This window comes from Hemicordylus capensis, chromosome 2 (assembly GCF_027244095.1).
Source record: "Hemicordylus capensis ecotype Gifberg chromosome 2, rHemCap1.1.pri, whole genome shotgun sequence".
NCBI lineage: Eukaryota > Metazoa > Chordata > Lepidosauria > Squamata > Cordylidae > Hemicordylus > Hemicordylus capensis.
Window position 1 is genome coordinate 201,355,201 of NC_069658.1, and position 72,089 is coordinate 201,427,289.

The 72,089-nt window shown below is 47.8% G+C and overlaps 2 long non-coding RNA genes across 3 annotated transcripts; one reads left to right on the forward strand and one right to left on the reverse strand.

The window, feature by feature from the left end:
* The first annotated feature begins 27,737 nt into the window (after positions 1-27,737).
* On the forward strand, positions 27,738-32,623 carry LOC128346194 (uncharacterized). Its single transcript, XR_008316836.1, has 3 exons — positions 27,738-28,128; positions 30,559-30,630; positions 32,491-32,623. It is a non-coding gene; the product is annotated as an uncharacterized LOC128346194 (long non-coding RNA).
* Positions 32,624-38,910: 6,287 nt separating this feature from the next.
* LOC128346195 (uncharacterized) lies at positions 38,911-48,764 on the reverse strand. 2 transcript variants are annotated; one of them, XR_008316837.1, is made up of 3 exons: positions 48,591-48,764; positions 44,065-44,162; positions 38,911-39,374 (listed from the first exon to the last, which is right to left on the reverse strand). It is a non-coding gene; the product is annotated as an uncharacterized LOC128346195 (long non-coding RNA). The 2 variants fall into 2 exon arrangements; XR_008316838.1 differs by lacking the exon at positions 38,911-39,374 and adding an exon at positions 42,916-43,233.
* Positions 48,765-72,089: the final 23,325 nt, after the last annotated feature.

Sequence of the window (72,089 nt, forward strand, 5' to 3'; positions counted from 1 at the left end):
AGAGGGGGAATTAGGGACCATCGAAGTTCATTTCAAGACCGAAAGGAGGGAGGTTTACTGCTTGGCATGTCCAGTCTTTTAGCCTAGGAGCTCCTAATGGTGAATGTAGCAGGGCTAGTTGTCTGTATTTAGTCGTGAGGTAAAGATATGCTGGTGACACTCTTTGTTTCACATCTTGCAGAGTCCTGAGAACTGTCAGTTTCATTTGTTTGTTTTCCTCTGGGTTTGCCAAAATGTCAACACCTGCTTTCGATCTGTGTTCTCCCTGCAGATTCAAAGCCAACCTTTTCCGTGAAACCTTGTGGCTATCCTTCTAACCCCATCTTCAACAACGCTTAAATGTGCTCTTATTTATTTCTTCATATTATTCCCATTTCCTCGACTCTCCTCCTGTCTACCCTCCACCCAGGCCCAATTTAGACTGTAAACTCCTTGAGGCAGGGGCCTGGATTTAACTTAAGTTACGCTGTAAAACACTGAGCTCACATGCAGCCTCACCCGGGCTAGGGACGCCCACCAGCCCGGGTTAGACTGTGTGTGAGAACTGCCAGGATCAGGCCCGGTCCCAGTGGGGCAGTTCCACCTAGCCCTGCTATTTATCCCGGCTGGTAGCTGCGGTTAAGGGGGCGAGTGCTCCCTTCTCCCCGGTTACTTGTCCATGTGTGAACACGGGCTGCTTCCAGTCTGGCTGCACAGAGACAGGCGTCTAGAGTGCCCAAATCCTGAGGGAGACCCCCCAGTGCAGCACACGGGTGGCGCGCTGCATTGTGGGCTTTACGGAGGCTGGGACAATGAGTCCCGGCCTCAGATCAACCCACGCTGCACAGAGCAGGGCTGATAGTGTGGGAGTGCAGAGCGCACTCCCACAAACAAAATAACAATAGTCGGGGGGGGGAGACAAAGTTTGGGGAGCCTTCCCCCCACCTACTGGTTGTGTGAACGGCCCGACTATGTACATTGATAGTGCTATCTCAATAATAAAGACAATCTTTTTTAGAATGTGAGCCCTTTGGGGACAGGGAGCCATTTTATTTATTTTATTTCTCTTTGTAAACCGCCCTGAGCCATTTTTGGAAGGGCGGTATAGATATCGAATTAATAATAACATTAATCATCATCATCATCATCTGGTTATCTTAAAAAAAAAAACAACCCACACAACTATTTGCTTTGCATGCAGCATGTTGGCCTAACTTCATTCTACTCCGTCCTCCACACCCATAGATACTAGGCTTGTTCACATGACCATTTGGGCATGGGTAGGAGTCCAGGGTAGCTCCTACCCTGTCAGTAGCACATGACCAGCACCTCCATTTGGGTCTGCAAACCCAGCAAACAAATAACCACAGTAGACATTGGGTGCATTGTTGCACGCAGCAGGTGCAAGCCCCTCCCATCTCCAGAAAGTCCTCTAAGGGCACATATGCCTTCCCAGCATGCTTTGCACTGCCAGCCGTCTGGAAAAGCTTCATGATGTCAATGGTTGCCCTCCTATTGGCCATGAAGGAACAGGAGGCGGATGCAGCCCTGCCAAAGCTACTCCAGCCTCAGGATCATATCGTCTGCTTTGCAGAGTAGTGTGTCCATTGAAGGCAGCCATTGCATGCACAGCACTTTGATGGTTTCCCCACGGGGGAGGGTGTGCTGAGTGCTGATATCTGGGTCGAAGAGACATGAGGGTTCAAACAACCACAGAATCAATGTAGAAGGACTCTTCTCACCTCCACCCTCAGTTAAAAGCTGGGTGCAAAGGCTGAGTAGGCCTGCCAGGAGCAACCTGGGCGGAAGGAAAATGTGTGAGGTTCTGATGACCATGCACATGTGGGGAACCCACCCCCTACCCTGATTTTAATGGTCATGTGAACCAACCTAGTAGCTCTTTCCTGGGTTCACCAAGTTGGACATGTTACAGTGAATGAGTGGACATATTTCTTGCGACGAATGGGCGGGATTCTGTTGTCTCCCATCCTTAGGCAGACCACAAACCAGTTGTGATTTAGCAATAATTGCATTAATGCATAATACAAGAACAGCAGAATTGTGCAACAAGCCAGCAGCTGCACAGGGAGAGAGACTCCGACCATGAATTGTTCTGCCCATCTGTGATGGTGAAGTCGGTTGTTTCCGTTCACAGCACTACTGTCTGCATACCTTTTGTCTGCTAAGACAAAGTACAAGGAACCATCAGATGTCTCCTCCTTAAAGTTAAGAAACATGCAGGAGGCTCTTACTTTAAAAAAAAAATCAAGCCTCTTCACACAAGCAGATAAACCTGGGTTATCTGCCTCTAACCCAGCATTGCATGTGTGAAGCAGGGTAAATCCCCCATGTCCTGGTAATCTGAATTTGGCTAACCCTACTTCTAACCCTTGCTCGTAACCCAGGTTAATGGAGGAGCAGGGGCCCTGGTACCTAGGCTTGTTGATCATGTGTCCACTTTTCCTGGTGTTTTCAGGTCCTGGCAGCCAGCCGCCATATTTGTGTTCTGAGGCCCGAGAGGCTGCTAACTGTGAAGGTGCCTCTCCGCACAGCATACTCTATGGCCCCATGCTAGAAATGGCTTGAATAGGGCTGGGCCCGCCTAATGCCCCCTCATGGCCAGAGCACAGCTGCTGACATCATGGGGTTTCCCGCCTCCTGGCCATGCGATGCATTGTGGGAAGGTTCCCCCAGCTCTGGGGGGGACGACTTCCCTGATCCAAGCTCACTCATCTGGGTGCTGCGATTGCAGAGCTCAATGGAAGCTCTGCTCATCTGTCCATTGTGGGGTAAGGACTCTTCCAAGCCCCAAACCAGCCCCATCTCATCATGTGCAAGAACCCATTATCTATATATATAATTCACTTACGGACGACCGAGTTGAGGACTACATCCGGAGGCGTCCGGAGCCGTGCGGATGCCTGAAGCCATGATTGCCTAATGCCTTGGGAAGGGAGGGGCAGCGAGCTAGGGATGGCAGGCGGAATCTGCAGACTCAGGAGACAGAAGAAGAAAGGAGGAAAGGCAGAGGGGAAAGGAGGAATCATTGCCTGGGGAGGGACTGGGAGCAGCAGCGAGGGAGGTGGGAATCGGCAGACTCGGGAACAGAAAAGGGAAGGGAAGGCGGAGAAAAACAACCACAGAGAGGGGGTGGCTGACCACAGAGAGAGGCATGGGGGGAGGAGACAGAGAGAGCGAGAGAGGTGTGGGGGGAGAGAGAGAGAGGGACGCGGGGGAGCAAGAAAGGCGTGGGGGAGAGAAAGAGAGAGAGAGCGAGGTGCAGGGGAGACAGAGAGAGCGGGGGAGGCACGGGGAGAGAGGCAGAGCGAGCGAGAGAGGCGTGGGGAGAGAGGCAGAGCGAGCGAGAGAGGCATGGGGGAGAGACAGAGAGAGCGAGAGGGATGCGGGGGAGCGAGAGAGGCGTGGGGGAGAGAAAGAGCAAGAGAGGTGCGGGGGAGACAGAGAAAGCGGGAGAGGTCCGGGGAGAGAGGCAGAGCGAGCGAGAGAGGCGCGGGGGAGAGACAGAGTGGGGAGAGACAGAGAGAGTGAGAGGGGTGGGGGAGAGACAGAGAGAGCGAGAGAGGCGCAGGGGTGAGACAGAGAAAGCGAGAGAGGTGCGGGAGGGAGAGACAGAGAGAGCGAGAGAGGGGCGGGGGGACACAGAGAGAGCGAGAGAGGGGCGGGGGGTAGGGAGAGACAGCGCAAGCCAGAGAGCTGTAGGAGGACCAGCCAAACGAATTCTCCCAACTAAACCCAAAAAGGAAGTAAACTGCCACACAGATGCTCTGTGTGGATTCAGCTAGTTCATATTAAACTACAAAAGGAAACTCCAGCCCAGGAGAAGGGGAGCATAATGATGCCTGCACTGTGACCTGAAACTCCTCCAGATGAGAGGAACAGATAATTGAGGCTCTAGCCTGCCTGAATATACTCAAGGCACACTCAAATATGAAGGTGGGGAGAAAGAACAAAGGATCCAGCTTTGAGAGCTATCTATAAAAGAGAGAAAACGGGAGAAGCAGAGGAGGAAGGACTTCTGGAGCATTTCTTGAAGACCGAGCCAATTCCCTTTCCTCCTGGGCAACTAGCTGGGAAGAAAATCTTAAGGGTTCCACCAGAGGCTGCACAGACATCACTCCCCACCCTGCATGCACATGCTGCTTGCAGTCTAACTGGTGGCTCTCTCTTTGGGTGACCCTATCTCTGTCTTGGCATTTCTGACTTGTCTGAACTAAGTTTCAGCTTATTAGACCACATCTGGCCCATCCCTACCTCCAGCCATGGGAACCACTGCTTCCTGAGATCAGATTACAAGGAGAGGTAGAGCCAGATGTGACACTGCACTCCAAATTTCCAAATGTCCTCCCCAAGTGGTTTCATGTAGATCAGGGCTGCGCAACAGTGACCCTCCTATAGATGTTGGACTACAATTCCCATAATCCACTGTAGCTGGGGATGATGGGAGCTGTAGTCCAAAAACAGCTGGAGGCCATAGCTCTGAAGCCCTGATGTAGATGTTGCACAGCATGCACTCCCCACAATGGTGGTAGTTTCCATCACAAAATCCAAGATAGTTTCCATCATGAATGTAGGCCGGAAGCCAGACTGAAATGGGCCTAGAGAATCACTGCCTTCTCCAGAACACATCTAACCTATTTTTCAGAGCAACTGTGTCATATATCTGTGATTGTCATAGCATCCTCTCAACCTGCTTTGCATGCAGACAGTTGTAGGTCAACCCCTGGCATTTCCAGGGAGGGAGGGGAAAGATTCATTTGAATCTCTGAAGAGCCAGGCAGTTTGGGGCGGGGAGATGTACGTCTCAATGAACCAATGATCCTGACCTCAGCGGATCAATGATGTGACTCAGGATAAGGCAGCAGTTTCATATGCTGAAAAGGAATGGTGAGGGCATTCGTGGCAGAGCACCTGCTTTGCCTGCAGAAGGTCCCAGGTTCAATCACTGACATCTCCAGGTAGGGCTGGGAAAGATCTCTGTCTGAAATCCCAAAAAGCCACTGCCAGTCAGTGTAGACAATACTGAGTTAGATGGACCAATGGTCTGACTCAGGATAAGGCAGGTTCCTATGCTCATAATATGGTTCCCCTATAAGAACTACACGACCGTCCCCGAGAAAGTCTCTCAGTCCTCCAAGTAGCAGCATTAGGAGCAGTCAGGTAAAGTTGCAAGAGATACCTGTGGAACATAGGAAGCTGCCATATACTGAGTCAGACCATTGGTCTATCTAGCTCAGTCTTGTCTTCACAGACTGGCAGAGGCTTCTCCAAGGTTGCAGGCAGGAATCTCTCTCACTCCTATCTTGGAGAAGCCAGGGAGGGAACTTGGAACCTTCTGCTCTTCCCAGAGCGGCTCCATCCCCTGAAGGAATATTTATTCATTTATTCATTCATTCATAGGAACATAGGAAAATGCCATATACTGAGTCAGACCATTGGTCTATCTAGCTCAGTATTGTCTTCACAGACTGGCAGCGGCTTCTCCAAGGTTGCAGGCAGGAATCTCTCTCAGCCCTATCTTGGAGAAGCCAGGGAAGGGACTTAGAACCTTCTGTTCTTCCCAGAGCGGCTTCATCCCCTGAGGGGAATATCTTACAGTGCTCACACATCAAGTCTCCCATTCATGTGCAACCAGGGCAGACCCTGTTTAGCTAAGGAGACGAGTCATGCTTGCTACCACAAGACCAGCTCTCCTCTCCTGTGCCCTTACCTTCACATCTCCGTCCCCATCATTATCTCTCCACAATGTCTTTGGCTGCAGGCATGCGTTGTGCCCACTCACACAAACAAAAGCACGGCGATTACCACACATGCATACTCGTATATCAGCATTCACATACAGGCTCACATGTTCCAGCAAAGGCTCTGAGGGCGGCTTTGATAGAACATCTCGTAAAGCATCATAAAAGAGCAATAAACCACCAGGATAAAGACGACTTTTAAAATGCAGAGTTAATGAAACAAACAGAGGAGCCACGGTGGTTTGGCTACAGGGCATAAACATGGCAAGAGGGAGGGAACACTGCTGCTGAGCAAAAGAGGCTGAGGACCGCGTGTTGGTGTGTGTGTGTGTGTGTGTTTGGGGTGGGGGGGCGATGGAGTCCCTTCATCCTATTTAACGCTAGCTTCACAGTGGTGCAATTGTCTGTTTTGCCAGTCTCCCAGCTTGCTGTTCAGCATGCAGTGTGTACATGTGTTTTCTTTTTCATTCCCCTCATCATGAACCACACAGCTAGTGAGGTCACCCATGAAAGCATTAGACGGCTGCCTTGCCACTCAGCCGCGATCAGGATTGATTTGACACACACATTGGCACATGAGAGAAGCGGTATCAATGAGTCTTCTGGCCTTGGTGGCGAAGAAGCTCAGGTCTTGTGCTTGAAACTTGGGATTCAGCACTATGTCACATGAACCTGAAAGGTGTGCCCAAACTCCTAATTTCTTATTGAAGCTTTAAGCTTTCAGGTGCAATCTTATTTGACTTCTGTTTGCATGACTAACACTGCAAACCAGTACACACTTTAGACTGAGTTCACACTATTATTATTATTATTATTATTATTATTATTATTATTATTATTACATGTATATCCCGCTCTTCCTCCAAGGAGCCCAGAGTGATGTACTACATACTTGAGTTTCTCTTTCACAACAACCCTGTGAAGTAGGCTAGGCTGAGAGAGAAGTGACTGGCCCAGAGTCACCCAGAAAGTATCCTGGCTGAATGGGGATTTGAACTCGGGTCTCCCCGATCCTTGTCCAGCACTCTAACCACTACACCATGCTGCGGTGCTCGTGAAAATGCTGGTGTGCATGTGTGAAAGACAGAAATGCTGTTTTTAAATATGTGTGCCCTTTTTATAATGCACTTGTATCAGGCAGGCGAATTTACAACCATATTCAGCCCCCCTGTATTTTCTGTGGTACTCGTGAGCGAAGGTCTGCCTGGATGTCTTTTCAGGTTTCTACACACTATTTTTCCCATCTACATATTTGGGCATGGATTCACACACACACACACACACACACACTTTAATCTCTCCTTGCTATACAGCGGTGACTCTTTGGTCACTTTTAAGAGACATGACCTGGTTCCCTTTCCTGATTCTTTCTCCTTTTCCATGACTTTGCAGTATGACCATTTTCCCTTACTGAATCCTGCCTCTCTGGTGGAATTGATAACATGTGGGACAAGCCATATCAATTTCAACCAGTTGCTTCCCCCCACCCCCTGAGAAAGGCATGTATGGTCACTGGTGCTAGTGCACAAAGTAATACTACGGTGATGAAGTAGCACTGGTGGTAAGGCTTTCTGTCAGACTTGTTAGTTTTCCCACAATGGCCAACAAGGTGCCCTTGGGAAGCAGGACACGATGCCCCTGGAAAGCAGGTGCCCCTCGGAAGCAGGACAGTAACCAACCAGTGCCCCTTGGAAACAGCCCTCTTCAAGTCTCCAGCAACTGGTATTCAGTGGCATCTGCTTCTAAACTTGGAGGTGGCATATAGCCATCAAGACTAGTAGCCACCACTAGTCTTCTTGTCCATGAATTTGTCAAATCCCCTTTTGAAGCCATCTAAGCTAGTGGCCACCACTAAATTCGAAGGCAGCAGAATTCCACAAGTTACACTGCCAGGTTACCACCAACCACATCATGTTGGCTTTGCAGCTGTGACTGCAGGGCACGAGGGGTCAGTGTCCAAGGGAGGCAAGTGAGGGAGCCTCTTTTCCTGCACAAGGTGGAGGGGATATGGTGGTGACCCTTGAAAGAGGAAAAGTCCTACTGGTGGCAGTGTGCATTCACTGAAGGAGACGATTCCTGAGTGATCATTAAAATGCTTGAAAATGTATGTACTGCTTTCAGCTTTACTTCAGGGTAAGCCTCCTCAAACACTATAAGACTTCCTTCTGAGCAGACATGCATAGGACCAGGCTGCAGATATGTGCCAGGAATCTCATTTTTCTGCATTATCCTTAAATAGAACACCTGGGTGCATGTGTTTCTAAATGTCTGTATGTGGGAGGAGGTGCAACTTTAGGCCTCTGCTTCATGTTCCCACACCACCTGCATTGGAGTGAGAGGCGGAGGTCACGTAAAGGCTCAGCCCTGTGGCTGCTCTCACCAGCTGTCTTTGGAAATCCTGGGAACTAAATCCTGTATAGCTTCAGCTGTTGGGCTATGATATGGACTCTAATCCTGACCTGTGGAATGTAGTACTGGGGCTGAGGGAAGAGGGGGGAAGAGGTGACTGGAAAAGGTATGGGGAAATTATAGATCATACCCAGAATAGGTGTCCATCTGAAGGCCACTAGGGTCTATTCCAAAATAATGGCCTAGTTCACATAGTCATTTGAATCTAGGTTTAATCACAGCATTCGTGTGATTGTGTGAACCTACACCAAGTGGTTTAAGGCCCGAGATGAATCTGAGATTCCCACCTTGGCATGGGTTCACACAATTACATTCATGTCATTAACCTACATTAAACCGACATTCAAACAATGGTGTGAACCAGGCCAATTTTTGATGCCCATGGGAGAATTTTTAAAATCATTTAAAAAATATATTCTTTTATCCAACCATGCACAAAAAATGTTATATTAGAATGGAAATACTTTTGCTTTGGAGGCTAGGCTAACAACCAAAAGGAGCAGGTCCTTTTCCATGATGGCTTTCCTTTGAAGTCTTTTTCCAAGAGGAGCCCACAAGGTTAGCGCTGAAGAGGTTTTTAGAAGGTTTGTTGAGCCTTTGAAAGTTGAAGTGGTAATTTCATTTTGGATACCTGCTTCTGACTGTATTTTGATTGGACATATGCTACCAACTAGGCTTGTTCATATGACCATATGGGGGCGGGCTAGAGGGCATGAAAGCTCCTATCTTATCTCCTCCAGATGACTGGGACCTCCAGTTGGGTTTGCAAACTAACAAAAGACATTATCAAGGCAGCCGTGGTCTCTGGGGGTGTGCACGGAACTGATTCCAGTGGTTCAAATTCAAACTAGACTGTTGGTCCACAAGCCGGTTCAGAAGTGTTTCAATTCGATTTGAGGGGTGTGCTTGTAAAGGGGAATCCGGTGAGGATCCACCTTTACAAGCAAAGGGGAACCCTGCTTTTAAGATACTTCTAATGGTGGCCAAGGGGGGACGGTGAGAGGGCCACCACCACCGGTGCCGGTGGCGGCTCCACTAAACTCCAGACCAACCCCAGCTATTCCCCTTTGCTGGAATTCCCTCTCACTGGATTCCCCTTTACAAGCATACCCCTTGAAACACCAAATCAATTGCATTCAAACCGGTGTCAGTTTGGTTCAAACTCGGACCAGCACCCCTTTTGGGGGGGGGGGCAGTCCGGTTCAAGGTCAAACTGGCCAGTTTCAAATTGAACCGGGTTTTATTTGAACCAGTTCTGCACATCCCTAGTGGCGTCCATTACTCAGATTGGGAGTTTTACATCTCACCGTGCCATGGAGGATCCTCCAATGGTCCCTCTGCTTTCCTAGCATGCATTGGTGTAAACAGAAGGGGAGAGCCTCATTAGAGCAGCAGCTGCCCTCTGATTGGCTACAGAGGGGCAGGAGGTGGATCCAGACCTGCTGAATCTACCACAGAGTGGATCATAGAATGTGCTTTGCAGGGCAGCACTTCTGTAGCTGGAGCCTCTGGAGCCACAGCTTTCTATTGTTGACATTGCTGCTATGCCCAGATAGCTGGGTACAAAAGGTGAGTGAGTTCACATGACCTGAAAAGGAAGGTAGGAGGACTCTCTCTTTGTCCTACCTTGGTTAAGAGTAGGGGAGAGAATCTCAGTTACCTTGGTTTGAGAAACCTGAGTTGGAGGGTTTTTGTGAGTTTTCACAAGCATTGTGAACTCACAAAATGTGAGTAGCCCCGCTTTTAATCTGCTTTTGATGACTGTGTGAATCAGGTCCCTGTGTTTTTATTGCTTTTGGAGCATGTTTGGAGCTTTATTGGGGTTGTTCACATGACTGGTTGGGGCAGAAGGCTGCTTAAACTCACCTCCACCACACCCCACACAACTGTTGCCATGTTGCTGGGATTGCAGACCGCACTCCCAGACAAGCAGTGCTGCATAGTGCAATGTGCAATTCTGGAGGCTGGGACAATGCGTCCCAGCCCCTGGAGATCCCACAATACACCACATGACATGTGCACTGCATTGGGGGATTCTCCAAGGAGACAGGTGCTCCAGGCGCTCATCTCTGAGCACGGCCAGGCTGGAAGTAGCCTGAGCTCGCACATGGGCAGGTAGCCCGGGTTAAGGGAGCACTCACTCCCTTAACCTCGGCTAACAGCTGGGTTTAAAAACTGGGCCAGGTGGGGCTGCCCCACTGGGATTGGGCCTAATCCCAGTGGTGCTCACACACACCTTAACCCAGGCTGGGCTTCCCTTGCCTGGGTTAGGCTGTGCATGAAAACAGCCTCATTGTCTTTTATGATACTGTTTTAATGGTTTTATGTTGCAACCTTCCTTGAATGAAAGGGCACTACAAATATAATGTAATAATAATAAGCCAACCCATGTGCACCAGCTGGCCTTGAATAACACGACTCAGGAAGATTCACAACTGCACTTTCTACAGGACTCTTCATTGGAAAAGAGTTGTCTGCAGTTACTTCACTATGGGGATTGGTAGGGCTGCTTCTTTCTCTCCAAAAGCAAAAAAGCAAATGTTCATCAAGAAGGGAAGCAGTAAGATTCGGTCTGTTTCAGGTGGACTCCGATGTCCATCATACCCATTTGATCAGGCACCATGTTCTGCGTCTCATCTGGTTCCACCTGCACTGATGAGGTTTGAGCATTGGTGTAGTGCATGTGGTCTGTGTGGTTGCTGGAGAAAGGTTTGACGCACTGCCAGTGTGGCTGACTCACTCCATACAAGGGCACACAGCTTCAGTGCCCATAGTCTACAGCTGTAGCGTGACTGTGCTATGCACTATATATCTGTTTAAAACTGTCCCCTTGCAAACTCACTATATGGCCTTGAGTGAGCACAGTCTCCACGGGGTTTCCGTTTGTTCATCAATGCAGTGGGAACATCAGAGAGACTCAGCTGTGCCACTGATGCATACTAGAGGGCCATCTTGGATTCAGTCCTGATTCTTTTGTTAGAAGAGCAGCGTGGTTGCCACTCCCCCATGGCTGATGGCTCCATTAACATAAGACTGTAGAAACCATGTGGGAAGAAACGTACTGGTGTCACAGGATAGATCAGAAGGCAGCATGGGCGTGGTTCTTTCCACAAGTCCCCCACCCACACCAACACCACGATGCTTTCAATGCTATTCCTGAAGAGTCCGTGGCAGTCCAGAACAGCTGGCAACCCTCTTGTATGTGCAGACACATGGTGTACAATCTTGCATCCTAACAACACGCACAGCTCCTCAGAATACACTGCAGCGCATCTTTCTTTTTTATAACATGAACTTTATTAAACACATTTTTCCCCAAGGCAAGATAAAACAGAACAGTTAAACAGAAAATATGCAATAAAATATATACATACAATCAAACACAGGAACGTTAATTAACACATACAAAAATAATGACTGCATAATGAGGGGAAAGCGTTTTTGGATGAAAATAATATCAGACAAAGAATGACCTAAAATTTGAGAAATAAAGAGAAAGGTAAAAGCATAACAATAACTGTAGCAAATTAGAAAGATACACATTTGTACCTAGGAGGGACATACTAACTTGCAGTTCTTTCTTGCACACATACACACAATTCCACCCCACCATAAAGATATGTCCCAAGTTTCCCTTAATTCTTAAGCATAAATAAAATAAATATATTCATCAAACATTATCACTGAGCTCCTGCTCCTTTCCGTCTGCATAACGCCCCCCGCCTTCACACACACACACCCTGCTCTATATAGAGCCTCTTGTGTCTGGCTAGAGTTCCACCAGCAGAGCCCGCCTGAGGCAGATGATAATCCCCCACACCAGGAATTAATTTACACCCTTGCCATGGCTGGTCTGGTGAGACCACCCAACATCTGAAGGAGCCCATTGCTTCTTTACAGCTCAACTCACCCAAGCAGCTTCCTTTCTCAGCAAAGTTGCACAGGTGTCAGCCAATCTTTCAGGGATTTTTGGGGGAAATGAAAGGAGGGTTGTACAGGCTAGGCCTCCAACAAGCTTTCAGAATTTCTTCCAGCCTTCTGTCTCCATGTTATACATTTCTACCCACCCCCAAATCTCCAACACTGGCTCACAGATTGCTGTCTGGAAAACAGAGGGACCCCTCAACATAGAAAAGCCAGCCACTCCTGCTCTACAATGATGGCCCACTTATTCTCCCACTCCCTGCAGTGCCAACCTGATCAATGTTACCTAGGTCCTAAACACATCACCAAACAGTTTCAGGCCTGAACACAAATAATGCCCCATCTCTTCTCAGCTTTGCTCTCCCATGAGCTGGAGCACATCCTGGATAACAGATCTAAAACATTCTCTAGCCCTGTTCAGACACATTATAAGAAAGAGGCTGTACACAAGTCCAAGCCTCCCCAAAGCACACTGGAAGTCCTGCCCTGGCATGATATCGCTCATTCACTCACCTCCCCTGCAGTGCCTCACTCATAACTGCAGCATTCATCTGAAGAGATGAACACTCTAAAGGTGGTAGTAGTGCTTCCGTGGTCAGCAGGCTCAGGAGCCTGGCACCTGTGTCAGAGGGATGAGATAGCAGCTACATGGGAGGTGGAAGGACTTAAGGTGGGGTGTCTCATCGATCCTCTTCCCTCTCTATCCCCCTCCCAACAGCATAATTCATCGCTCCAGAGCTGGAAATGGGAAAGGGAGGTCTTTGTTTTAGCAAGAGAAGCCATCTCAAGGCCTCTTCCTACCCTCAAGCTTGAAACCCAGCTTATACACTTATGGAAAAGGTTAGACAAATGTATAGAGCTAGTTAGCCATAACTGGTAAATGCAGGCTCCATATTCAGAGGCAAGCCTACCTGATTACCAGACACTAGTAGGGGCAAGCATAGAGAGATAGCTGTCTCCATCTTGCTCTGCTTAGGAATTTTTCAGGGGTGTCTAGTTGTCTGCTCCTGAAGATGGAGTGCTGGATTAGGAAGACCTTTGATTTTATCCTTCATGGACCATTCTTATGTTCTTAAGCTACCAGAGCACTCCCAAGAGCTGCTCTGAAATCATTCCATCAGCCTGCTTAATGTGCATGACCAGCTCTCAGTCAGACACACGTGCTGCAGAACTGCATCCAGCACCTGACAGAGCAGACTCTCACAGGACTGGGCTGAATCACGCTTTGTACAGCAGGTATGCCTCCTGTGAGCACACCAAGGTTTGCTGCTTTGAAGTGTGTCAAGGTGGGGCCATGGGCAGCCACCACAGGAGAGAGTCCAGGTTCCAAAATTAAGACCACAGGCCAAGCTAGGAACCACGATCAAGGAGTTTTGTAACTGCATCCCTCACACACAGAAGGAAATCACACAAAGTTACGTAAATAGAACTTTGAGACGCAAATTTTGGGTGGTATAAAAATATGATAAATAAATGAACTAAAGATGTATTCAGCAACAACTCCATTTTCACCTTTCCCTTCCCTTTCCTTTCTGACTCCTCCCCCACACTTTCTATAGGATCCCCAGTGGGACAAATGTCCAAACAACTAAATACAAAAGATTACTGGATAGAATAAAACAAGGAGTAAAGCCAAGAATCAGAATCAGGAGGCAAGTCACGAGTCAGAGCTGAGCAGTCAAATCAGGGTCAGGAATCAGGATCAGGAGGCAAGCCATACGAAAGCCAGGAGTCAAAACCAAGATGTCAAGTCAAGAAATGCAGACACAACACAGCAGAACTGAGGAGACCTTGTCAAAATCAAAGACTTCATAGTATTTTCATCCACTTGGCTGGGTGAAGCCATTCCAGAGCCAAAAAGTCCTTTACTCTGGGCAAAGCTATTGCAGTACAGCAGCCTGCCATATGGGGCAGTGGAGAGTGCCTGGTTCTCAGCTTCAGCCCAGGCAATTCCTGACAGTAAGGAGACACTTAGGGACCCATAGCAGATACCCACTGGGAGCTATGATTATCCACAGTTCTGTGGCACATATCAAATGCATGATGACAAATTTGTCATCTACTTCCTAGCATTCTGACAACACACAGGGAGAGATAGCATGTCATGTCAGAGAAAAACAGCCACAGGGTTAGGGTCAGGGGCTTAACTATCATAGGCTCTGGTTGTGTGTGGGAAGGCAGGTAGGCTCCTGCCTTCTCCCCCAGCCCACCTTCTTGTAGTTGTGTGAACTATCTGAATGTCTTGTTCACACAATGCCATTGGCCCAGAATGCTAAGCAAACATTTAAATGAAGATGAAGACGACAAATATTTATATACTGCTTTTCAACAAAGGTTCCCAAAGCAGTTTACATAGATATAAATAAATAAAGATGGCTCCCTGTCCCCAAAGGGCTCACATCTAAAAAGGAAACTTAAGACAGACACCAGCAACAGCCACTAGAGGGATGCTGTGCCGGGGATGGATAGGGCCAGTTGCTCTCCCCCTGCTATATAAAGAGAATCACCACTTTTAAAAGGTGCCTCTTTGCTCAGTTAGCAGGGGACAACTGGCTTGCTTTAAAAAAATAGAGTGAGAAGAGGGAGTGTGACATACTATATGCAGTGAGAGTGCCACATTCATTTCTTTTTTGTATACCTTAAAATGGGAGAGAAGATGCTAGCTCATTTTGGGTAAATAACTGTAATTCTTGCAAATTCCTTTGAGGTTTGAAAGCAGAATTGAGGGGTACCCTTCACACAATGCAAACACAAAAGAAGGAGAGCTCAAAAAGTGCACCCTTAAATTCCAGTGAAATAATTGCTCGCTGGATAATTTAGTACATCACTGTAACTTCACTTAACACCCCAGCAGGCAAGTCTTAACTCAGTGAAGACACATTCCCTACCCAAGGTCTCCATTCCTGAGAATATGGGCTGCAGATGTTATAATGAACATTTCAGAAATGGAGAAATCTTTCCAGCTGGTCTCTGCCCAGTAGGGGCCTGGTCCATTGATTGTTCTTACGTTCTCTGGTTACTTTTCACCTCCTGTTGCTTAAGATTTCTCAATGCTGGGCTTTGCCCAGTTATGGGGCATCTGAGCAGTCCCCAGCTGGTGTACTGAACTTCATGTGCCTTTAAGTTACAAGCTCCTCAAGGGTCCTACATCAGAGCTCCAAGAATACATCACCGGCAGGGAAAGAACTTAATCCACATCTGCAGACTTTGGTTCCCAGAGTCAGCAATGAGAGAGCAGGGACTTCAGATGATGGTGGGGGTGGGGGAGTACCTAGCAAGTGTGTGTTATGGGGATGAAAGAACACAACACAAGCTCAAAACTGGCATGAATTGCTCAGGTTTATAGTGACTATTCAAGGATGAGTATGCTAAGAGTATCTGTGCCAAGAGAGGATGGAGTAAAGGCAGGCAGAAGAGCAATGGGACCAGAATAATGCCACCACTGTCCTTAAAGTTCAGTGCAAATGTACCTTTGTCCAGATTTCAACCCTTCCAGGGTTGAAATCTGGGAGGAAAAAGTTCTGCATGTTTGTGAGAGGCAGTGGGGGGGGGTCCAGCTACGGACTGTGCCAATTGGCTAGTGCCCGTGCTGTCACCAAAATGTCACCAAAAATGCCAATTGGCTAGTGCCCGTGCTGTCACCAAAATGTCACCTCAATCTTCAGAACAGTTTTGCAACTATTTTTACATGCTTTCTAAAAAATGGGCAAAGGATCAATGTATAACTGAATGAATGCATGTGTTCACTTTTTAAAAATTGCTCCGAAGCATGAGGAGAGGGGGAAGACGGATGGCTGATCCAGATCTTGAGCTGACAAAATATACAAATTGTGAAGCTGGGAGGAAGCTGGGCTCACACTGCTGATGAAAACCCCCTTTGCAGCTTCTCTTGAGATATTATCTCTGTCTTAATCCAGGGCTAATGGGAAGTGAAGAGGGACCCTCTAACAGGGGGCATCATTTTCTCTTTTTGCCACTGGCATCCTTACAATGCCTCACATTTTCTGCAGCTCAAGATTGCCCTGGGCAGGTGGCAGCTGGGCAAGGAATGGCACTCCACACTCTCTTCTCCATTTCTAGGGCTAAATGCTAGTATAGTAATTCACATTTAAAACAAAAACAAAAACCTGTGAGCCTGGATTCATGAACATGTTATGAGTGAGACCTGGAGTGGGCTTTGCAAATCAAGATATTATCCACCACCCTCTGCCCCACAGAGTGAGACAGCCCCATGCAGCCCTGAATTCTCCTTTGCCAATACATGAGCAGTGACACCATCCCAAGGAAGGAAGGACGTGCAGCCCCCGCTACATCCAGGGGCGCAGAGGGGGCCTGTGTTCACCCTCTCCCCGATGGCCCCTCGGAGTGAGGGAGATAATGAAGGAAATAGGGAGGGGTGGAGCTGGGGGCCCCTCAGGAGCTGGGGGCCTGCGTTCTTTGAACCCATTCGCTCAATTATACGGTAGCTACACCCCTGGCTCTGATGGTCACAGTTCCATCCACAAAGCATCATCATTGCCCAGAAGGCACAGAACCATCCCTGAACCCTGATTGACCTAGGATGCCAGGAGGCAATTGGGTGGGATTCCAGGAGGCAATTATTACCCAGGCTAGCCTGTCTCCGAAACTGCAAGCAGGATGGCTACCCAAGGTCCAGAAGCCGATCTGAGATGTATATATGTATTTTGCTGCATATAACAATGAAATGTGCTTCCAATTTTAATCTAGGGGAAGAAAACTGTTCCCTAGGCATCAGATAAATACTGGGCTGAACCATCATTCCTGGGCTACATATTTGTTTCACTGCAGGGCCAGTCTAAGGCATTTTGGTACCTGAGAGTGAGAATCCAAACGGCATTCACCCAATACTGGTGGGGCTCAAGCCATTCATTTTCTTGAGCAGATCCTTTTCATCTCAGTGAGGTTTCTGCAAGAAAGCAACATGGTGCATTGTACCCTGTGAGTCAGATCTGTATGCCCGCCATGCTACCACCCTTAATGCAGCCCAGAATCCACTGACACAAGCAGCCACCGAACCAGGCTTCATGATAAGGCAATGCCACAGGGCTTGAGCTGCAAGCTCAGATCAGGCCCTGGTTTCCTGCTCCTTGCACTAAAGGGACTGCTGGTGAGTGGTGTGAACTGCAAGCAGTCCAAGGTGGACTGTCTCACCACAGCTCAGAATCCTCCTGGCTCTGGGAACCAGGTGACACCTGAAAGCCAATCCTGTGCCACTACCTGCTGCAAACCTTCTAGAACTCATGTTCTCCCTTAGTCTGGGCAATGTTGGGGGGGGGCTGGGGGGCAGGCTGATTGGCTGACATGCCTGCCTGCCTGTCTGTCTATCCAAAATATTTGCCAGCCCTTGGACTTGAGCACCTGACAGCCATGGTGTTCTATAGTTCAAGGAACATGCCTGGCCTCTCCCGATAAATTAGCTGGGAAACGTTTATGGAGATGAAATCGCCCCCATTACTTCTGCTCCAACCAATTACCTACCTGGAGAAGTTCACTCCCCTCAAAGCATAAACCCTTGGCAGCCGCATAATTTCTATCCACTTTTTAATGCATATGTACAGTATATGTATATTTACTTAGTTTGAGTTGATGGCCTTTTTTTATTATCAAGGTTGTAAAAATACTAGAGGGTCTTCTAGACTGCTTGTACTGTGCAGCCTGGAAAATCCAGGTCAGAGGGAGCGAGGAACAGAGACAGGAAGATGGAACAAAAGAGGTAACCTCTTGTAACCTGAATCTGCTGACTCCCACCCACCGGTGCCTCCATTTCCCCTGCTACGTTTTGTCAACTGGAAACCAGCTTCTCAAGCCATGTCTTAAACTTGGGTGCAGATAAGCCCCACCAGTTTTAATGGAACTTAAAGACACATAACTATCCACTGGATCACGGCCTGTGTTTATATCTTCATGGGGGAACGAATGGTAATATTTGAGCTGATGTATTGTCATGTTAAAGGGCACGGGTTATGAGCAGGAAAAGGATTTCATTCAAACCTCTGTCCTGTTCACTAAGGGGTCTTCAGCAGACCACTGTCTCTAACAATCACCTCTATGAGCAATCCGTAAAATAGAGATAATAATATTGGCCTACCTAACAAGTTACCTTGCTTAGATAAGACATAAGGAGGCTCTTCTCACGATTAGTGAGAAGAGCCTCTAGGGGATTTGCGGGGAGAGCGGGCTTAGCCCACTCTCCCCGCAGACAAGCAGCAGCCTGCTCTGGGCAGCCGCAGCAGCCCCCCACATGACTGCCAGCTCCGTCATGGAGCCGGCCGGGGAATTCGGGGGCCGTGCAGCCCCTGGAAACTCCAGCATGCCCTGCGCGAGCGCGCAGGGCATGCTGGAGAGACCTCCGAGCCGGGAAGCTGCTTTTGAGCCTCCCAGTCGGGGGTCTACCCGTGAGTTGCCGTGCCGCGGAGCTGCGCCACAGCAACACACGAGTAAAAAAAACCGGGTTTGCGGAGCACTCGCTCCGCAAACCTGGTTTAAGGGCAGGGGTTCTTGGGCAGGTTACTCGCTTAGGAATCACCGGGCTCACAGCCGAGCCCGGTGGTTCACACGATGGGAGCAAATCGGGCTAGCTTCCACTAGCCCAATTTCCTCCCGTCGTGTGAATAGCCTCATACTGTATTAGCCTGGTTCACACAGTCATTCAAATCTAGGTTTAATGTTCGTTACCAACATTAGTGTGATTGTGTGAACCCACGCCAAGGTGGCAATCTCGGATTCATCTCAGGTCATAAACCACCTTGGCACAAGTTCACACAATCACACTAATATTGGTAATTCACATTAAACCTAGACTTGAACAACTGTGTGAACCAGACCATTAAGTGCTTTGAGCATGTAGGGGGAAGTGCTATGTATAAATGCTATATCAAAATGCTGTTATGCTTACAGTTGGTTATGATTTAGATGATTGTAGCAAGGCTTTGGAGAAAGTATGTCCTTTCCCAAAAGACTTACCCACATTTGCTGAAATAAAGTCATGATGCAGACACATAGCAAACTGCCTACGCTCAAGGTAGACCACAACCAGAACATAGGGATCCCTCTGAGCCAAGCAGTCTGTGTCATCTGGGAGACGGGGAGGTCTCCCAACCCAGCAGCTGCAGCCCCAGATAGCCCAGATCCACTACCCAGTCAAAGTGAGGTAGGACGGAAAAGGGGTCTGTCCTACCTCCCTTTTTGGCCGTGTGCAATGCTGGAAAAGTACATTTTCTTCACAAGCAGGAAAATGGGGGGAAGGCCTTTGGCTCAGTGGGAGAGCATTTGCTTTGCATGCAGAAAGTTCAAGTTTCACTCCCTGGCATTCCCATCTAGGGGTGGGAAAGACCCCATCTGAAACTTTGGGGAGCTGCTGCCAGGCATCTGGACAATACTGAGCTAGACGGATCAATGGTGTGATTCGGTACAAGGCAGTTTCCTATTTAACCTATATAGGGGCATTTATGGATACTTAAAAGATCTGGGCCCTGGGCCCTCAGGACCTGGCTCAGACCTACTACCCCCTTCCCCAGCTTGATAATTAAACCTTTCCATGCTCTCTGAAGGAATCCAATGCTGTTTTCCAGCTTTTGAAGCCAACGATTTCCAGAGACAGCAAGCTGGTTACATATACTGCCTGGCATCCAAACTAATGTGGCACAACATTAACAACCAAGTTACACACCCACAAGAAAATCACATAGCGGTGCAAAATCCCAGTGTGGCACTCTTGCACAAACAATCATTCAAATACAAAGATGCTTTCCAGTGGGAGGCACACCACAGCGTGAGACTTGTGTAAATGCAAGGATGTTTGCGCTAATACGGCATAGTTGTGCTAACTAGTGCCAATCCTTGCACTTGTGCAACACATTCCCACAAATGCTTCATTAGTCTGGATGACAGCCATTATCTTTAAAAGCAGCCAGGTCCTCATCCCTTCATCTTCCACAAAGGGTTGTCTTTATTCTTTCTAATCCTCACTCTTGTGCTTGTAAGCAGCTACAGCAAGCTCAGCACACCTTCTCCAGGCCTACACTTGCCTCTTGGTGGTGGAAGGGGATGAAAAGCACAATTACTTCAGCATCACCTAAAGGCATTGCAGGAGCTTCCTGCTTGAGCTGGGAGTGCATGCATTGTACAGGAAGGAGGCTGCTATCTGCTGCAATCATGCTATGGTGTAGGGTGGGATGCCGACAGAAAATGCAGATGCCACAAAGTGCAAAAGATGGGGTGGTGGTGTTAAGAGTACCCCACTGCCAAAGCTGTTAGAGTAACAGCTTGCCCTTGTGGGGCAGTACAGAAGACATCCAGGGCACTAAAGAACTGGTCTGGGGCTCATGCCCAGATGGCCCAGTGCTGTCAGTGCCCCTGTTCACAAGAAAAAGATGTGGTGCATAACACTGCTTCGGGAAACTCCCACCCCTTGGGGAAAGTGGGAAGTGCTGGTTTGCACAACAGATAGGCTGAATGAGTAGGAAAAGGTCTCGTGAGTATTGGAGAAGTTTAGTGATTCCCAACTTGAAGTGCTCCTTGTGTAGTATTTTCTGATACTTCTGAAATGGTTGGTTTTGAGAAGACCCAGTAGTTTATTGATTTTAAAAAAACTTTTTTTAAAAATGCCTTCATAGATGGATGGGTATGTGTCTATATGTATGTGTTGCTAGGGTGTCCGATCTACCCTCTACTCCCCAATCTGTGCAGGTGTCACAACATTTCTGACTCCCGATCACACATCTTGAAGCCCTGTGAAGCCTGGCTGTGGGGTCGTTCCAGTGCTGCCCGTTTTCCACACCAGCAACGATCTAATTACACAGAAATTAGTGGCGAGAAGAATCATTTCGTTTTATAGCACCAGGGACTAAGCTTGCTATAAATCAGAGAGAGAGAGAGAGAGAGAGAGAGAATTGGGGAGCAGGATACTAAAGGTAGGTGGGAACCAGTGCTTACTGTATCCTCCTGGCAGGGGTGCCATTTAGGAAGCATAGGAGCACCCCCTCCCTGCAATATTTCAGACTGAATGTGCTTATTCCTCCAATAATAATGTGACTATTCCTCCACCTGTCTTTCAGCTCACACATTCTACACAGTGAGTGACTGTTATAAATAATTCAGTGGACCAAAGTATTAGGTTTACAAATCAAAGGGACAAATGCTTTTGCATAAAATGGCAAGGGGACTGACTGAACAGTCTTGCTCATCGGGTCAGCCAGACCAGGGTCACTTTTACAAAAGCTTTGCAATCCACTAAAAGCACCTCCTTTTTACAGTTACTCTGATTGGCTATGTAGCATTGCCACAAAGCCTATTTAGAATGAGCCTCGTGCTTCCTGTCTTCACTATGGATTGGCTTTGTGACATCATCCTGCAGCCCCATCTGATCGGCACCCCCACCCCACAGCATGATGGCAGCAGGCTGTGTGGTGGCATCCTACTCAAAATATGCTCTCCAAATGGCTGGGATCAGTGGCTGACATCCAGACTAACATATGACTTATATGACATACATTCATATGACATACAACTCAGGGAGTAGACTAAAGGACTGCTAAATCTTTATAGGATTTCCTCTAATAAATATAATCAGGATGTCAGTCACTGATCCCAGCCACCCAAATGATACTTTTGTTGTTGTTGCTTGTTACCCCGATTGTGCAGACAAAGAGACAAGCAAACAAGTTGCGAAAAGGTAAGCAATGGGGGTTGGCTTGAACATTTTACCCCAAACCCCAAGTCCTTCCTTTCATGGTACAAATATTCTCTTGTGAACATCCAGCACAGCCCTAGATGGTAACATTGTAGTTATTATTATGAGATATGAAAACGCAACCAGACAGGGGCGTAGCAAGGTTGGAGTGGGCCCAGAGACAAGATTATAAAATGGACCCCTGCCTCACTGAAGCTCAGCTCATGAAGTAAAGAAATCTTAAATGAGGCTGAATAGTGGTAACAAAAATCTATCTATCTATCTATCTATCTATCTATCTATCTATCTATCTATCTATCTATCTATATGCCACAACAGGACATCATCCTAAATTATTTGTAAATTTGTGGACGATGCAAGTCATGTAATGGTACTAGAGCAAGACATGCTGTTCTGGTAGCTCCAGGTCTTAACACTCACATCAACTTCGGAGGATGAATACAACTGAAGGAAGCCCGGGCAGGTGTGCAGCTGGGGGAGTCAGTCATATGACTTGCCACTGCCCCCCCACCCAAGGCAGTGGGCCCCCAGACAACTGTCTCCCCTTGCCCTATTATAGTTACATCCCTGCAACCAGAACAAACTCAGAGGCTGATAAGACAAAATTAAAAAGACGGGTTAGGCGTTGCCTAACTTGTGCTTTTTCAATGGGACTATCCTGAGTAATTTTCCTAATCCTATCAGCCAGTGGGTTTTGTGTGTGTGCAATACAGAAATCTTGCTGTTATCCTTTGAAACCTGATAACCATCAAAATCTCCCTCCTCCCTTAAAAAAACAAACCTCCGAAATGGTGTCTCTGCCTCCAGGCTGAATCTTCCATAGATTCTTGCTTCTAGGCTAGCATCTAGGGATTCTAGGCAAGAAGAAACTATGCAGAGTGTCTTAACTGAGTCCCCCTTCACATTTTATCCCTGCCCGTTCTCTCTTAATTATTTGAATATATTATTGTACCTCGAATCCTTAGATTTTAAGTGCACAATGCATCCTTCTGATCTGACTCAAATGGCTAGCTTTGGTTGAAGACAGATATAAAACTTTAAAAGGACAAAGGTTGTTTGATAGCACTGTCACCATCTTGGATTGTACACATGTACACTTTTTCTGTTGGGGGGAAGTCTAACAAAAAATGCTTCCACAGGTTTGGGGCATGGTTCAGACTGGAAAGGGGCAGGGAGGGAGTACTGATTCTGCCTCTGAAAGGGGATTTACTGCTGATTGAAGTGCTTCACACGAGCAGTGTGAAGCGTCATAAGGGGGTTTGTGGGGAGAGCAGGTTTGACCCGCTCTCCCCACACACGAGCAGGCAGCTTGTCCTGGGCAGCCAGATCAGCCACCCAGACGATTACTGGCTCCGATACGGAGCCATTAGGGGTGGTGGGGTTTGGGGGGCCACCTGGCCCCCAGAAGTCCCAGGATGCCCTGCACAAGTGCACGGGGCATTCTGGGAAGCCCCCCCCAATGCCAGGAGGCTTGTTGTAGCCTCCCTGTCGGGGGTCTACTTGTGAGTTGCCGCGGCGCAGAGCCACACTGCAGCCACACACAACCAAAAAAACGGAGTTAGCAGAGCATGCGCTCCGCTAACTTTGTTTAATGCAGGGGGAGGCATTTAAGAGGGCTGGCTGCCAGGTTACCCTAACCCTAAACCGTTGCAGCATGTGAGCAGCAGAAATGGGGCTGGGCTCCCTTAGCTCAGTTTCTGCTGCTCATGAAACTAGCCTCATTGTGTTTCCGTTGTATTGGCTAGTACATGTGATCTCATGAACATACTCTCCTCCTCCTCCTCCTGAATTCGACCAAGAAAACCACATGGCTCTGTGGTCGCCAGGAGTCAACACTGACACAACCTTTCCTTTTATGACAGCAAGACGTACACACCTCAAAACAAGACTCTCCCTCGCTTTCATCATGTTGGTCTGTTTTTGTTTAACCCAGTATCATGGCTGAATCAGGGCTACCAATTTGGGGAAACTGCTCTGACAATGCCTCCCAATGTTACAACTGCCTTTACCACTTCATAACCAAACTGACATACTGAGATGTGAGTTGAGGATGGATTTATTGTGTGATCAGTTTGTGGCTCTCCCCATTCACAACTGCATCTACCTATGCCACAGCAACAAGAACACCCACCAGGAGCTTTGTGGCTATCTGCTGCTCTTGGTAAAATGAATTCACACAACCTAATCAGCACACGGCCATAGTTCTTTCTGACCAAGGAGGGTGCCCTGTCCTTCTCCCTAGAACATTGATCAGCAACTGGAAATCTCAGAGCCATATGGGTCCCCAAAGAGCACCAGATGCCAACGTAGAGACAAGAGTAGTGGCTGTAACAATAAGGTTGTTCACATGATCAGCCCTACAGGGGTAGGACAGGGCTACCCCAGGTAGGACTAGTAGTGTGAAGTGCCAGGATCACTCCCAATCCCGCCTCCCCTAGCTAGCCCTGCTTTTAAAGTGGGGCTTAAAGTGAGGTGGGAGGATGAGCATGCAACTCCTACCTCACTCTCCGAACATATGGATTGTTGAGCTGCCGGCAGTTGCTCCCAGGCTGCCAACAGCCATCTTGGTCAGAGAGTCCAGGGGAAGGAGTGGACCAGTGGACTGGGCATTTCCAATGTACTGTGCCGCTTGCACTGTGCATTGTGGGATACCTGGCAGCCCAGCTTCCTTCCCCCACCTCCTGATTGCCACTTGGCTTGTCACAGGGCTGCTCTTGTGGGCATGTGGGTGGCAGAGCCCTGATCAAGATCATGTCCTGTGGGAGCAGTTTGATATAGGAACCTGCCAAGCAGAGTAAGCTCCTGTCAAATGTCATTAAGCCACCTCCCACGGTGGCTGGGAAGTGGGAGAGAAGACAGTTAACCCTGTTTCCCTATCCATTTGATCCACTTCTGTGGGTCACCACAGTAGAAGTAATCAGGAGCATTTCAAGTGACTTGGGACAGAACTGCTTTGCAACCGCTCTACAACTAGTTTGATGATGCCCTGTTTTGCCTCCATCCAGAGATAATCAACCAGATACCATGTGTTCACCTGTTAAACAGACCCTTCTAATTCCCCTGATGCCTCCCACCCCAGTCCAGCCCTTTCAGAAAAAATATTTATTATTATTATTATTTCTTGTTTACACAGTCAGACAATAATCTATTAACTGGATTGTTTTATCACATCAGGTCCTTCCCAAGGACCTGGGATGGCTGAATTTTATTATCAATGTTGTTGCTGTCATAGATAGCATCGCAGAATATAGGCTGTTCCCAGTAAAGCTGCTTTTTGTAATTGGCTGATGGTGATTTCTGTGGCCCCTATGGTGTTGAGGTGCTCTCCAAGGTCTTTTGGAACTGCACCCAGGGAGCCAATGACCACTGGGATTATTTTGGTTTTTTTCTGCCACAGCCTTTCAATTTCAATTTGTAGATCTTTGTATTCTGTGATTTTTTCTATTTCTTTTTCTTCTATTCCGCTATCCCCTGGTATTGCTATGTCGATTATTTTGACTTGTTTTTCTTTCTTCTCGACTACAGTTATATCTGGTGTATTGTGTGGCAGATGTTTGTCTGTTTGTAGTTGGAAGTCCCATAATATTTTTACATCTTCATTTTCTACAACTTTTTCAATTTTATGGTCCCACCAATTTTTGGCTACAGGTAGCTTGTATTTTTTGCAGATGTTCCAGTGTATCATCCCTGCTACCTTGTCATGCCTTTGTTTGTAGTCAGTCTGTGCGATCTTTTTACAACAGCTGATTAGGTGGTCCACTGTTTCATCTGCTTCTTTATAAAGGCGGCACTTGCTGTTTGTTGTGGATTTTTTGACTTTTGCTCTTATTGCATTTGTTCTTAGTGCCTGTTCTTGCGCAGCCAGTATTAAACCCTCTGTTTCTTTCTTCAAGCAACCATTCTTAAGCCATTGCCAGGTCTTGGTGATGTCTGATTTTCCACTTATATTGTGCAAATATTGACCATGCAGGGGCTTATTTTTCCATTTTTCTGCTCAGTTCTTGACTTGTTCTTTCTTGTAGGCCTGCTTTGTTTCATTGGTGTTGAATAGTTTTGCGTTATTGACCATTTGAAGTGCATCTTCTTCACTGTCCTTGATATATTCTTCAAGGCCTCTTTTCTCCAGGTTGAATCTCTGACCCTTCAGGGAAAGCTGGGGAAGTCTCCTGCCTGTAATCTTGGAGAAGCCGCTGCCAGTCTGTGTAGACAATACTGAGCTAGATGGACCTATGGTCTGACTCAGTATTATTATTTCTTGTTTACACAGTCAGACAGGTGTTATTGACTGGTTTGTTTTATCCAGACATCGAGTCCTTCCCAAGGACCTGGGATGCCAGAATTTTGTTGTCAATTGTTATAGATATCGGCGCAGAATATAGGCTGTTCCCAGTAAAGCTGCTTTTTGTAATTGGCTGATGGTGATTTCTGTGGCCCCTATGGTGCTGAGGTGCTCTTCAAGGTCTTTTGGAACTGCACCCAGGGAACCAATGACCACTGGGATTATTTTGGTTTTTTTCTGCCACAGCCTTTCAATTTCAATTTGTAGATCTTTGTATTTTGTTATTTTTTCTATTTCTTTTTCTTCTATTCTGCTGTCCCCTGGTATTGCTATGTCGATTATTTTCGGTTTACACAGAGAAATAATAAATAAATAACATGGATCCCTGTCCCCAAAAGGATCACAATCTAAAAGGAAATATAAGACAGACACCAGCAACAGTCACCGGAGATACTGTGCTGGGGGTGAATAGGGCCAGTTACTATCCCCCTGCTAAATAAAGAGAATCAGCACATTAAAAGGTGCCTCTTTGACAAGTTAGCAGGGGTTAGCTGAGTCTTGCCAGCCATTAGAGGCACATTGCTTCATCCTCCTCCTCACATTGCCTAAGCAGCAAGAAGGTTTACAGCAGCCATTTATGGGGCCAGTTTCCCTGTGAGCAAAGCGTACTAAAGCAACATAAGAGTAGTAAAGATAATGAGGTCATTCCCACGAGCAACCCTACCCCAGCTTCCACAGCCCTACCCAGGTCCGGGTCCCAGTGCTGTTCACCGGTGTAGCCTGGGTTTCTTTCTTACCCCAGCTTATAGTGAGGTAGAAGGGTTGTGTGAATGCTCAGGCTGCCTGCAGCCCAAGCGTTCATAGAGCTGGGTGGCAAGAGTGCTCAGCAGCGGGGAAATCCTCCAGTGCACCATGTGGTGCTTTGTGGGATTGCTGGAAACCCAGGTTCATTTCCCCAGCCTCCAGATGGCTGTGCTGCTCACTGTAGCATGGATTGTGTGGGCGCTCCAGTGTTGTGGCTGAAGAAACAGCACGATCATTTGGGGGGAAGGTAGGTGCAATCCTGCCTTCCCCGCTGCCCTCCCCAGCCCCACACAAGCATGTGAACGATCTTATTATCTGTTTCCTTACAATTATACATTTTAAGCTGCAGGGAAGTGGCAAAAACCACTTACGTCTCTGTTGTAAATCATCCAGAGACGTAAGTTTTGGGCGGTATAAAAACGTTTTAATAAATAAAGATAGATAGATAGATAGATAGATAGATAGATAGATAGATAAGCCTCCAGATGAGTAAGTACTGGCCTTAAGCAGCAGCAGGTCCCCCGAAAGACACAGCATGCTCTTGCTGCTTCCCAAGGCTGCTTCTTGCTGGCCAGCTACAAAAACCCTCCTCTTTTTCTCACCAGGGTAGTGATGCGAGTAACAGCCTACAGCAAGATTTTTTGGCGGCTCCCCTCCCCGCTGCCCCAACTGCTGCCACTGACCTCTGCCTGCCTCCCCGCCCACTTGCTCCCTCCCTCTGCAGCCACCTGCCTGCCTGCCTCTCTCCCTGTTGCCGGCAGCAGCAAAGAGCCAGCACATGGGTTAACGACATCATCACCCATTGTCTGTGTGTCTCCCAGGTGGTGACATCATCAGCCAGCTCTTTGCCACTGCTGGAGACAAGGGGAGAGAGGGGTAGGCAGTCGGGTGGACAGGCAGCTGCAGAGGCTCAGCCCCATTGGCTGGCCCTTCCCCATTGGGCAGTCCGGGGTCTGAACATGGTTGCCCACTGGTATGTCACCTGCCCCTGCTTTTTCTGTTCAGACTTGAACTACATAACTGTTTCCTTCCGGCAGATGGGGCAGGGCAGATATTGCAGAGGGCTGTAAGCCAGTTAGAGCCAGGGTTAGTTCTCCTAAGGCAGCTCTTCTAAGGAGCTCTCCAGGTCCATCCAGCCAGGTCCATCCAGCCCAGCATTTTCTGTTCCAACTGGCAGAGGTTTCCCAGGGTCTCCAGGCAGACGATCTCCCGACTACCTGAGATGTTTTGATGGGAGATGCCACCGATTGAACCCTTTCCAGGTACAGCACACCACTGAGCTATGGCTGCTCCCCAAGCCTCTCCTGCTAGACAAGAGAGTAAAATGTCTCTTCACTGTCAGTGGCAGAACCGTGTCTCCCTAGCCATATCAGTTCTTCAACCCCTTGCTGGTATCCTCCGCAGCTTGCATTCCTTGCTTCCACTCCTCTGGCTTGCTCTGTTTTGAAATTCTGAAAACATTTGTATTTGCAGAATGTGGTGCAGCCTGTACATGTTTATTGTCATGCAAATGTATGACATTTAAATGTCAAAACGCTCTTTCTGGACTGCAGGGAGATCTATTTTGCCATTCATGTAGCAAAACATCTTTGCCACCTCCAGACCCTATGGAAGTGGTATTAGTCTGACTTGCTCCCACACTGTGAGGGGGAAAGGAGAAGCCTATTTTCTACCACCAAATGTAGCTCCTGACCTCGTCTCGCCTATACCTCATCTGGCACCTAGGAGCAGAATTAAGATGCAATAATCTAGTACATACTGGGGTTCTTTTAAAAACCATGTCAATACCTTTTCTTGCAGGCACCCCACCCTGTCGCAAAGAGGAGACTCAGGCTGTTTATGACCCATCATAAGCAGGCTGAGCTCTTGCTTGGCTCCAGGGAACAGCCGGGAATGTCATTAGACGGATTCCTGTGGCAGCAAATGCGGAATGTCTCTGGCCCGGGCCCAACCGAGCAATGCTCTCCAGAGCTGTGATTTCACTTGGGAAACGGCCAAGATTGGATGGGGTTGGAGGAGAGGCGAGTGCCTTGACTTCTCTGCCTGCCCCCCGCCCTTTGCGTTCTCTGAATCATCAACACCGCCACTGCTGCTGCCACACATCCAGCCTTCACTGGAGCCAAGCAGAAGCACTGTCTGACTGCCACATCAGCTCGCCACTTGGTCTTCTCTCGCCAGCACTCAGATTTCCCCATTACTCTTGCATTCCGGGACCTGGGCTTCTCAGGCCTTGATCCACTGTTAGATTTTTTTTTTTTAATGATATTATATAAATGACAGTGCTGACTCACTGCTTCTTTCTTGCCAGAAGGGTAAGACGTTTCAGGGAGAGTGTCTTGTACAGGATCTGTTTCTTTGTGAGAAGAGAACACCAGAGACTTGTGATGTTATTGGAGTCTTTGTGTATCAGGGGAAGAACTACCATTGGGTGACTGAGTGCAATGAATATGGGCCGCCCAATGGAGCTGTGCACCACCCACCTCTGCAGCTGCTGGCTCACGGCCTGCCTCACTCCTTCCCTCCGCACTCATTGTGGGTGGTAAAGAGACGGAGCGCAGGCTTATGATGTCATTAGCCCATGTGCTATCTCTTTGCCACTAGCAGCAATGGGAAGGGAGGCAGGTGGGTGGCTGCAGAGGGAAGGAGGAGGTTGGATGCGGGTAGGTGGGTGGAGACGAGTGACAGTTAGAACTGCCAAAAAATCTAGTGTTGCTTATATATAAGGGTGTGCCACAGAGGCATCAGACAATCACCAGCTCTAGTACTTGCTAGAGTGTCCCATCAATCCTGGCCCATCCCCTGGGTGTGGGGGCAGCTCTTCCATGAGGTAAGGTGAGGCAGCTGCCTCAGGCAGCAGATTATTGAGGCACTGGCGAGGCAACAAGATGTCCTCCTGCCCCACCCTGCTTGTTAAAAAAAGTAACGGGAGGCGGAGGATGTGGAGGAGGAAGCACACAGGGAAGGATGGGATTTGGCACCTTGCTTCAGGCATTCAGAGTTCTTGAGCTGCCCCTGGTCCCACCCACCCTTCTCCTGTCCAGCAGATCACACGCACTTGGAGCCTTCCCTGGACCCCTGCAAACTGCGCAAAGAGGCACCTTTCTTAAAGTGGTGGTTCTCTTTATTTAGCAGGGGAAGAGCAACTGGCCCTATCCACCCCCAGCACAGCATCCCTCCAGTGGCTGCTGCTGGTGTCTACCTTTATGGGTGTGTGTTTTCTTCTTTTTCTTTTTTAGATTGTGAGCCCTTTGGGGACAGGGTGTCATATTATGTATTTATTTATATCTATGTAAACCGCTTTGAAAACTTTGGTTGAAGGTAAAGGTAAAGTGTGCCTTCAAGTCGATTTCAACTCCTGGCGCCTACAGAGCCCTGTGCTTTTGTTTGGTAAAATACAAGAGGAGTTTACCATTGCCTCCTCCTGCAGAGTATGAGATGATGCCTTTCAGCATCTTCCTATATTACTGCTGCCCGATATAGTACCAGCAGGGTTTCTAACGGGCAACCTTCTGCTTGTTGGTCAAGCATTTCCCTGCTGCACCATTAAGTGGCAGTATATAAATATTCATACCAGTAGTAGTCACCATCGTCATCATAGAAATAGCAGCAGCAGCAGCAGCAGTAGTAGCTGCAGACATTTGCCTGGTATCCTTTGCAGGCTGCATATTGGCAACCAAACTGTTTCTCTTTAGCCATACAGGTGCAGACACACCCAGACACACAAGAACAAAGAACAATGGTCTCAGCCAGTAGCTGGTAGGCTGGTAAGTGTATACAGTAACTAAAAGCCATCAAAGTAACTGAAGAAACATCTTCTAGTCATTAGTGTCCATTGAGGAAAGACCTTTAACTACTTGCTGAACAAAAAGCATGAGAAAAGCTCACTTCCACATCTATTAACTGTATTATGATGGGATCAGTAACATATATACAGGCAGACATCTTAATGCTGTGTGCATGCAGCCTAAAGAAGCACGCATGCAGCGGATGTGCTCCCGCTCCTGAAGTGCAAGTGTTTGTGGGCGCCAGTCTCCCCTTTCCCTGGAAGCGCTCTTTGCAATGTGCAAATATGTCCCTCAGGGTTGTTCAGCTTTCTGACATATTTGTGAATTGCACAGAGTGCTGATGGGGGGAAGGGGTGACGGTGAAAATCACACAAACACACACACACACACACACACACACACACACAATTAGTTAGGATGTCGACCAGTACACGAGCGTAGAGAAGCTGGCGGCAGCCCGTTTGTGGCTGCCACCATGGCCCCCTGGTCCTGCCCCCCCCATCTGACATCAGACACAGAGGTCCGGGTCTGACATCAGATTCAGGGGTCCAGGTCTGATGTCAGACACGGGGGCGTGGTCCCCCTCCCAAATGGGGCCACGTGGCCCCATTGGAAGGGAGATCAGCCTGTGCTGCGTTGGGCAGAGCAGGCTGGAGCGACTCTCCTTGCCTTAAAGGCAGGGAGAGCCATTTCCAGCCGTGCTGCTAATGCAGCGCGGGCCAATCTCTCTCCTAAACAGGACTGCACGGGAGATGGATCAGCGGGAGTGTGTTGTCAGCAAGACCAGGAGTAGCTCTCCGTGCCTTTAAGGCAGGGGGAGTCACTCCAGCTGCACTGCCAATGCAGCGCGGGGTTGATTTCGGTTACAAAACAAGGCCACGTGACCCTGTTTGGGACTGAAATAATGCCCCCTGCATCTGATGTCAGGGGCCCTGATTGGTGGCGGCCCAGGTTCTTTGAACCCATTCACCCAATGGTGTCTCCGCCCCAGACCAGTAGTATTCTGCTGTGGAGTTCTAGAGGAAAGGGGGCATACAGAGAATGGCTGTAGTCCCCATCTCCCAACAGTCTTGTTACCCTTCTCTGCCTCTCTACTTTGCAGCAATGTGTCCCACCCACACCACTTCCCAGGCGTGGGTGGGACACATTGTTAGAAAGTAGAGAGGCAGAGGAGAGGAACAAGACTGTCAAGAGGCCACGAGTGTGCTGAGCCTACAGTACCCCACCCTCCCTTCCTCCAGCGGCCGACATCCAGACTAACAAACCATGAGTGCAGCAAACACATAGCACATGCTCCAGAGGAGGGGAGACTCTCACCCATCCCCCTTTCATTCTGAAGCTGACGGCAACTCCTGAAAATATGTCCTTGAGGACTGTGCAGCCCTCAAAGACATATTTTTGGGAGTCAGCTTCAAAGGGGAAGGGGAGATTGATAAAAATCACCTTTGCCTGTAGTGCAGCAAACACATAGCACATGCTCCAGAGGAGGGGAGACTCTCACCCATCCTCCTTTCATTCTGAAGCTGACGGCAACTCCTGAAAATATGTCCTTGAGGACTGTGCAGCCCTCAAAGACATATTTTTGGGAGTCCGCTTCAAAGTGGAAGGGGAGATTGATAAAAACCACCTTTGCCTGTAGTGCGTGAGCAGTGTAAATAGAAATGCACTTCATTAGTCTGGATGTCAACCAGTAGTTTTCCTCCCACCCCCTATATAAGCTTTTCTTTGGTGATTCAAATGGAGCTCTGCCCTCTGCTTTCTAGAGAAATCTATTCCACCATTTATCTTCCCTCTCCCTACCTGTGCTGAATCTCAACAACCTGCCCTTTGTTTTCCCAGCACCTGCTTTTCTCTTCAAGCTGCATATTCCAGCCCAGACATCCTCCATCCCTCTCTCTGACCTTCCTCTCCCCACAGCTGCAGCCAGTTTATCTAACAGGGTATCTAATTTATGTGGAAAACAAATGTGCCCAAACTGCAACTTATCTATTTTAGCACCTCGCGTTAAACTTTCCCCGGGGAGAGATAATAAAACCTTCAGGCCTTTCACTCCCCCCCGCCCCGCCTCTGTTTCTCTCTTCTCCCCAATTCGTGACTTCCCCGAAAATTGTGCCTTCACGGCAAATGGAAGGCAGATCCTGCCTGCCACCACCGCGCAAGAGAGTGGCAGATTGTTATTTTATCAGCTGTGTCTGTCCAAACAACCTGCCTCTTGTCACCTCTGAGGGAAAGCAGTGCCAAACAAGGTGGCGGGCGCTCAGCGCAGGGCCCATAAATTGAGGGGTTGCTCCCAGCCTGAACGTCAAGAGGAAGAAACAACCAGAGACAGAGAGCACTACATTTATGGAAACGCACTCCTACGTAGACAGCAACACATACGGCCACAAATGCTTCCAGTTGGGCCCGACTGCTGCAAGTTCATGCCATGCACCCCCCAACCCAACCACCCCACCCCACCCCTGCCTGAACGACACCTTGCACAGGGAAAGAGGCAACCAATGTCAGACGGAAAGTGAGGCCTGTCTCCCAGGGGCTGTTTAGCATTCCGGTTGCGCACAGCGGCAATGAGGAGGCTGAGCCCACTCAGCTTTCACATCACGTCCGCGAGTCATTGGCAGGTTTAAGACCCTGCAAAGGCAAGTCAGAACGAGGCAGTGATGGAGTGATGGAGCACACACAGCCACACATGCCTGTGCACACATAGGAGAGCAGGATGGATGCATACAGCACACTGATGTCGCCTTCACAGATACAGCCTGCTAGCCAGTTCCCCCCCCGCCCCGCACACATAGGAAATACATACACTAAGAACACACTGCTGCAGACAAGTGCCTCTTTTAATAGTGGGCTCTTTATCAGAATATATTTGGGGTTCCAACTGTTTGTTTGTTTGTTTGTTTGTTTGTATACCATCTAATCAAAAATCTCTAGGAAATTTACAACCCAATTAAAACAAACCAGTTAAAATACAGAAATTAAAGCAGAATTAAACAGAGCCAATAACAAACAGCTAAAAAGAATCATCAAAAAATGCCTGGTTGGAAAGGTGTGTCTTTAAGGCTCTCTCTCTTAAAGGGCACCAGAGAGGGCAAGCCTCATATCTTGCCTGGGAGTGTGTTTCAGAGCTCAGGGGCAGTACAGAGATGTCCGAGTTGCCACCAGATAAGCACTTTGTATTTTGCCCAGAAGCATACTAGGAGCCAGTGCTTTCAGAACAGGAGTAACATGAAGGACGTTCTCATGAGCAGCCTAACCCAGGCCGGGGCAGCCCAGCCTGGGTTGGGTCGGGCTGGGTTAGGCTGTTCATGTGCAACACTGGGATCTGCATGGATCCCGGTGCTGACCACCTATCTAACCCTACTTCATACCCCCAGCCTTTAGCCAAGGTTAAGGGCACAAGCCTGAGCACTCACAGAATCAGGCGCCTAGTATGCCTTACAGTAATCAAGTATGGAGGTTACCAGCTTATGCACTACTGTTTTAAGGACATTCTCTTCCAGAAATGGGTGCAGTTGGCATAGCAATCAAAGCGAATTAAAGGCACTCTTGGTCATTTCCTCAATCTGAGAAACCAGAGGGAAACTTGGATTCAGGAGTACTCCCAGGCTCTGTACTTGTTCCTTCTGAATAAGTGTCCATCCAGGACAGACAACTTTAACACAACTTGTGACTCTGCCCCCCACCATGAGCAGCTCCATTGTGTTTGGATTCAGCTTCAATCTATTATCCCTCATCCAACCCATTATCACATGTAGGTAACACTGTTGTTGAAGTGTGGTTGTTGTTTGCTCTTACATTTTACTGCCAGTCTTGAGCCTTTAGGGCTAGAGTTGGTTCCAAATCTGTATCATGATGGGCATCATTCAGAACAAGTTGGTCATGACTCTGTCTCATGGAAAGCAATATAGTGAAATCAAAACTATATCCTATGCATCCTTACTTAAAAGTAAGCACCAATGACTTCAACGAAGAGTTGCTTCTGTGTAAACATATTTAGGGCTGGTTCATATGACCAAAATAACATCAGGTAAGTGGGGAATCTGAGATTCCAGTGGCGTGCATGATCCTGCTTTCCAATCATGAGAACCTGGAAATTCTCCATGCTATTAGGCTGGCATGCACCAACCTGACAATTACCTGACATCACTGAGCTAAGATTTGAACTCTGGCTGTCAATGTCAGGTAAATGTCAAGTTGGTGTATTGTCAACCCAACATCATTGAAAATTTCCAAGTTTTCACAGCTGGAAATCAAGAGTGTGTGAGCTGCACTCAGTTTCCCCGCTTACCTGATATAGGTAATTAGCTATTGCTATTGATTCCAATGGGACTTAAGCTCTCTTCAAACATTCAGAAACTGAGTACATAGTACCCAGATAGAGGGGAATGGGAGCCGGCCAGTCAGCCACACTGACTGGCACTAATACACTCTGTAGTCATGTCTCTGCTCTCTGGTCTGCAGGGTCAAGCACTAAAGAAAGTTTCTGCCCATGATCTGGAATGCTGGGCAGTCAGGATTCCCAGTCATGAGGAGGGAGTCTCTCTAGGGGTGTGTAGAACCAGTTTGAAAACTGGCCCGGTTCGACCGGTTCAAACTCAAACCAAACCAGCCTCAAATAAAGGCAATGTTCCGAGTTCAACCCAAACCGGGTCCAGTCCAATACCGACCGGTTCGACCCGGTTCAAGGGGCTATGCTTGTAAAGGTGAATCTGGTGAGGATTTTGATTCTCCCATTTTTATTTGCACCACAGATATGGTGCTTCTCTCACTGTGGGATGATCCTCTAGGGGAGTAGCTCCCACACTGCTTTGCATGTGTGTGTGTGTGTGTGTGTGAGCGAGGCTATCTTCATTATTTAGCCTTTTTTAAAATGTAAAATTAGAGTCATTAGAGTTGAACTATAATGAGTTTTAGGATGCTTTCTATTGCTGTCCAGATTTATTTATTTTTTAATGGGATCATCTTATTTTCCTATGAATTCTCAGGCCATAAAAATGAAAGTTGAGGTTGACAGCCAATCCAACAAGAGTTCTTGAGAGTACTTGTATGTTGCATGCTCCCTGCTCTCTAGCACAATAACTCCCACATTATAGACAAACATTCCCAAATGCTGTGGACAGAGTTGCAGAAGGATCCTGGGTAGATCATAAAGATTTGGCATCTGCATGGTGGGACATAAAGTTTGTACCATTTTTGCTTAGGGAGAATCTTGCACGTCAGGGGTCACAAATATTCACAGCAGAGACACCAGAAGGCATAAAGACCAAGTTACAGAATGCCACCAATCCAAAAATCACCCCCGAATGTCAGTGGTGGGCTCCGATGTAACCACTGAGCAACTCTCCCTGCTGTGAGCCATTCATAACTCTCACCAAGTCCGACCAAGGAAAGGTGTCCTCAGAAAGCTGGGAGCTCTGCTACTTAGCCAGTTGTAACATTCTCTCTTCTTTTTTCTTTAAAAAAAAAAAAAACCTGGGGAAAAAATAGAAAGGAGGGAGAGAAAAGAAGGTCATTGCTTTAAAAAAAAATCCTCTCTCTTTGGTTCGATGATAACAACCCAGGGAGCCTGGAAAGAGGAGGACAAGGAGGCAGGCGGAAGAGGGGGGCGAAATGGCAAGATAAGTTTCATTTAGCCGGATGGGTGAGCAGAAGGAAGGAGGGGGTGTCAGGCAGAGGGAGAGGGAGAGAGAAAGAGAGAGCGCGATGAAGAATAGCAACGGGGGGAAGAGTGACTCCCTGCATATGTGCTCTTTCAGTGCTCTGAAAAATGTCTCTAGCAGAGGAGGCGAAAGCGGCGTGAAGGGCAGGCGGCTCGCCGGATTCTCCTTCCCTGTTGTAGTTTTGCTTAACTCTATACTCATTGTATCAAAGAGCTAGCGGTGGGACAAGCCGTAAAGATGAGTTATTGGCCCACGACAGGCAGAAATATAACATCATGGAAATGCTAATGACTCCGCGCTGCCTTTCTTTATGGCGAGTGTAATACAGACTTCAATCATAAAAACAATCTTCCAACATTTTAATGGGCTCCATCATGCGCACGCTTGTCCGTATATTTGAAAGATAAATCAAGGCCCCCAGTTGGAATGAATTTCCCGTCAAACTCTGCTACTCGTTGGAAATTGATTGGCTTTAAGTCTGGATAGTTTTCACAGGCAGGTCTGGCTGCAGAAGGAGGAGGGGGTCTTAAAAAGGGAGTGGGGGCTGGGGGATCAAAGCGGGATGAGGGGCAAGGGTCCATGCTTGGCCGCTGGGCTTCTCTCTGCCACCTCTGTTGCCAGACGAAGCCCAGCAGGCTTTGGGAGCATTTCAGTCATTGCTCTGACATCTTGTTAAGGCTGGAGAAGTCACAGCGCCCCTCCCCTCCCTGCTCCATTGGCCTCTTTTCCCATGAGTCCCTGTTAGTGACATGCTTACTGTGGCTGGCCTAAGCCAAACCTGGAACAGCAGCATATAGAACCAGGGAGGAATTCAGTGGAGGGATGTCATACTTCTCCACTCTATATTCTATTGTGGCGGGGGATGGAAGAGAGAGAGAGAGAGAGAGAGAGAGAGAGAGAGAGAGAGAGAGAGAGAGAGAGAGTCCTAGCTATCTATTCTGGTTAAATGCTGGTTAACTGAAGTTTGACCTAGATCGGTTTGAAATTCTGCACTCTCACAGTCATCTCTGTGGGACTTGCTGATCCTGATTAGCTTTTTAACCAGGATCATTTTGCTTGTGAGTATGCAGACTGTGTAAATCTTTAATGTTCTTCTTAGTTATCTAGTCTGCCTGGTCATGCCTTACCATAATAGTCTTGTATGTCCAAAAAGGAAAAGAATCACCTGACACAGGTGTACGGAGTCTGGTTTGCCTCTGGTTTGAGATATAGTTGCTTCAGGTGTCAGGAATCCCTCCTCATATCTGCCCTGCTGGCTGCCCCGATCACATTGGCTGCATTAGCACGTAACGCGGAACTGCAGTTGAATGGGACAGAGGTTCCAATGATATTACGTCCGAATGTGGGGAAATGCAGTTTTGACATGGCAATAAAAGAGGGTTCAGATTTGAAACTCCAATCTGAATCCTTGGGTTGTAGTGAGTTTTGTTGCTGCAGCCTAAGGTTGGATGCGGTACGACAGTTCCGCATTATGTGCAAATGCAGCCATTGAGTCAAGTTTCCCAAATCCCACTCAAAAAGGGAAGAAAGGAAAAGCTGCTAGCAGGTTGATCAACAGTGTTGCCCAGAATAGCATGAAACTAAGAAAAAACTAAGAGTGACACATAGCCCTGTAATATCTCAAATAGCATCTCTATAAGTATTGATACTATGTACATTTATTTAATTAACAAATCACCAAATTGGTTAAACAGCAAATGATGACTGATCAACCAAATTGGTGCCCAGCCCTGAAAACACCTGCATGAATAGAATACCTCCCAGGGCAAGGAAACAATTGTGACTGTGCCCCTTAGCTGAAATCAGCAGGTGGGTGTGGCCATGCTTCAGCTGACTGTGACCAGCATGTGGGTGTGGCTATGTCCCTTAGCTGACTTTATGATGTCACAATGTGGATGTGGCCGCTGAAGGACTGTTCAAGCAAGGAGCTCACTTTCGGTAGTGGAGCATCTAGAAGCGCAAGACTTCTATGTTTTGCTGTTTCATTCCAGCAGATAAGAAGAGGCTGAGCTAGATGATGATCCATATGTCACAGGTGATGGAGGATTCACCCCTTACTTAGTGGGTTGGTCAGAAGGGAGAACATGTAAAAGAGAAAAGACTGGACAATTCCGTTTTGAGCTAACAACTGGAAACTTCTTTCCTTCCAGTCCAAATGCCACTGACTAACATATGCTGGTGGGGTCTGCAGTCTTCCACAGAGTCAGGGCATCTTAAGGAGATGTCTTCAAAACCTGCCTCATGAGATCTTGAGGATAGCTCCTTCTCCCCACCTGTCCAACCATTTTAACCATGAGCCATCTGGATACTAAAAAAGACTCTTACATAAACTATTCAACAGTAATTAAAATCAATGCTCACTATTCAATAATCATATAGCGGGGCTTTGGTTAGTTGTTGTCACATAGAGTGAGCAAAAATCCATTTAGTCAGGGTGTTTTCAAACATAAAGCTTAAACCAGATCTCACATCAATCAGGTTTGTGATGCAAACATAAAACCTGCATTGGCCAGAATATTTATTTGAAATACAAATGGCTCTCTTCAATTTCCGCTCCCACATGAACAACCATAAGGACATTTTCAAATGTGAGGTTTAAATCTCCTTTGGATGCCTCTTGTGCTGTTTGTTTGCATCTGATTGTTCTTAATGCAGACGAAAAGGCTGAAGCAGCAGGGCATTTGTAATGCCAATGAGCATTCTGGCTAAATAGAGTGCTGTGTGTTACCAGATATGTGAGAATTCTCATAGACATATGAAAATGACGAACCTTTGTATGCATTTGAGACTCTCTTTGCACCCTCGGGCACAAAATATACGCAGAATTTAGGTTCTTTAGTGCATTGCTAACTTGGGCATCAGTTCCTCTCAAGAGTGTGCGTGGGAAAATGTGCTTGATGAGGGACGGCTTTCCCACTTTATGGCTGTTGTTGCCTCAGCTAGGGGTGTTCTCCTGTGTGCTATCTTCCACTGCTGCTGCTTGCTGCTGCTGCAACAGCACTGTTGGCAGAGGAGAGAGCTTCCTTCCCTCTTCCTTCTCACTGCTTTCCTCTTGGAGTGACACTGTGAGGGTGAAATGGAAAAAGCTGAGGGTTTTTTTCTTTTTTGCAGGACTGCAGATAACAAGGAAACCCTGATAACCCTTTAACCTAAGCTAAGTGAGAGGGAAGTCCAAAGGTCTCAAGTCACCAATGTCTGAATGGAGGAGAGGAAAACCTTGGCAGCTCTGCTGCTTCTAGGCCTATATGGTTCTTAGTTCCACTGTGAGAGATGTAGTGGAGAGACCGTTGGACTTGGACCAGAGAGACCCATGTTCAAACCTCTGTTCAGTGATGCCACTTCCCTTGGGCTTGCCACTATCTCTAGCTTGGCTAAACGGTTGTTGTGGGGACAAAATGGAGTATGTGGAAGAAAACCTTGTGTATTGCCCTGGGCTCCTTGGAGGGCACACAAAATAACAAGAAACTCTGGTGAGAATTAATCTACCTACTTTCCTTTCATGGTAAACTTAATTGATAATTACCATCTTCACAAGTTAGCTGACTTCCACCTTAAACATTCATTTGCCCGCCATCTTGAATTGGGGTGGATGACATCATCACATACTATGCCATTGAGGTGTCCCTATGGGTCCCTACAACTGTACCAATTTTGGTTCAAATTGGTCTCCACTTATGCCTCAAACGTTCACGTGTCCACCATCTTGAACTGGGGTGGATGAGATCACTACAAACTATGGGGTTGAGGTGCCATAAACTTAGTAATACATTAAAAAGTAAGAGGCAGATTTGCAGGAATAGTTGAAAGTTCACATTCTCCCCCTGCCCCCCTCCTACCTTGGGCTTCCCTATACAAGAGTTCTAAAATAAAAGACTGAGATAATCTGGAAATACTGCTAGAGCTGCATTGAGCCTCATTTGTAGGCAGACACCAGCAGCCTCTGGAGGGATGCTGTACATAATATAAGAACTTAAGAACAGCCCTGCTGGATCAAGCCCAAAGCCCAGCTAGTCCAGCATCCTGTTTCCAACATGGCCCACCAGATGCATCTGGGAAGCACACAGGCAAGAGATGAAGGCAGGCCCTCTCTCCTGCTGTTGTTGCTCCCCTGCGACTGGTATTGGAAGCTATTCTGCCTCTGAGCCTGGAGGCAGCCTAGTCTATTGGCCATTGATAGACCTGTCCTCCATGAATTTCTCTAAGTCCCTTTTAAAGCTATTCCAAGCTGGTGGCCATCACCACATCCTGCAGTAGCTAATTCTATAGATTAATTATGCACTGTGTGGAAAAGTACTCCCTTTTATTGGTCCTAAATTTCCAGTTTCATGGGATAACTTCCAGTTTTAGTGTTGTGAGAGAGGGAGAAAAATTTCTCTCTCTCCACTCTCTCCACACCAAGAACAGTTTTATAGACTATGAGGTGATTCTCACGATCGTCAGGGGCGGGCTGAGAGGGCGCGGTGGGGCGGGGGAGGTGGCTCCTAACCTACCTTCCCCCCAGACGACCAAACCGTACGTATTCAGTGCACCCACACAGTCAGCCCTGCTCCATGCAGCTCCATGAGGCATGGAGCAGGGCAAAGAGATCCGGGGCTGGAACTTGTTGTTTCAGCCTCTGGATATCCCGCAATGCAATGTGCAACACACACTTTGCATTAGGGATTCCCCCATCAGACGGGCACTTTATGCGCCCGTCTCTGTGTCTCCTCGGGCTGAACTCAGCCCGAGGAGACACACGATACCTAGTAGCTGGGATAAGGGTGCAAGCCCACCCTTGGCCTCTGCGAACAGCCAGGTTTCTTAAGAGGGGTTAGGTGGGCAGAGAGTGGAGGGATCCACAAGGATCCTGATGCTTCTCACAACCAGCCTAACCCCAGCTGGGCTGCCCCAGGCTAGGTTAGGCAGATCGTGAAAACAGCCTCATTGTCTCTCCATTGATTGATTGATTAAGTGCCGTCAAGTTGGTGTCGACTCTTAGCGACCACATAGATTCTCTCCAGGATGATCCATCTTCAACTTGGCCTTTAAGGTCTCTCAGCGGTGCATTCATTGCTGCCATAATCAAGTCCATCCACCTTGCTGCTGGTTATCCTCTTCTTCTCTTTTCTTCAACGTTTCCCAGAATTATGGACTTCTCAAGGGCGAAGTCCCTTGATATTCACATAAAGTGTCTCTCCATAGTTCTCTTTTCCAAACCAAAAAGCCCCAGGTGTTGTAGTCTTGCCTCGTAAGGAAGGTGCTCCAGTCCCCTGATCATCTCGGTTGCCCTGTTCTGCAGCGTTTCCAGTTCTACAATCTCCTTCTTAAAATACAGTGACCAAAGCTGTATGCAGTACTCCAAATGTGGCCGAACCATCAATTTGTATAAAGGCATTATAATATTAGCAGTTTTATTTTCAGTCTCCTTCCTAATGGTCTCTAGCATGGAATTGGCCTTTTTCACAGCTGCCACGCACTGAGTCAACACTTTCAATGAGCTGTCCACCACGACCCCAAGATTCCTCTCCTGGTCAGTCACCAACAGCGCCGATCCCATCAGCATATATGTGAAGTTGGGGGGTTTTGCCCCAATATGTGTCACTTTACGCTATGCTGTGCTGGGGTATGAAATGCTATTGTTCTGGACACATACCTGTGTGGACACACACATACACATTTGCAATCAGAGTCAACCTATGCAAACCACATGGGCATATAGAAATCTTTAGTGTGCCCTAACCCATTCAGTGTCTAAAAGCACCCTTTAAAACTCATTTTAACTTCATTTTTCAAATGAATATGGATTGCCAGTTTGGGTTTAAACAGTCAGCCAAGCTCTGAGTTCATTAGGAAGCCAGCCAATCCAAACAAGCTTTAAGACTGTGCAAGTATTTAATTTTTTATTCCACTGGATTTTGAGGATTAATTCTTGGAGAGAAATATTTGGAATTGCATTTGCACATCAGAGAAACATGATTCATTCCAGTGTTGGTCTCAGCCCATTTTATTCACTATAATCATCATAATACCATTATAAAGACCAGGAGCCCAGCATTGACATGCAGCACTCGGCTGGCCTTGCCTATAAATACTGTCACTGGGGATCAAGTCAAAACTGAAGCTAGTTGGAGTGCCTGGAAAAGGAAGCCACTGTTTAAGGCTGACAGCCATCAGTAGACTATAGGCTTTCCAGGAGACGGGTTAGCACCCTGCTCCCTTTCTTGTCTGTCTGTCCATCCGTCTATCTATCTATTTTTTCACATTTACATATCTCCTGATATATACATCTCTCTCTCTTTCTTTAAATGCTGTTTCTCTTTTGGAAGCAAAAGGTCTCCTGGGCGCTTTCCAAATTACATGCTACAACAGGGGCAAAATGCTTCGACTTGGCAGGATAGTATTTAATACGATCCCCAGAATCTCAAACTCCTACAATGGGGAAATACAGCTACTTTTTAGCAATGCACATGCAATGTTGTAGCACTATAATGCAAAGATAAAATGCGAAAGAATGCATCGGAAATATGAACGGCATCTTGCTGTCTGCGCACAGATTGTGGTGTCACAACAAAGTAAGTAGAGAAGCACACTTAGCAGACCCATAGAGACACTGTTGTAGGGTTTAATCTGGAAAGTGCCCTGGAGCCACCTGCCTGATCCTTGGAGACTTCCAAGTTCAGTTCCTCTCTGGTTCCACAGTTCCCACCTAACTACTTCTCTCTCTGTGCTTGCCTGGACTGTCTTTTGGAATTGTTCTCAGGTTTCTTCTCTGACCTCCAAGTTTGCCTTGGCTCAACCATCTCTCTGGAAAAGGCCCAACCCCAAGATGCTCAAAATCCTTCTTCCATTTCCTTGAGAGAAATGGAAAATCCTTCCATCTCCATCTCCTGACACTGTGGGAAAGGATTGCAGGACCCCTCCAGCGCATGATAGCCAGTGGTATCTGGAATAGAAAGAAGCTTCCAATTGTTAGCGCAAAACAGAATTGTCCAGTTTTTTCTCTTTCCATTTTTCTCCCTTCCTGACCAACCCACTAAGGGGTGAATCCTTCATCACCTGTGACACATGGAGCAAAACCCCATCATCTAGTAGGGATGTGCACAAACCTCAATTCATGCACAGGTTTGAATATGAATTGTGGTTCTGCAAACTGGTTCGTGCTGGTTCAGCCGAACCATGAGCTGGTTTGGCAGTTCGAGGGGGGCAACAGTGCAAGCAGCACCTTTAAAAGTGAGTAGAGCAGGTCCTTACCTGTGTGCCACCATTCCATGCTGCTTCCTGCTTCTGCGGCAGTGCTCCCCGCAACTATCTGCTCATGGCACCGGTGTGGTGTTGGCATGCACATGGCCTCCACGCAGGCATGAAAGCCATTTGCGTGGTCAGCATGGTGTTGCTGACCATGAAAATGGCTAACACGCACGCATGGAGGCCATGTGTGCCTGCCACCGTCGTGCCACTGCTACGCATGGGCTGCTGGGGGGAGCACCGTCACAGCAGCAGGAAGATGCATGGAGTGGTGGCATGCAGGTAAGGGCCTGCTCTACTCACTTTTAAAGGCGCCGCTTGTCACCCCGTTGCCCATCTCGAACTGCCAAACAGGTTCGCGGTTGGGCCGAACCTGGCACGAACCGCCACACACACCCCCACCGCCCTTGAACCACCAAACCAGCACGAACCAGTTTGTAAAACCATGAGCTGATTTGTATTCAAACCTTGCATGGACTGAGGTTCATGCACATCCCTATCATCTAGTTCAGCCTCTTATAGTGCTTACCTGCAGGGATGAAACTGCAAACTTGTAAGTCTTGTGCTTCTAGATGCTCCACTGCCAAAAGTGAGCTCCTTGCTTGAACAGTCCTTCAGTGGCCATGTCTACATTGTGACATCATAAAGTCAGCTTAGAGGCATGACCACACCCACCTCCTGATCTCATAAAGTCAGCTAAGGGGCACAGACACAACTGTTTCCTTGCCCTGGGAGGTATTCTGTTCATATAGGGGGGTTTTGTAGGGCTGTGCACCAGTTTGGTTGATCAGTCATCATTTGCTCTTTAAGTCAGTGATTAATTGGTTAAATACAGTAAATATCCATAGTATCAATACCTATATACGTGCCTATTTGAAATATTAAAGGAAATGTATGATCATACAATTTAAATAAAACTAACTAAACATCCATTGTTAGAAGGAAAGACAATCTTTATGTTTTAATTTCCTACTGCAGTAACACATCAGAACCCAAATAGCAACAAAGAATTAGCAATTGCACCCTTAATGTTCAGCTGCACCAATTAAAATTTGTTCTCACTTACTCATGAAAGCTTTCATTGATTAAAAGCTTGCAACATTAGTATTTTGGCTTGGAGTTGTTGCCCAAATGATCCCAGTGGAAGAGGGCACATTCAATAGCCACCTGGTACAAGCTAGATGCAGGAACAGCCTGCACAACTTTATTCCCAGCCCATCGGGAGCCAGTCCCGTGAATCTACTGACAGGGGCAGGATCCAGCTTGTGGCATCTCATTACAAGCAGAGAGTCAAATGCACATGCCAGATTCCCCCCCCTCCCACCGCCCCTTTATAAAAAACATAGCTAGTTGTGTGCTCCGGCACAAGAGAGGGAGAGGACATAGCCTCCAATTAATATTTTGCAAAGTGTAAAAATCCTTAAGGTTCACAATATTGTGTTGTAATGAGGGGGAGGGATAGCCTTGCAACTCCCCGTTACTTCTTAACAAATCTATTTGTGACTGAGTGCTCCAGCACTGAAGTTGCACAGACAAGTGCACAACCATTGAAGAGTGTGTTTCATTTCAAAAAGAAACTTCACCAAATGTTGCTGAGCTGACATAGAGAAGAGGAAGTTGCATTGTTTCCCACAATTAACATCTCAAGAACTATTTAACTGGTGCTCTTAGAATCAGAGAATTTTAGAGTGAGAAAGGGCCTTGGGGGTCTTTCAGTTCAACACCCACCCACCCCGCTCTCAGTGCAGGAAACTGCTTCAGCTTCCCTAACAGATGGCTATCCAGCCACTGAAAGAGAGCTCACCACTGTGAAAGACAAGCTGTTCCCTTCTCAAAAAGCTCTTAAAGGTAAAGTGTGCCGTCAAGTCGATTTCAACTCCTGGTGCCCACAGAGCCCTGTGGTTTTCTTTGGTAGAATACAGGAGGAGTTGACCATTGCCATCTCCCACGCACAATGAGATGATGCCTTTCAGCATCTTCCTATATCGCTGCTGCCCAATATAGTACCAGCGGGGATCCGAACCGACAACCTTCTGCTTGTTGGTCAAGCATTTTAGGAAATTGCTCCTGTTGTCTAGCTTAAATCAACTTCCTTGAAATTTCAGCCCACTGATTCTGGTCCTGATTCTGTTCCTCTGGAGACCACTGAGAATAAGTCCACTCCACCTTCTTTGTGATGGTCCTCCTGATTTTCGAAGACAGCAATCATCTCTCCACTAGTCTTCTCTTTTCCAAACTAAACATAGGCAGCTCATCATAGGACTAGGTTTCCAGACCCCTCTTGACATTCATAGTCACATTTCTCACAGGGAATATAGGGGACTCATAGGAACATAGGAAGCTGCCTTATACAGAGTCAGATCATTGGTCCATCTAGCTCAATATTGTCTATGCCATGCATACTCAGTTTCCCCCATCTGTTTTTGGACTACAACTCCCATTATCCCCAGCTACAGTGGCCAATGGCCAGGGATTATGGGAGTTGTAGGCCAACATATGCAAGAAGGCTGAAGTTGAGCAGGCCCGGCATACATTGACTAGCGCTGGCTCTCCAAGGTTACAGACAGGCATCTCTCCCAGCTAGGAAGTGAACCTGGGACCTTCTGCATGCAAAGGCTGATGCTCTGCCACTGAGGTATGGACCCATCTTCTAAGGAAAATACCTTACAGCATACAGTGCTCATCTGTAGTCACCCATCCAAATGCAAACCAGGGTGGATTCTTCTTAGCAAAGGGGACAATCCACACTCACTACCGCAACGCCAGCTCTTCTCCTATGCTTGTGAATACAGACATGGAATGCTGTCCCATTCTTCACAATGACAGATGCTCTTTGTGGGCTGTTTTCCTGAGGTACAACACATTGCCAACCTTAAGGGACAAAGTGAAGACTTTGCACTACCACGGCAACAACAGCAAGAAGCATTTGTTGCGGTAAAAGGGGGTGATGCAGGAAGGCAGCCGAGAGGCGAAAGGCTGCTGCTGTCCATCTCTGCAGTGAAGAGGATGCTGGCGGCCCAGGGCCTGGCTCCCAGCCATCTTTCCCGAAGATGTTTCTGGGTGAGTGGAGCTGGCCGGGTTCCAGTGGATTTTTATGGGCCAATAAATGCCAGCTCTGCTCTTCGATGAAGGGCTGGATGGGGAGGCAGTGAACTGAGCCATGCAGAGCTGCTCTCCCTTGACGGCCACTCCACACCACCCGCTGTGGGAGCCCCACAGCAGGCTTGTGCTCCATATCCCTAAGAGCAGGAGGGCAGGGCATTTCTCTCGCCACTTCAGCCTGTGTATCCGGATCCTTCTTGCAAGTCCCTTCTTTCCTTTGTCCAAGCAATGAAGAATTCAGGGAAATGGGCATTCCAGGATCTGTTTTGTTTGGGAAGATGTGCACTTCAGACATATGGTCAGAAACACAGGAAGCTGTCATATACAGAGTCAGACCATGGGTCCATCTTGCTCAGTATTGTCTACACTGACTGGCAGCGGCTTCTCCAAGCCTGCAGGCAGGAGTTTCTCTCTCAGCCCTATCTTGGAGATGCCAGGGAGGGAACTTGGAACCTTCTGCATGCAGGTGCTCTTCTGCCGTGGTTTGCATTTGAATGGGAGACTACATGTGTGAGCACTCTAAAATATTCCCCATGCTCTGGGAAGAGCACCTGCATGCTTGCAGGCAGAAGGTTCTAAGTTCCCTCCCTGGCTTCTCCAAGATAGGGCTGAGAGAGACTCCTGCCTGCAACCTTCAGAAGCTGCTGCCAGTCTGTGTTGGCAATACTGAACTGCATAGCTCAACAGTCTGGCTCAGTATATGGCAGCTTCCTATGTTCCTACCTATGTAGGGCAGCCCCATCCCCGAGGGAATATCTTACAGTACTCACACATGCAATCTCCATATGTGTGTTTGTGTGTGTGCGTGTGTATTTTTTTATCTGTAGGGAAGGAGAATGCTTAAGATAATTATTCTCCAATTCACACATTCTCACCGCACAAATTTCTTCACACGGATAATTCTGTATCCATAGATGGCTCTTCAGGGGCATAGGAAGCAGATCTTCAGAAACCTTAAGGGGAATATTGGGGTGGGCGGTGGGGGTGCAGCAATGAATTGAGACTTTTATGCTTGGTTATTTTTTAAGGGTGCACAAGAGAATCTATTGTTATAACCAAATTTATGAATAAAATCATTTCCCCCCAAGATCAGAGAAACAAAGTCCCTCACTGCCTTGCCAAACCTTTCTTCTGTAGACTAGCATCAGAAACTGTTAATTTGCCATTCTAAAGGCACCTGAGCAGCCGGGAGCTATTTTGCTAACCAAAGAGAAAAACCATTAGCAGGTATTCAGTATACCATCAACACCCCTTTTGAGTTTCTCCGTTCTGTAACATATTCTTACTTGGGATATGTAAGAAAGAACGACAACACACACTAGACTTGTCATAGCACAACTATTTATTCCTTATAACTCACTGGAAAAGGGCAGTGCATAAAAACTTATATTGGTGGGGGAAATACCAAGCACAGTCCATCTGCAGATTTCCCTTAGATTCTAGTCCATCTGGAGTCTGACCCCTGAGAAGGCCATACAGGTTCAATCACTCACACAGGCTTCTGCTGCAAAGTGAAATGGCTTCCTCCAGTTCACTTACATGCCCTTTTCATCCTGAGGCCTTCTGGGTTCAGCTCTTAAAAATGCAGTACACGACACGGACCTTGACTCATTTGCCCTTGTCTACACCATTTTAAAAACAGGCCTCCAGAAAAACCAGTTGTTGACCAAAATCCTCTACCCCAGTGCCAAGCAGGATGACAGACGAAATGATCAAGATGGCAACACTGGGGCCACTTACAAAACTATCAGTCTGTCTGCCACTAACAATGACTCCATGGCAACCAGGAGACAGCACCAAGAGCTTGAGTGAGGTGCCATTTTAACTTGAACAGTGTACATCCAATACAGAGAAGGGGTGCTAAGCTGAAGAAGATCCTGGAGCAAAAGCCCTGCACTGGGCCCCCATAGAGCTTCTGCCCCACATGCCACCCCCCTACCCCAACAAACTTACCTGAATGGAGAAGAACAAAGGGGCAGATTGTGTCAGCGGATGAGCAGGCAGATCCTCCCACGCTTAAGAACAGCCCTGCTGCGTCAGGCCCAAGGAGGCCCATCTAGTCCAGCATCCTGTTTCACACAGTGGCCCACCAGATGCCTCTGAAAAACCCACAGGCTAGAGGTAAGGTCACACCCTCCTCAGCAACTGGTATTTAGAGGCATCTTGCCGCTGAGGCTGGAGATGGCCTATAGCCACTAGACTAGTAGCCATTGATAGACCTGCCCTCCATGAATTTGTTTAAGCCCCTTTTAAAGTTGTCCAAGCTAATGGCCAGCACCAAATCCTGTGCCAGAGAATTCCATAGATTCATTATGTGTTGTGTGAAAAAGTACTTCTTTTTGTTGTCCTACATTTCCCGGCCTTCAGTTTCACAGGATGGCCCCTGGTTCTAGTGTTATGCAAGAGGGAGAAAATTTTCTCCACACCATGCATGATTTTATAGACCTCTATCATGTCCCCCTGCAGTCGTCTTTTTTCTAAACTAAAAAGCCCCAGGGGTTGTAGCCTTGCCTCATAAGAAAGGTTCTCTAGGCCCCTGATCATCTTGGTTGCCCTCTTCTGCACTTTTTCCAGTTCTACAATGTCTTTCTTAAGATATGGTAACTAGAACTGTATGCATTACTCCAAATGTGGCCGGCGGCCGCACCATCATTTTGTATAAGGGCATTATAATATTAGCAGTTTTATTCCTAATGATTCCAAACATGGAATTGGCCTTTTTCACAGCTGCCGCACATTGACTTGACACTTTCAACGAGCTGTCCACCATGACCCCAAGACCCCTCTCCTGGTCTAGTCACTGACAGCTCAGACCTCATAGGTGAAGTTGGGGTTTTTTGCCCCAATATGCATCACTTTACATTTGCTAATATTGAACCGCATTTGCCATTTTGTCGCCCACTCACCCAGTTTGGGGAGCTCCTTTTGGAGCTCCACATAATCTCCTTTGAATTTCACTACCCTAAATAGTTTAGTGTCATCTGCAAATTTGGCCACCTCTCTGCTTACCCCAACTTCTAGATCATTTATTAATAAATTAAAAAGCAATGGTCGCAGTACAGATCCCTGGGGGACCCCACTTCTTACTTCCCTCCATTTGGAGAACTGTCCATCTATACCTACCCTCTGTTTCCTGTCCTTCAACCAGTTACCAATCCACAATTGAACCTGTCCCCTTATCCCATGACTGCTAAGTTTATTCAAGACCTTTTGGTGGAGAACTTTGTCAAAAGCTTTTTCAAAGTCCAGATATACTATGTCAACTGGATCACCTTTATCCACATGCCTGTTGACATTCTCAAATAACTCCCAAAGGTTAGTGAGGCAAGTCTTGCCCTTGCAGAAGCCAAGCTGGTTCTCTTACAGCAAGGCCTATATATGTTTAACAATTTTGTCCTTAAGTATGCTTTCCATCAATGTACCCAGCACAGGTTAAGCAGCCTGTCATTTTCTCAAAAGTCTTTGATAAGGAATTTTGTCATAAGCTTTTTGAAAACCCAAGTATACTATGTCAACTGGATTACCTTGATCCACACACCCATTGACACTCTCAAAGAACTCCAAAAGGCTAGTGAGGCAAGATTTACCTTTGCAGAAGCCATGCTGGTTCTCCTTCAGTAGGGCCTGTTCTTCTATATGCTTGACTATTTTATTTTTGAGAATGCTTTCCATCAATTTTCTCGGCACAGATGTTAAACTAACTGCCCTGTAATTTCCCAGATCCTCTTCAGATCTTTAAAAAAAAAACTTTGGATCTTTTTTTGGCTACTTTCCAGTCCTCCAGTAGAGGGTCTGATTGTAGGAATAAGTTATATATTATTGCAAGGAGGTCGGCAATTTCACATTTGAGTTCTTTAAATACTCTTGGGTGGATGCCATCTGGCCCTGGCGATCTGTTAATTTTTAATTTTTCCAGGCAGTTTAGAAATTTGTCTCTCGTCACCTCTATCTAACTCAGTTCTTTAGCCTCTGTCCCTGAAAAGCTCTGTTCAAGCACAGGTATATGTTCAGTGTCCTCTGTTCCTCAAGCTCTCCCTCTGTCTGCATCCCAGTTGCTACTTGACATCCATTTAAGTGGGGCTTGAACCCAACACCAGCAATGCATGTGAACAAAATCCTAAGCAGAGCCGCCTTAAACCACAGAGTTCTTCTGGAGCAGCAGAACCTCCAAGCCTCTGAGCAACAGGAGCTGCTGAAAGATCTATTGCAGAAAGCCAAGAATAAAGAGGATTGAGAACTACTTCTCCATCTCAACCTCATCGGGAGAAGGCATAACCTCCCTAAATGCCTGCCTGGAGGCAATAATGGGCTGGATGAGGGATAACCAACTGAGGCTGAATCCAGATAAGACGGAGGTACTTATTGTGTGACATCAGAACTCGGGAGACGACACTGATCTGTCCTGGATGGGGTCACGCTTCCCCAGAAGGAACAGGTGCGCAGTCTGGGGGTGCTTCTGGATCCAAACCTCTCCCTGGTATCCCAGGTTGAGGTGGTGGCCAGAGGTGCTTTTTATCAGCTTCAGCTGATACGCTAGCTGCATCCATTTCTTGAGATGAACGACCTCAAAACAGTGGTACATATGCTGGTAACCTCCAGACTTGACTACTGCAATGCGCTCTATGCGGGGCTGCCTTTGTATGTAGTCCGGAATCTGCAGTTGGTCCAGAATGCATTGGCCAGGTTGGTCTCTGGATCATCTAGGAGAGACCATATCACTCCTGTGTTGAAAGAATTACACTAGATGCCCATATGTTCCCAGGCAAAATACAAGGTGCTAGTTATTACCTATAAAAGCTCTAAACAGCTTAGGCCCTGGGTATTTAAGAGAGTGTCTTCTTCACCATGAGCCACCTGTTGAGACTATCTAGAGAGGTTTGCCTGCAGTTGCCGCCAACTCATTTGGCGGCTACTCAGGAACAGGCCTTCTCCGTTGCTGCCCCTGGATTTTGGAATGCGCTCCCTGTTGAAATAAGAGCCTCCCCATCTCTGATAACTTTTGAAAAGGTGCTGCAGATGCATTTATTCACCCAGGATTTTAATTAGATGTATGGTTCAAATTTTTAATCCTGGTTTTAAATGATTTTAATGTTAATGTTTTTAATGTTTAAATGATTTTAATTGTTTAATTGATTGAGTTTTGATTTTAACTGTTAAATTTATTTTAATTGTTTTTATTTGTTGTAAACCATTCTGAGCCATTCTGGAGGGGTGGTACATAAATTAAACAAACAAACAAACAAACAAACAAAAACAAACAAACTAAGATGGCAGTTCTATGCACACTTACCTGAGAGTAAGCTCCATTGAATTTACTTCCAAGGAAGCATGCATAGGCTTGCACCATAAGGAGCAAACAAATCCAATCCATAACCCAGAGGACACATCTATTGATTTATTCATTTATTTTATTTTGCATCTGTTTGTTTACAGCATTTATCTGCTGCCTTTCTCATTCAAATGGCTCAAGGCAGCATCCAAAGGAGTTCAGATTACAATAAAAAACATAAAACCATTAAAGCCATAACAGTCAAAGCAATAAAACATGCTAAGAAAATAGCAGTTGCTCACATTATATATATATGTATTTTAAGTCTTGGTAAAAAGAAAGGTTTATTAGTCAGGGAAAGACAACTCGTGAAATCATTTGGTACAGTTTCATTCATGGATGTCACCCCCGTAGAGGTCTTGCCTTAGGTCAAACTATGCATGGGGCAGTCCAAAACATTTGCTGCCTGAGGCAAAGGACGATAGGGGTGTGCATAGTCCGGTGCCCCCCCGGTCCGGCACGGGGGGACTGTTCAGAGACGAGCGTCAGAGACGAGCGCGCATGCCGAGGAGGGCGCATGCGAGCCGCTAGCGCTCGTCTCTTTTAAGCCTTTACAAACAACGATGGGGGCAGGGGCCGCCCCAAGAAGAGCGGCGGCGGGGGGGGAGTACTACCACCCACCCCCCCGCTTAAAGTAACAGTCCCCCGCCCATCCGGACCTCCAGACCGGTCCGGCGGTCTTTTCTGTTGTGCCCGGACCAAACGGTGCACACTCCTAAAGGACGATATGATGTCCGCCCATCCCCACCAATCAACAGTGTGCCCCAACAGGATGAGGAAAGGCAGTGGCAGTAGATGGCAGAGTAGCACTTGGGGTGATGGGGGCTCAGCAATTGCTGCCCCCTGCCCCCCTCCCCATACCTGCACCTCAGACAACTGCCTCACCTTGCCTCATAGAAGGGCCGCCCCTGACCAGACAAGATGTAGGAATTCCGCACTTAGAGCTCCAAGTGTCTTGTTATCTCCCAAGAAGCAGCCATAAAGGAAAATGGGTGGTGGTGGTGGTGGGTAATATTTTGCCCCATGCCAATTCTCCAGCATAAATTGCCCACAAAGCTGTCATTACCACAGAGGAGAAAATGTGCCGGTGCAGTTTGAGCTTGTAAGTTTCCCACTCCACGGCTAGCAGCAGCTTCACATGAAGAAATTTAGATCAAGACCACAGAGACCTCTCTTCCCCACATGCTATCCAAATAGTCCTGCCTACCATGTCCATTATGCACTAACTTTGCAATGGAGGGAACTCAGAGCAAATTGCACCACATCACCAGTGCCTGGACAGTAGGCTTTCAAATGACAGCTCCGTGGTGGTGGTGGTGGTGGTGGTGGTGGTGGTTGATTGCATGGTGTCAACATCCTTCGGTGAAAAAGAACAGACAATTTTTGCTGCTTATGTGTGCTTATGTCTTCATTGCATGAAGAGGAGCATGCTGATCTCGGCTTTATGAAACAGCCTTGGCTAAGAGGGTACAGCCCTAAGAGGTTTCCTTTAGCCTGAATGGAATCATCTGCCTGACCAAATGGTGGGCTCTCCTTCACTGGAGGTTTTCAGACCGAGACCAGATAGGCATCTGTCAGGGATGCTGTAGCCATTTCCTGCACTGAGCATCAAAGACCCTTCCAATGCTAATATTCTATGCTTCTATGGCTATAGTACAAGGGTCTGGCAGCCATTGTGGCTGGGGATGATGGGAGTTGCAGTCCAGCAACATCTGGGGCCCCATGGCTGGGGCCCCTTGTGCTATAGTATGCAGTGCTCCTGTTTGTGGGCTTGTCGTTCTGGTGAAACATTGCCTATGGAGTGAATGTACTGGGCCAGAAATGGTCAGCTGACAAACCATGGGTCACATCTAGTTCTCTGATTTCCTCTGATTCCTTTCCCCTTCTCACTCCATAAAAGACAGGGCTCAATTCTCCTTCACTTCGCTTTTGATCTTGGGAGTGCCGATTGCGAACCGGCATTGCCTAGGCCAAAAGCATCACCTCCCCTCTGAACTGAGGAGGAAGCACTTCCTCAGACAAGTAGTTTGTACCCCCCCCTCCCCCCCACTGCATTTCTGATTCAGAAATCTAACATCTGGGACACAGCTTGCTCACCCATAAATGCACTTTGCCCCTTCTGTGTGCCCCCTCAATCCCACCCCCTGGTGCTGCCAATACAAAAGCAGCGCATGGAAGATACATGAACCACTTCACAACATGGCAGCAACCCCTTTTGAGGGCAAAATGAGAAGATTCCCCAGAGGCCTCCACAACGATGCCTTCTCATTTCATCCTAACTGGAGGACCAGCTAGGTTCCTAGAAATATAAGAAGAGTCCTGTTAGATCCAGTCAAAATTCCACTTAGCTCACTACCCTGCTTTCCACATGGCTAATCATACTTCCAGGATGCTCACAAACTGGGCTGAAAGGCAATAGCCCTCCTCAGTCTGCTGTTGCCGCCTAGTAACTGGGAATTCAGAAGTATACTGCCTCTGAACATGGAGGTTCCACATATCCATCATGACTAATAGCCAATGACACACCTCTCCTCCATGAATGTGTCTAGTCTCCTTTGAAAGCGGTCTAAGCTAGTGGCCACAACACTGAGTGGCAGCAAATTCATCAGTTAGTTATGCATCGTGTGAAGAAGTACTTTCTTCATACTGAGAGGTCAACCTCTCCCCAGTTAAGCAGCTTGGAGGCTGCTGTGACATCACAGCTGGAGAGGGCTGCTCTCCCAATCAGTTTGGCTGCAGGGAGTCCGCCCAACCCTCCAGGATCTGGAAGTTGGTCATTGCTGAACTAAGGCCAATACTGGGTAGCAATTATAACTCTGCTATCAGGGAGTCAGATCCTCTATCAAAGATGAAAGACATGATCTCAAGCTTCCTCCAGAAGGGGCTCCTCAGTCAGCCGTTGCTGCCTCTGGAAGCAGCCGCATGAATAAGCCAAACCGGGGCATCGATGCATAACAATATTCCCAAACAGCGCTCAGCTACTTCCATTCAGATGCAAATACCACTTATTGTTATGTTAATTTGGCGGTGATTTAAAGAAAACATTCCCCAGCTGGGCAGCAACCACTCAACCACACGTGCAGCTTTAATATTTTTGTAATTGAGGATGATGAGGGGCCAGTTGCTGGTTCCGCTGCTTAAAAAAAAAAAGGAGGTAAATTACGAGCTTGGTAGAAAAACCTTATTAATCACAGATTTAAGCTGTCGCTAAATTAGGGAGATGGTAAATCTCCCCTGGCACAAGCCATGTCTGTTGCGGCCTATTAGGAAATAAATCTGGGCGGCCCCAGCTCTGAACCGCATCCTTTCCCGAGTCAATTAATCTAGTAATTGGTTTTGAAAGGACATCAAGAGATTATCGCAGACAGATAGTTGGAGCGGCAGGGCACACAGGCAACAAGCCCTTTTACGCCCATGCGGTTCTGCCCAGCATTCTTTGCATCTGGTCCTCCTAATTTTAATTTTAAAACATACCTAAAATATGCACATGCAGGTTAGAAAAAGGGGCAGGCTATCTCCTTATAGAACGCAGCGTCAATGCAGGGGCAGTCTTCCCATGAGGCAGGATGAAGCAGTTGCCTCAGGTGTGGGTGTGAGGAGGGCTCCGGTGGGGGGGGGGGGAGTGCTGTCTCTCCTGCTGCCACAGCCACGCCTATCTGCAGACTGGGCCGGGGGGCATCGTATTGTCCTTTCCCAGACATTTCCAGGGTGACCAGGCAGCAAAATGTCTTGGACTGCCCCAGCCTCAATGGCTGATTTCTTTCCAGAAGAAAGGACACCGTGGGTGGGGAGGGGGCACGTAACCGTTGCTGCTCTTTCCCCAGCCTACCTCCCCTCTACACACAGTTCCAAGAACTTGTTTACTTGCTTTAGGAGCAATGAGCACCTGCCAATGCACATAACAAGACTCCAACCTTAACGGCCTTGTTATGTGCTTGCCCAGAAAGCACATAACAGGAAGCTTCCCCAGACAGACAGCCTTTCAACGGGGTTCCTGTGAGGCTTTACTGCGAGTTCGAAGTTGCCCCCCCACACACACAAAAGAAGCAAAAAGTGGATTTTTTTTTAACCCCGGATATACATTGGGCTACACTCTAAAGCACAATGATAAAACCGAATTCTGTATGAAGTGCTTCCCAATAGCTCACAGGGACTTTGGGGTAAATCTGGCTGATATGTGAGTACACCTCCTCCATTCCAGAGGAGAAGTGAACTAAAAGCCATGTGTGAAAAACTCCGGGTGGGGGGGACCAGCTTAGAGGGCACTGGGAGGCGCTGAAGCACCCCACAGTTTTCCAGGACTGCTGAGCCAGACAGGCAGGCTCAGCAGCTGCTCTGCTCACTGCCACAGCTGCCACGGGGCTGGGGGAGGCCTGTTCGGCTCACCCCCCACCCACCCTGCTCCTCAGCCGCACACATTGGTGGCTAAAAATAAGGTAACTTTTGGTGGTTCAGCATGGCAGGGCAGCAGCAGGGCGGGCATGGAGTGGTGGCAGGAACTCCCCCCAAAAAATGCAGGGGGGGCTCATGATGGTGGTGGGGCCTTGCAGTGGGGCCTTGCGGTCCAGGCACCAATTTTACTTAGGTGCACCACTGCATCAGCTGTATCTCTCATCTAAATACAAGTTTGGGGCTGGCCATCCAAAGCCAGCCAAAAATCCAAATGCCTTGCGAAATGTCAAAACTAGAATCTGGCAATCCGAATATTGTCTGATTAGAGACTGCTTGCAGAATGAAGATCTCTGTGAGGAAAACAAGTAAACCCAAGTTATTAGAAAAGGCTAATTAGTTCAAACTAGAGATGCTGCATAAAGTGTGTGTGTGTCTGTGTCTGTGTCTGTGTCTGTGTGTCTCTGTGTGTGTACAAGATAGAAAGGGGGGAGGAGGAGGAGGAGGGTAGACCACCTGAGAAGCTAAGAAGAATAAAAGCAAAGGGTGGGGGCACTGAAAGTGAAAGGACTGTGAATGTGAACTTGCGAGTTGCTTTGTTGGAAATGATGATAGATCGTGAGGTGGTGATTGGTCCTGCCAGTGGGAGTGCCTCAGAGACATTTTCCAAGAGACTGCAAAGTGCCTTTGTCTGAGGAGAATGAATGAGGGATGTTTTCTTCTTCAGTTGCGGGGGTGGACACTGCCTTATTTAAAAGCTGAAGTCTCAAATGATGTGGAGAATTGAGGGGCAGGCTGTTGAAAGATCTCCTCTCCAATCCCAACCCCACTGTATGCATGTCCGGATTGGAAGGAAATGAAGGGTGTTTTAGGCATCCCACCCACCCCCATCCCATTTGCGATAGAGATTCGTGGCACCCAGAGCTAATAAGACCTCTACTTTTCTCCGTCTTCTGTTCATTGTTTAACAGGCTTTTTCAACAAGCCTCTGTATTTGTGGCTTTAGCAACAGCTTCCCCTTTAGACATTGGCAAGTGAAATGCTGCTGATCTGCATGCTGTGAAGAAGCTTCCCCTACTGATGTCTCCAGAATAAGCTGCTGCTAAGGCACAGGAGGGGGCCATACTGTTTTTCCTGATTGGCTGGCAACTGGTGAGAGATGTTTCATTTGCCCACTCCCAGTCAGTAGTCGAGCCACCGTATTTTGGACGAACTGTAGTGCCTGAGTCATCTTCAAGGGCAGCCTCGTCTTTTAGCCCTCATTACCAGCCCTGCCTTTTTTCTACTAACTTAGGAAAGCAGTACCAGAGCCAACGCACTTCAGAAGGGGACAATTTGGAGGCAGGAGAAGGGGCTTAACCCTTTCCGTCCCCGCTGCTTTTCCGCTCCAAATTGCCCCCATCTTAAGCCATTTTCACCCTGAGGGCCTCCAAGGGTGTGTTTATCCTCATCATAGGGCTGAGGGAGCCTGCGACAAGGTCACCTCTAGGGGGCTCCTCCTGCCTAGGTGAGCTTGTCCACTTACTGTGCTCTTTCATGCTCTTTGCATCTTGGGACCTATGGAGCAAAGAAGTGGTAGTCAGAGGAAGGCTGAAGCCTCCCACCCTGTACCCGTCTTCCTTCAGTTCAAATCACACCTTCACAAACAGGTGTGTGCTGCTGCCTGGGATGGCTGGCTGGGGCGGAAGCTGCGCTCTGTCAGCAGCTTCTCTTGTCCGGCCCCACCGCTGCTGTGCACCGACTCCAAGGATGGAGCCTGGCTGGCTGAGGGAGGGGTCGGGCGATGCAAGCATCATGCGAGTCATGCTGGTGTGTCGGTGCACTCGGCCGCCCGGCATGGTGCAGGAGGGCTCCGGCGGCCCAGCACGCTCCACACAACACAAGCAGCAGAACTGTGTTGGGGACCGGCCTTCCGCCCGGAAGTCCACCTGGAAGTCCGGTCCAAATGGCACCCTGTTCACAAAGTTATCTTTTCTCTTAATAATCCTCCTCCCCGGCCTCCCCCATGCACAGACAAGCCCCTTCAAATTCCTGGAGCACATGGTCTGTGTTTAACTGCCTAAAGCGGGGTTTCTTACCCTTGGGACCCCAGATGTTGTTGGACTACAACTCCCATCATCCTCAGCCACAAAGGCCATGTCTGGGGATGATGGGAGTTGTAGTCCAACAACATATGGAGGGCCCAAGGTTAAGAGTCCCTGGCCTAAAGTATTAAGCACCACTGGAAAATCACAAGCTGTTGGCCAATCATGAAAGAGCACGAGGGGATGGACCACCTGCCCTGGCATATATGAGACATAGGAAGCTGCCTTCAATTGATTCCAACCAGTGGTCCATCATGCTTAGTACTGTCCACCCTGACTGGTACCAGCAGCTCTCCACAGATTCAGACAAGGCTCTTTCCCCACCCTGCATGGAGATGCCAAGCACTGAACGAGGAACCTTCTGCCTGCAAAGCAGGTGCTCTATCTAAATCAGGGATTCTCAACGCTGGGTCCCCAGGTGTTATTGGACTTCAACTCCCACAATCCCCAGCCCCAGTGGCCTTTGGTTGGGGTTTATGGGAGTTGAAGTCCAATAATATCTAGGGACCCAAGGTTGAGAATTCCTGCTCTAAATACAGCTTCTCCCCAACCTGCACATGGTTGCACAGTGGGCCTCAGAAATCATGAATTCATTGACAGTGTATCAGGATGTGGAGGAACTGCCTGAGAAAATTCTCTGAAATTTCTCTTTGAAATGAATCATGGAATTCAGAGAGAGTTTCACTTTCTCCTGAAAATCTTGAAATTTTGAGGGAAATTCCACTTCTGAGAAATTTCTCCGTGTATTCGAGCCCAACATCAGCTGGCTCAGGAGATTTGTGAAGGCCGCAAACTAGGACAAGCAACTTCCTTGCAGTTTCCCATTCGCTCCATGCCTGCAGCCTAACACAGGAAAGCCCATTCAGTCACTGAACACTGCAGGTGGCGGGAGGAAATCAGAGACATGTGGCTCTGGTCAGTGCTGCTGATTGGACAGCAACTGTTCTTGGCACAGCAGCTTGGAGCTGAAACCTTGGAGTGCAGCAGGGGCAGTCTGAAGAGGGGGAACTTGGATTTCAGCAGGATGGCCCTTAGAAGTGGGCACTCATTCTGAACTTGCTCCCTGGTTTTACTGGTGGTTATGCCACACAGGAGATCACTGCAAGAACAGCTCCTGATTTATGCTTGTTTAGCCATTATAGATAACCTCCCGGATGATTTTTGTTAAATGTGTGATGCTGGGTGTGTGTGTGTGTGTGTGTGTGTGTGTGTGTGTGTGTGTGTGTGTGTGTGTGTGAGAGAGAGAGAGAGAGAGGGGGGCGGGGGAGGGAGTGAGAATGAATTGGGACCCTGCCCCTGGCATCAGGAATGCTGCTTTCTGTGACATCCTAACCGAGGATGATAGTTCCCCAGCAATACTTTTGCCTCCGAGCTGATGAGGCCAGGCTCCGAAGTAAATGAGTGCTGTGCATCTGCTCAGCAGGCGCTGCAATGCGATGCCATCCTCCACTGGGCACAGGCAAGTGCCCCTGCTGCATCTCCGCAACTTAGCCAGGCCCCCCTGCCGTCTTTTATTCAATTACACTTTTTACACATGCTTTGTTCTGAACCATAAAGGCAACCCCTGAGTCTCTGAAGGCAGGAAAATGCACTGCAGGGCACTGCAATGAAACCGCGGGATAAGCCATTCCATCTCCCAGCCAAAAGAGACGCTCAGCTTGGTTGCTTAGAAATGGTTCCCCCTGGTAGGTCAGCGGCCCCAGGAGAAATGTACACGAGACCTTTGGAGAGGCAAATGCCAGCCATCATACACACATGCCCCCCACTAGGGGGAGCTAGAGCATAACATGTACAGCATGCCCAAGGGCAGGCAGTGGGATCTGAAAAATGGAAGTTCTCTGGCTCCAGCCCTGCTTCTCTCCTTCCTCAGCCTCGTCCCCAAGGCTCAGGGGGAGAGCATTTCATATTCCTGTCCTGTTCCTTGTTGCGACAGCTCTGTGAGGCTATCCTCATGTGCACCCTAACCCAGAATAGGGAAGCCCAGCCTGGGTTAGGCTGTGCGTGAGAACCGCCGGGATTGGGCCTGATCCTGGTGGGGCAGTGCCGCCTAGCCCAGCTTTGTAACCTGGCTTTTAGCCAGGTTAAAGGCTCAAGCGAGCCCTTAACCCAGGCTCTGAGATGGTGTGTTTGCTGGGGCTGCGGTCAGCCCCAGTCAAGACAGAGATGGATGCCTAGAGCATCCTGGGAGTAGCCTAGAATGCACCGGGCATGTCACACGGTACAATGTGGGGTATCCAGAGACTGGGACGATGCACCCCAGCCTCCGGAGCTCTGTGCTGTGCCATGCAGCATGATTAATCTGGGAGCACGGTCCCCACTCCCAGCAACACTGCCACGCTCGGCCCGGGGAAGGTGAGTTGAACCACCTTCCCCACCACCCGGTCTTATGAATGGCCCATCTCTATTATTTGCACGGAGTGGGCAGGTGGTTGAATTGCCCAAGCTCCGAATGAGTCGATGGTGAAGCAAGAATTTGATCCCTGCTTCAAAATCAAGGTTCTGTCCGCTGAGCAGCATCGGTTTTGTATTGCATAGACCTCTACCAAAGGCTGCTTCAGGCTCAGCCACCTATATAAACTGGGAGTGCCCAGGGGTGGCAAAAGGTGTGTTGGCACCAGAGGCAAAGGGCCAAATGCTGTCTTGCCCCTGGTGGGAGCCAGCCCCCCTTGCAAAACCAACCCTTGCAAACTTTGAAAGTGGTGCAGGCGATGGAGTGAAAGTTGCCAACAGCCTCCTCTTCTCGCCTCAAGCTTTTTACAAGCTTCACCAGGAGCATGAGGGAGAGATGTGGCTTGCAAAGCTTGCAAAGCTCTGTTTGGTACCTCCAATGGCGAGGCATCTTCTTGTCCTGCCTCCAACAACCCAGCACCTGAGCTGGCTGCCTCACCTTGCGTCGTGAAAGGGCCATCAAGGAGCCACTGTGGTGTAATGGATGGCAGCTGGGACTGAGCAGTTGGGAAGCGACGCCGGGCCAGGAGGCAGGCTCGGCGTCACTCTGCCTGCATTCCGTCCTCGGCGGGCAATCTGCCACCACCGCTCGGGCCGCGCTACAGCCCATCGCCGCCACGCCAGCCGCCAGCCACCGCCGCACTCGGCGGGCTGTGGGCGACCCACCGCCGCCAAATCGCCGCCGCACGCCCGCCGCCACACTCGGCGGGCGACCTGCCACCACACGCCACCGCCGAATCGCAGCAATCTGCCGCCTGGGGGGTGCTGCCGCGCCCTCACAGGTATGTGGGGGCGGGGGGCGCCATTTCAGGGCCAGAGCTTGCCCTGGGCGCCGTTTCCCCCCGATACGCCACTGGGGACGAGTAGTGATGTGACTCAGGTTCAAATCCCCACTCAGCCTGGTGACCTTGGGTTTATTGGGCTCTCTTCGCCTAACCTACCTCACAGGGATGTTGTGAGGATAAAATGGGGAGGGCGAGGAGAAGAAGACGACTAATTTGCCACGAAGGTGATGGGGCCGTGGGCCTCCCTCACATAAAAAGTCATATGTAGTGGGGGTGTGCCTACACCTGTTTGTATACACGTCCATTTCTATCATCTGTGGCTCTGAGAGCTCACACAGGCTGGTAAATCAGGCAATCTCTACCCATGGTGGGGTACAGGGCCATGATGTGTGAATTGGGCAGTCTACATAGATAGCATACACGACACGCTACACTCCCCAGTTCTTGCAATCCCTTTTCCTCCTTGCAAAAAATGGGGGGTGGGGGGCCGGGGAGTAGAAGGACTGTAGGACCTGGGATCATTGTTTTACAAGCATACCATTTTCTTTTACAAGCGTACCAATTCCATTCTGCTTGGAGGGAATTACCTGAGCATTTAGCCATTGTGAGATTGTATGGCAACAAAACATTAAGGTGGTTCACGTGACCTTTTGCTGGGCAAGGAAGGGCTGCGAGGGGAAGGCAGGATAGCACCTACCTTGTCCCCAGATGATCCAACGGTGATCCCAGCCATGCGGCTCACACGCCTAGCACTGCCACGAGCCATGCAGCATTCTCGAGGTTGGGAAAATGCGTCCCGGCCTCCAGGCATCCCACAATGCACCACGCTATGAGCGTGGCGCATTGAGGGATTTCCCCACGAGTCAGGCGCTCTAGGCACCCAGCTCTGTGTCTACCTGGGCTGTGTGCACACAACCCCATACCTGGGTAAAAGGTTGGGTAAAATTCCCGGGCTACCTGGGGAGGCAGCACCAGGATCGGCCTTGATCCCGACACTTCACACAAGCAGCCCTACCCTGGGAAAGCTGCCTAGTCCTGGGTAGGGCTGCTCATGCGAACAGCCTCATTTTCATCTAACAATGACCCCCCCCCCCCAAAAAAAAAACCTCACCACCCTACATTTTGGCTTGCAGGGAAATGTCTATTAAGTTAATATTTTAAAGAATTCTTTGGCAAGCTATGCTACCTATCCCTCTGGAAGTGGTTCACTCATTTGGCTTCCTGACTGCTCTACCATAATCCTTTATGTGAAATGAGGAGCTATTTTCCTCCATCCGATGTTGGAGAGGATACATAGGGACCATCGCCCGCTGCCAGGCCTTTCTTCCCAGACTGCCAACTGGGCAGTGGGCTGACCTGGTGGCCTGACTTCCTGCCCGACATCCTTCACCCCACTGCTGGCACCACTCCCTGCCCACCCACACCGGGCCCTTGCCCATCCCACCCCTTCCTGCTGCAACATCTGAGTCACCACCAGCCGGCTGTTGTCATGCCAACCTGAACTCCGACCCTCTTAATGGCTATTTCAGATGGTTATTTATGGCAGCGATTAGGCGCTCTGCTGGATTTACAGCTCCCCCCCCCCTTCCTGGTGCTCTCAAGGCAGACGGTGGCTGTACAGACCAGGAAGCAGTAGGCAGACACTCAGACCAGAGGCAATGAGACCCACCAACCCCCAGGTTTGCCCTCTCTTTTCCGCACACACATAAGGAGTTGACAGCTGTGATTCTGGCAGAACAGCTGGGGAAAGATGGAGCTGATGCCTCTCAATCCCCATATCATCCAGCTCGGGAGAATTGTGGAATTCCCTCCTGAAGGAAGCTTGCCAGATCCCTATCATGGGCTTTACACTGGGCCTTTGGGATTTGATGTTGTCAGTAGGTCCCCCTCACACTGGATTTCCAGCAGGAGTGTGTGTCAGCCGCAGAAGGCAGGAAGCTCATTGCAATTGAAGCCCACTCTGATCAATAGACAGGAACTGGGAACATCCGTGTGTGCACGCATGTGTGTATGTATGTGCACTCTTGGGCAGTGGCCAAGGGCCCAGCACCCCAGAGGGACCCACTACTGATGCCTGCCCTCAACCCTTCAGGAGAATTTGACTCAATCTGCACCTGGTGGCTGCTGGGTGGGTGGCTGAAGCAGCCTGTATGGGCGGGGGGGAGGGCAGGTAGACAAGCTGCAGGTGCGGCTTCTTCCTGCCTTCCTTTCCCTGAGGCTGCTGCACTCTCCCTTGTCTCACTTGCCATGGGCTTAACCCTTGGTGCGTGAGCTGATTATTCACCCGGTTTGGGTGAATAAACTGAAAAGGTCTGCTGTGATGATGATGATCCAGTAACACTAGGAGTTTCCACCCCCTGGCATTACTGTAAGAGACATAGGCACCAGAAGAACATTGCCCAGAGATGCACTCCTATTAACAGGCTCTTTGAAATGGAAGAGAGGGAAACCTGTGGCTTGTTTACTGCTCCCCATCCTAGATGCTACTGCTGGATGGGCCACCATTCCCTTACTGTGGTGAGGGCAGACACGGGTTTCATTCACTCTTGGTGAGCCAGCAGCAACGACAGCACTCTAGTCTTCCATATTTCCCCCCTTGCAATGCCTCATATAGTATCAGAATGCCACATGGAGCATTGTGTGGGGGGGGGGCACATTGCCGATAAGAGAGACCTACCAGAGACCGCCTGGCCAAGGGCCCCCTCAAACCTGGAATTGGCCCTGTCAATTGGAGGAGACTTTTCTGGCTCCTCCCTTCCTCCTCTCCCGCTCTTCACTTTCCATTCCCTCATCCTCCCATGTTTTGGGCTGGCCACGGGAAGAAGGAACAGAATCTCCCACTGCCAGGCTCTCTGAGCAGCAGATGGGCCATGTAGGACTGCCCTCATCACAGCTTGAATGGGTGAGGGAAGAATGGCAGTTCAGTCCCCAAATAGCAGAGCAAAACCAGTTTGGCGAGAAAGCAGCAAAGCAAGAGGTCTGGAGACAGTTCTTTAGTATTGAAGAACTACAAGGATGTTGTGTTGCTCTTTTTTTCATGAAGAAAAGCAGGCCATGTTGCCTTTGCTCTTATACACAGGGGCGTATCTAGGGTGGGGCAGGCAGGGCACGTGCCCCGGGTGCCACTTGAAGGGGGGCTCAATTTCTTAAAATTAATTTTAAAAAAAAAAAAAAAAAAGGCTGCCAAAAACAAAATGGCTGCCACACATGCTCGAATGGCCTCTGTGAGGCCCTAGGCCACACCAGGCCTCACAGAGGCCATTTGAGCATTCGTGGTGGCCATTTTGTTTTCAGCTGCAATTTTTTGGGGAAAAAATTATTTTAAAAAATGGCCACTGCACATGCTTAAATGGTCCCTGTGAGGCCCTAGAGGCCAGCAGGGGGAGGTGGAACCTTTGCAGACCCCCACCAGCCTTTAGGAAGCCCCCCCCCAAGGGGCTACAGGTAATATTTTATATATATATATATATATATATATATATATATATATATATGTATGTATGTATGTATGTCACTGTACACATATTCAGATATGTGACTTGTATGTGACCTTCAGACTTGTATTTTTCCGCTGATATTATGGTAAAGTTATCTGAAAGATGGGTGTCAGATGTTTGGACAGGGGGCGCAATTTCAATGCTTGCCCTAGGCGCTATTTTCCCTAGATACGCCTCTGCTTATACAGCATGCACACTTGTATTCAGTGCTGGAGGGACTATTTTTAGACCTTTTACCAAATCCAACTTTTCAGCCTGACATATCATTTTGGCATCTCAATGGCCTAATTGAAGATTAGGATGCCTGATCCTTTGTGTGTGCATTCCTTCACAGTTTTGGCCTTTTCAGTCACACATTCTACTTCAAACAATCCATTCTCTTGTAAAACTGCTTTCATAAGCAATTCCTGTTTATGAGTAATGAAACAGTGCCTGCCTTTAAATTTTACTTCATAGCCCCTTTCTGTAGCATATTTTACAGACATCAAACTTGTTTCTAAGGTAGGCACATACAAAGCTTCTCAATTGTTAATTCAATGGTTTCTCCTTTCTCCAGTTTGCAGAGCAACTGTGCAGATCCTTTCACTTCTGCATACATCAGTTTTCCATCTGCCAAATATATAGGGATTTTACAACTTGTATCTAGGTTTATAAATCTCTCCCTTTCTCTAATCAGGTTGCTTGTAGCACCTGAGTCAATGCAAATGCCACTGCTGAATTTCTCAGCCTTTGCTTCCCAAACTTTATTTGTTCTTGCAAGGTATATCTTTTTTATTTGCTTTAGACCCCGATTGCTTGTAAGTTTTGTAAGTTTACTCTGTGTTCCCAGATGACTCACTCTCTTTGCAACTTTGTTTTGCTTGCCTTTTGTCTGCAAACTCTTTATTCTTGGGACACTTATTCTGCAAGTGTTTGGGGCTCCCACAAATAAAGCATTTCTTATTTCTTTGCAAGATCTAAATGCATTTTCGTCACTTTCCTTTGGTTGCCTATCATCCCTTCTGCGAAAATCAAAGTCCTCTAGATGGTTAATTACAAATTTTAAGTCTGCATCCTCCTTGACTTCCAAGGCACTAGTCACACTATCAAAGTAATGTGGCAAACTATTGAACAGCAATCCTATCAAAACTTCCTGAGCTTGCAGTTGCCTTGATATTTCTAACATTTTCTTTATGTGCTTGAACAGGCTTGCTCCTTCTCTAAGTCTTTTATTGCTTAGTTTTCTTACTAGATGCACTTTGGAAACCACAGACTTCTTTTTATATAATCCCTTCAGAGTTCCGCACATATTCTTTGAATTTTCTTTGTCTCTTAGATGCACTGATTGGGTCACTCATTGCCAAGCAAATCATTCCTGATGCCTTTTCATCTGCTGTGTCCCATTCTTTCTGCTCCTTTCCTGCATCTGCTGGACGCTGGGTGTGCAGAACATTGCCAAGTCCATAGCTCTTGAGGCGCATCTCCATCTTGAAAGACCAAAGTTCATACTCAGGACCTTGCAATTTTTCAATCATCTGGAATCCTTGTGCTGTCTCCATTGTCAAGCTTTTCTGTTTTGCCTTGCATTCTATTTAACTCTCTAGGCTTTTCTCTTTTATTTACTAACTTCTGGGCCGATAACCCTTTGTAGGGGAAGAATTCTATCTATCTATCTATCTATCTATCTATCTATCTATCTATCTATCTATCCATCTATCTAACATATTTTTATACCCTCCAAAACTTTCATCTCTGGGTGGTTTACAATTAAAATAATTTAAAACATTAAATCAATTAAACAATTAAAATCATTTAAACATTAAACTCATTAAAATTAAAATCATTTAAAACCAACATTAAAAATTCAAACCATAAATCTAATTAAAAGCTTAGGTGAATAAATGTGTCTTCAGTGCCTTTGTAAAAGTTGCCAGAGATGGGGAGGCTCTTATTTCAACAGGGAGTGCATTCCAAAATCCAGTGGCAGCAACGGAGGCCCGTTCCCGAGTAGCTGCCAAACGGGTTGGCGGCAACCACAGATGAACCTCTCCAGATGATTTTAACAGGCGGTGGGCCTCATAGTGAAGATGTTCTCTTAAATACCCAGGGCCTTAGCTGTTTAGAACTTTATAGGTAATAACCAGCACCTTATATTCTGCCCAGAAATGTATCGGCAGCCAGTGTAGTTCTTTCAACACAGGAGTAATATGGTCTCTCCTAGATCACCCAGAGACCAACCTGGCCACCGCATTCTGGACCAACTGCAGTTTCTGAACTACATACAAAGGCAGCCCCGCATAGAGCACATTGCAGTATCCAGCCAAGAGGATACCAGCATATGTACCACTGTTCTGAGGCCATTCTGAGTACCCAGAATGTTGGGGGGCAATATGCTAAAATCATTGTAAACCGCTTAAAGAGCTCCGGCTATAGAGCGGTATATAAATGTAAGTGCTATTGCTATTGCTATTGCTATTCATCTTAAGAAATGTACGCAGCTGGTATATCAGCCAAAGCTGATAGAAAGCACCTCTGGCCACCACCTCAACCAGGGAGAGATTCGGGTCCAGAAGCACCCCCAGACTGCATACCTGTTCCTTCAGTGGGAGTGTGACCCCATCCAGAACTGGCAGATCAAAATTGTCTCCCAAGTTCTGACCTCGCACAATAAGTACCTCCATTTTATCTGGATTCAGCCTGTTTGTTACCCCTCATCAAGCCCATTACTGCCTCTAGGTAGGCATTTAGGGAGGTTTTGCCTTCTTCTGATGATGTTGACATGGAGAAATAGATTTCAGTTTCATCAGCATATTGATAACACCTTACACCAAATCCCGTGATGATCTCTCCCAGCAGTTTCATGTAGATGTTAAACAACGTCAGAGATAATATGGAGCCCTGAGGGTCACCATATGAAAGTTCAGATTTTGAAGAACAACAGTCTCCAAGCAACTCCATCTGGAATCTGCCCGTGAGGTAGGGGTGAAGCATCTCCTCAGACATCCCAGAAGGATACTATGGTCAATAGTATAGAAGGCCGCCGAGAGATCCAAAAGGACCAACAGAGTCACACTCCCTCTGTCAATTCCCGATAGATCATCCATCAGGCCGACCAAGGCAGATAATCAGTTTCCTCCAAGACCACCTGGAGCTGGCAAGCCACCACCTTCCCAATCACCTTGCCCAGCCATGGAAGGTTGGAGACAGGCCTGTAGTTGCTTACCTCTGAGGTTTCCAAGGTAGGCTTCTTCAGAAGCAATCTAATGATTGCCTCCTTAAGACTAGGAGGCATCCTGCCCTCCCTCAGAGAAGAATTTATAATCTCTACCAAGCCCTCTACAACAGCCTCCCTGACAGATAGTATAAGCCATGTCGGGCAAGGATCAAGAGGACAGGTGGTAGGCCACACCATTCTGAGCAACTTGCCCACATCCTCAGGAGTCACGCACTGAAACTGCTCCAGGGTCATCACATAAGAAGAGCTGCTGGACACTTCGGCATCAGACTCTGTAACAATTGTGGAGTTTGAAACTAAGTCGGCCCAAATACAAGAGTTTTTGTCTACAAAGAACTCATTAAAAATGTCACAGTGGGTAATTGTTGGTTCCAAGTACTGATTCAAGGGGGAAGGGGCACACATTAACCCCCTCAGAACCCTGAACAACTCTGCCAGACATAAACTTGCAGATGCAATACTGGACGAAAAGAATTGCTTCTTTGCCGCACATATAGCCTGAGCATAGATCTTCAAATGCGCATTATGTAGTAACCTGTCGGATTCGAGTTGAGTCTTTCTCTGCTTGCACTCAGAATGGCAGTTCAGTCCTCAAATAGCAAAGCAAAAGCAGTTTGTTGAGAAAGAAGCAAAGCAAGAGGTCTTGAGACAGTTCTTTAGTATTGAAGAACTATAAGGATTTATTTAAAGAAAGGGTTACAGACAAATGTGAAAAGGTCTGCAGCTTAATTCCAGCTGTAGCTCATGGCTGAAGAGAGAGACCAAAACAAACAGCCATCTCTGGAGAGACAAAATTGAGACTAACACTGGAAGAACAAAGAGGGGAGGAGTCCAACACTTTTATCCATGCCCCTAAAACCCCCCAGTGGTCACTAAGAGAGATTGCAGCTGAGAGCTGGTGCTACCAGGGTCCTAGCTCCAACAGAATGTAGGCGTGGGGAGTGAGCAAGAGGGGAGAGAGGCCGGCCTTCACACACTCCTTCCTCCAAATGTCTTCCCTTGTGCAAGTGAGTGACAGGACAGACACCACCTAAACATGGCCCCTGATCTTAAAGGGAGAAACCTGGCCTATCTTGAGCTGCCTGGACATCCAGGATACCCAGTGTGACTTGGAGGGGGAAATCTGACAAATGGTTCAAAAGATACACTCCAGGGTTATGCGGGGAGCAAGCAGAAGTGGCCAGGTGCCCCGATTCTCACTCCTGCCCCGCTCCTCTTCAGCTCTGATAAGCCTGCTCTTCTCTCAGAAGGAGGACTATCCACCTCTCTGGGTCAAAAAGGAACACTGTTTATCTGCTGAGGCTAATTCAAACTGATTTTTACTATGATCCTCATAACTCAAGAGGAGTAGGCCCCAGGAGCTGAACACATCAACGATCAGACACCATTCTCCTGCCGACTAGAGGAGATGGATCGCTGAAGGCATTTCTGTACAGCCGGGCTCTCTGTCCTTTCAGTAAGCACAGCTCTGCTTCAGTTTTGCTCTGGGAAGCAGACACGGGCAAATCTGTAATCATCCAAGAAGAAGGGACACTGTGCCCTCTAATCGGTGCATGATGAAGCCTCTCTGAGTGAGTGAGTGAGAGGCTTGTGGCAGGTGATAAAATCTAGCTGGAGGAGGATGGATGGATAGAAAGATATGAGGCGGGGGAGAGGAAGCTAGGGAGGTGTCTACAGAGAAAGAGGGAAGTTGCTCTCACAAGTGTTTTCACTAACAGCACTTTCTGTCTGCGATGTGTGTGTTGTTGTTTAAGCACACAGGGTTGTGTTTGGTGTGCCACAGTACACACACACACACACACACAAATCAGCATTTTTAATAGGAATGTGGCTCTTTACTTGGGAATGATCCGGTGCGTGTACACAAGCCTATTCAGTGGATAGACACTGTCTGGGGGACTTGCCAGATAATTATGCTGGTCACATAGTCTAGTGCCCGTAGTGCAAGCCCTCATGGGAGGATATTTTTCTGACCAGGCAAATACAATCCAGCACAACATAACTGTACACTAATATATGTTAAGAATCCTATCCTAAACCATCTTTTGATCCCCACAATTGCCCTATTTCTCTTCTTTCATCTTCAAACTACTTGAACAACATCTATGTCCCATTCCTCAGTTTTCTTTCCAGTTCATTTTAACCTTTCCCTGGCTGCTTTTTAACATTCTGCAGAAGACTGCTTCATATGACATCTTTGATAATCTTCTATATTCTTGACCACTCTTGACCTTGACCCAGTGACCTCCATTTTGATGTTACATCTTTATCAAATGGAGAAAAGTCTTCAAAAAGTGACACTGGTCCAAATGCCCCCAAATCCAATCCTAATATGTACAGCCACCTGTTACTTCTAGAAAATTCACTAAGAAAACCAAGTTCTTATAACATTCTAATTAGGTACCTTAATAAGATTTTGGAGCATTTGGACCAGTGTTGTCACTTTTTGAAGACCATTCTCCACTTGAAAAAGACTTAACATCGAAACGGAGGTCATTGGGTCACTGTTTTGGATGTGTGGATTTGTTTGTAATATTACTCTCCATGCAATGGACTTCACCAGTCCTCTAATGCAACATATTTAGTTTCATTTATGTGATTTCCAATTGTTATCTTTTGTCTTATCTTAGATTGAGTATTTTTATAAAATTATACTGGATCAAGTTGTTGCATGCTCTTTATTGTATGGTTAGAGCACTAACTAACCATAGGCACTGATGTAGAATCATAGTATGGTCGGGATCTTATCGTTTCTTGTTTGCTTGATGTAAGAGATCCCAGTATGCAATATTTGTCTTTTTATACTGAGTCAGACCATTGGCCCATCTAGCTCAAGTGCTGTCTACACTGACTGGCTGAAGGAAGGAATCTCTTTTCTAGCCCTACCTGGAGGCTTTATAGACAGGGCTTCTACACTGAATCTCCCTCGGAAGGGTGTGTGTGCGTTCACACACCAGCCAAACTTACCCCGAGTCCCTTCGAGATCCTTGGACCCACTCCACATACAAGTTGGGCTTTGTCTTACAAATTCTAGCTTATCTCAAGGTATTTCCGGGTTATTAAAATGCTGGTTTTAAGCTACATTTTCTGAAAATGGTTGGAGCAAACAGGGAGAGGCACTGACACAGAATCATTAGTATGATAAGAGGGATACTCTCTTTACAAATGCAGATGTAGCTCTTTAGTAATCTCCCCCTGCCATTGGCTAGAAGGAAAACACAGAGGCATGCCATGTGAACTAGCATCAAAACAAAACCCAAGAGCAGAGGGGAGGGGCTGCTTCCCTCAATGCCACGAGTGTGATTCGAAGTGGCTCCGCTCAACATTTACCCTGCAGCATGAAGCCAGGTGCGAATAACTCCCTGGAAATACCATCAGGGATTGAAACTGGGGCCTTCTGCATTCCCAGAAGCTGCACTACCACTGAGCTACAGCCCCATCCTGCTAATGGTGATGATCAGTGTATGACTGTGACAATGCCCCCAGTACCCCATGAAGGTGCCGGATGCATGTGAGTCCCTGACAGGATTCTGTGGGTCAGATGCACCTTTCAGCCATGGCCTGCTGAAGCCACCCGGGCAGAAAAGGCAGAGGAAGATAGGGACATACAGAAGAGCGAAGGACAGGCAAAAAAGACAAATGGAGAGGTTGGGTGGTATTAGGCTGCATGCATACTGTCAAAGGCAGACAATGGGAAGAGGCAATT